Source organism: Pseudophryne corroboree, assembly GCF_028390025.1.
Source record: "Pseudophryne corroboree isolate aPseCor3 chromosome 3 unlocalized genomic scaffold, aPseCor3.hap2 SUPER_3_unloc_84, whole genome shotgun sequence".
Lineage (NCBI taxonomy): Eukaryota > Metazoa > Chordata > Amphibia > Anura > Myobatrachidae > Pseudophryne > Pseudophryne corroboree.
This window is the reverse complement of record NW_026967579.1, coordinates 13,412-83,327: the sequence shown is the minus strand read 5'-3', so window position 1 is coordinate 83,327 and position 69,916 is coordinate 13,412. Positions and strand designations below refer to the sequence as shown.

Sequence of the window (69,916 nt, the reverse complement as noted above, 5' to 3'; positions counted from 1 at the left end):
AGCATGGGCGCAGCCATGTTGGATTTGATCACATGCTCCAATTCCTCCAATCCACCGTCTCTGGAATCTGCATAATTGCCCAGCCAATGCCTGCATAGCAGCAGGTATAAGTATCCTGTGTCTGGGCCAGATAGATGTCAGTGCTTTGTTTGTCATACCTTGTTCCAGTCTCTCTCCTGTGGTTGTGTTTCCAGGTTCCAGCTCCTGTCTCCAGCATCCACTAAAGAGATCTGCACCTGCTTACCATCTTGCAGTGCAGCCTGACTCTGCAGCCCTCCGTGGCTGATCCAGCTTCCAGCTACTTCATCTGCTTCCAGCAGTATCCACTACCACCGGTAATCATCCTTCAACTCCTCTGTTTCTACGCTCCCTAGCATCTTACTACATTCACTCCGTGTTATTCACCTGGCTGGTTCCACCCAGCATTCATTCAGTGACTTTACCATCTGGCTGATTCCATTCCACATTCACTCTGTGTTTCATCACCTGGCTGGTTCCACCCAGCATTCATTCAGTGACTTTACCATCTGGCTGATTCTATTCCACATCTACTCCGTGTCTTACCACCTGGCTGGTTCTATCCAGCAAATACAACAGCTGATTCAAGTTACCAACTTCATCTGTTCCATCTACTGGCATGTTCCTTGGATATCTTCACTACTACAGCCAGGCCTGGTAAGGTTATTCCATCTAAGGACTTTAACAGCTGTTCTTACCTACCAGTGTCCTGTGTAACCATTTCATGACCAGAGTGCTCCAGGAATCATATTAATTATCATTGCCATTATTTACCTTGAATGCTGTTTGTTTACTCGGAGTCTGTTAATAAACTTTTATTTTGACTTTTACCTGGTTGTCATGGTCACACCTTCGGGTTTCATTTTAACACTTACATATCCAGGGGTCTGATTAAACCTCCCCGGTTTAAGTTCCTCTCAGCCCCTACAACTGAGGCTTTCTCCTGTCAGTCAAAATCCTCAGTTGTGACAGGCAGTACTGCATATTCAGCCACCTTTTGTGCCACCAGTGGCACCTTGGGATCTTAACGTGGTATTGAGTTTCCTAAAGTCACATTGGTTTGAACCACCTAAAACCGTAGAGTTAAAATATCTCACGTGGAAGGGGGTCATGCTATTAGCCTTGGCTTTAGCTAGGCGTGTGTCAGAATAAGCGGCTTTGTCACATAAAAGCCCCTATCTGGGTTTCCATATGGACAGAGCGGAATTGCGGACCCGTCCACAATTCCTGCCAAAAGTGGTGTCATCTTTTCATATAAACCAACCTATTGTGGTGCCTGTGGCTACTCGTGACTTGGAGGATTCCGAGTTACTAGGACTTTGAAAGTTTATGTTGCCAGAACGGCTAGAGTCAGGAAAACTGAGTCGCTGTTTATCCTGTATGCATCCAACAAGGTGGGTGCTCCTGCTTCAAAACAAACTATTGCTCGCTGGATCTGTAACACGATTCAGCAGGCTCATTCTGTGGCTGGATTGCCGCCTGAAAAATCAGTAAAGGCCTATTCCACAAGGAAGGTGGGCTCTTCTTGGGCGGCTGCCCGAGGGGTCTCGGCATTACAGCTTTGCCGAGCAGCTACTTGGTCAGGTTCAAACACTTTTGCAAAGGTCTACAGGTTTGATACCCTGGCTGAGGAAGACCTCGAGTTTGCTCGTTCGGTGCTGCAGTCATCCGCACTCTCCCGCCCGTTTGGGAGCTTTGGTATAATCCCCATGGTCCTTACGGAGTCCCCAGAATCCACTTAGGACGTTAGAGAAAATAAGAATTTACTCACCGGTAATTCTATTTCACGTAGTCTGTAGTGGATGCTGGGCGCCCGTCCCAAGTGCGGACTTTCTGCAATATGTGTATATAGTTATTGCTTAATAAAGGGTTATTGTTATGAGACATCCGTTGAGTGATGCTCAGTTATTGTTCATATTGTAAACTGGGTAAGGTTATCACAAGTTGTACGGTGTGATTAGTGTGGCTGGTATGAGTCTTACCCTGGGTTCCCAAATCCTTTCCTTGTAATGTCAGCTCTTCCGGGCACAGTTTCCTTAACTGAGGTCTGGAGGAGGGGCATAGAGGGAGGACCCAGTGCACACCAGATAGTACCTAATCTTTCTTTAGAGTGCCCAGTCTCCTGCAGAGCCCGTCTATTCCCCATGGTCCTTATGGAGTCCCCAGCATCCACTACGGACTACGAGAAATAGAATTACCGGTGAGTAAATTCTTATTTTTCAGGACATTCTATTTTTGTGAGGTTTTTAATGAGGAGTCGAGTGTGGGACTGGAACTGGTTCTGGAGAAAGGAGTGATGTCTTTATAGGATCCCAGGATCAGCCTATCACTTTGCTAAAGCCAGAGAAAAAGTCTAGTGGTTACGGTGTTCAGAGGTAACGCGATAGGCTATTGTCCGAGGATTACTGTATTTTTGTAGTTATTGGGACCCTATAATTAAAGATGAGTGCTTCCAGAGATGTCAGTCTAGCAATAAGGCAGCATTTGACATATAGCCCTTGAGTGATTACCACTCACTAGTGGGTAAGGTCTTAAACCAAACGGATTGTTGGATGTGCTCACAAGTACCTCTAAAGACAAAATAATGCAGGATTAGTGCCATATTGTTTAGAGTTAGCAGAGGTACTTGAATGACACAGAAAGAGCGGGGGGGGGGGGGGCGGTGTGGACACGGAATATAATATAACTTGACCTCCTAGTCTTAAAATCCACCAGTACCATAGATAACTCCCTGGTATGTTTAAATCTCACCACTTTCAGGATATCAAGAATTTGGGAGGTAATCAGGAACAATCAGACAATGGCTATTCATACATATCAGATAAAGAACTCATTAATATCTGTGGAAGAAAAGTTTACGAATGGCTCTCCCCGAACTCCAAAGGTTTATGTTATCTAGGAAGGACACTACTAAAAACCCTTGTTCAATGATGAAACAGACCTAGCATACATTTCAGAAATGGAAACAATGTTCAGGGAATGATAGCAATATATAACATGAAAATTTTATATGTCTCTTTCACGATTTGTTTGTGTTTTCTCCCTCTATCTAGCAAAACCTCTATTGAATCCAAACATCAGTGTACAAAGACGTAGGTGCATGTATGTGTGCAACGTTCGTTAAAATCAGACATCATAGGCCATAGCACTGTCCCAGCATTCTCTATAGGTTGAATGTTGTCCCACACCAATCAGTGGTCCCGTGCCGCGAAGTGCATATAGAGGATGTCCCGTCCTCACTGTCTTCCCCAAATATAGGCAATGTCTGATTTGCGAAATTAATACATGTGTGTCTAGCTCACCGATTATGTGTTGGAAATTTTTTTTTGTAATTATATTTAGTGTGTCAGTTACGACACTTATTGTCTACTGACAAAGGATGGACTGTCAAAGTCAAAAATATTACATACACAGCAAATACAAACTCCAAACAGATAGGTGTCTGTGCGTTTGCATTCACCCAGCATGAACAGCGATATATGGTAGCATATGCATTCACACAGACAAACCACAAAGATATATTCAACACATATTTCATACCACAAAATTAAACATGTCAAGCACCAGACATTATAATGTATTTTTATAATAGAGTATAACATCATATATATATATATATATATATGCATAAGAAAAGTAGGCGGCACTCACGGACTCTTCATCAGACAAAACTCGAGCTGACTCAAGAGATGTGTTTTAACGTTTCGGTTTTAATCCAACCGTCATCAGAAGAACATATGTTCTTCTGATGACGGTTGGATTAAAACCGAAACGTTAAAACACATCTCTTGAGTCAGCTCGAGTTTTGTCTGATGAAGAGTCCGTGAGTGCCGCCTACTTTTCTTATGCATGTTTGTTCCCGTTCGGAAGGCACCCGGCAAGTTGATTTATATCATTCATTTGGAGTGCCGAATATTTCCTTCTCTGTATATATATATATATATATTGGAATGGAACAGGTTAAACATATCATGCTTGGTGTCAAAATGATCATATGAATGAGTGTGTTGGTTTGATAGCTGTGGTTAAACTGTAGCACATTGCAACGATTAGTTATGATTAAATGTATTAAATCTAAAGTCACTGTTATCAGAACAAAGAACTTCCTGGAAGACAGCATGTGTGCAGAAAGGAACCAGTGGCTAACTCCTGTAATTACATATTCAAATTGGATGTTGCTTGCACATGAACTGTCTAATGACAGATCATGAATGAGAGATTTCCCTCCCCTGGACCAATAACAGAAGACTCAGTCCCAGACATGTACTTCCCCCCCTATACACAGTATATAAGAATTTTCCCTCACTCAAAAAGTTTGTTTGCTGGTGTTTAGTTGCTGTTGAGGCAGATTCACAGATGGAGAGGACTGTGCATTGAGGGACAGGGTAATGTATGTATGCTGGCTGTAATGGATTCTTTTGTAACTATTTGCTTCTTGTGTAACTGTAACTCTGTAACCAAATATATATAATGTACATGTGTTGTATTGTATGCATACCCTTTTAATATCAAACATATACATCTCTGAGCTTTGGACCTCAATCTACAATGTGTGCGAGTGCTTGTTTTCTCTTAAGGGATGTAGTGTTTGTGACGTACAGCGCACTGTTATCGTATATGGTAATAAGATGCGCCATGCGTCTGCAGCATATATTAACGCTGGCATTTTAAATATTTATTAGAAATAATCTGAACTTCTAAATATATATATATATATATATATATGGGTATATATACCCTTTATAATAAGGTATGGATATATACCTTCTGATGAAACAGCCTCATCAATAGCCAGTGCCCTGGTTTTACATGTTGGACTTCTGCACCAGAGAAAATCAATGGTCTCCCAGCACTTATACTAATAACTGGAGCCGGCAACGGTCGCCGCAGCGGGGGCGAGTGAATCCTAGATGCTAATAAACAGGCTCCGTCTTTTCAAGCCCTACACACCTCCCAGCGCTGCACAGCTGACAGGCTCCATCTGTCCAGTCCCACACAGCGTTCAGCACCATACACTGACAAGCCGGCGTCAGGGAAGCTGTCTCTGCAGACACGAGTGGTCATCAGCTGTGAACAATGGAAGCGGCAGGCTCCGTTAATTTGGTTTCATAACAGGTACCTGATAATACTGCTACTGAGAAAGCTGCAGGTTCTGCAGCGAAACGCGTCAGTTGTTTAACCCAGATCACCTTTCATATACTGGAAGCTGCACTTGCTACATTCGGACCTTTATTGGACTTCTACAAGAATTTGCAGATAAACAGGAGAACAGCTTTGCCCACTGGTGACACTTGCTTTTCACTCAACATTGAGGACTCCGAATCTGGTGATGATATAGGATACCAACGATTTAACCCGTATAAAGGGACGCTATCCGGAGGACCCCTTCCTCTAGCGGTAACCACTGTGGTAATATTGCTATCAGGGCTGTGCCATCAGCCCTTATTTACCTTTCTCATCATATACATCTGCAGCCCACATAAAATAGGGAACGGGCATCATGTTTAGAGCAGTTTATGGTGATTCCGCTTGTTTTTTTAATTTTTAATTTTTTTTAACTGATACATTGTATGTATTCTTATCATGAAATAATTGTCCTTTTCCACCTTCAATCCTTTCATCTCCACATGCCTTAATCAGTTTTACTATACCTAATTGATTCATGAATATATTATTGATTGCATAGTGCTGCTACTCTGTTGTTTATTAACTTCCTCAACTTTCAGGATAGATTTGACTGCTTCTGCAAGTGCAGACACATCCAGAGCCAAGTGAACCTCCTCCTCTCCTGAGGGGAACTCCGTGAGTGAGACATCAGTTGTTCCTTCTTCACCAGATGATGCATCTGAATCTGTGATTGGTGTAGATTGAGAGGATGAGACTACACCTAACGGCCCTAGAGGGCAAAGGCCTGTCATTCTGTAATAGTTGCTGGAAGGCCATAGAGGTTTGTGTAAGGCTCTGTACCAAAGTAGAGAGTGCATCCACCCAAGAGGGATTCATGGTTGTGACTGGTATAGCTGGAGGCCTGGCTGGGACTGATAAAGCAGTATGTACCTGCTGAGGAATTCCCACAAGGGGAGTCAATGCAGTTGTCATCAGGCGGTGAGCTATCTGACTCAGTAACTGAGAAAGAGGCCCATGGCGGTTCCTACCCAGAAACTGAAGGTGATAGATGGTTTGGTGCGGACAGGTTAGGTCGGATATAACAGGCAGAACAGTAACCAATCCTGTAAACTGTCCTGAGGTGACAGATCTGCAAAACAGGACTTACATGAGTTTAATAGAAGTGCCTCAGCCTCCTTGCGGCCCTTGCCTTTGCCAGACATGGCTGCTCGGGGAATGTGTGCACACTATATGGTAATAGGCAGTGAGCAACACTGCTGTAATGTGACTAACTTCACCGGCCCAGAGCTGTGAACCATGTAGAACCCTTTAACACCTGGATTTAGGGTTACATTGTAGAAAGGAAGGACCTAGCACAAGTCACATACAATGTAGAATACAATACAAATAAGCAGTATTAGATGGTAGGCTACAAGTGCTGTATAACCTGGCTCCTTGGAGAGGCATACAGGGAGACTAGACCCAGCATTCCCGGAGACCTGCTTGCTGCACTTAAAGTGGCTGCGTCTGGTCTCAGAAGGGGAGGCGGGTGAAGGAGCAGCTCAGCAGCGGAAACACCACAGTGGACTGGCTCCCTGAGCTGGGGGAGGCGCTGTAAGCAGAGGGCTGTCCTTCCCTATGCCAGCATTACCCACCAGGTACCCTGGCTTTTCTAAGACTGTGCCAGTGCAATTTATGCCTTGGTTCACACTGGCATCTCCGCTCTGTCTCCTGGAACCAAAGGCGGACCGCAAGAAGGGACCCACCTTACCTGTACCCCCATGCTAGTGTGCATTCCTGGGACCCTTAGGGTCAGCAGTGCTAGCTGCTGGAAGTAAATGTCAAGAAGGAGTTTCTGTTACCGGTATGGGGCGATGGAATAGCTGCTCTGGCATCCGTAGGAATGCCCAGCACTGCTGCACAAATGTCTTTTTTTTCTCATCCACTAGGGTTCACTGGAGTACTCTTGGGATATGGAAGGGGCGATAGAAAGGATAGGCACATTAAAATATTTAAATTAGTAACCCTCCTCCCCCTCCATACTCCCAAGATGCCTGTGTTTTTTGTGCCTACCAGGGAAGGCACATTCTGGACTCGGCTCCAGACTTTACTTTTTAACTTTTCTTTTTACAAGTCACAGTCCCTTACCAGCTTACTGAGAAGCTTGGATCCTGGACTGTGTGTGTACTAAAAAACAGCAAAGGCTTGTTGGCGCTTACTGAGAAGCTTGAGCCCAGAACTGTGAGTGCTGCTAAAAGCAGCAAAGGCTTGTCGGCGCTTAGGTGAGAAGCCCCGCTATAGACCTTAATTAGCGTTAGATGATTTTAGTCTTGGCTGCAGGAGCAGGTCGGTGCTTGGTAAGAAGCCCCGTCAGAGCCTCCAGACCTCGGCAGAAGGTAAAGAGTGGGTGGTCAGCCTCTATTATTGTGGCCTGTCGGGCGCTTTGGTTGCAGTCTTGGCAGGCCGAGTCAAAACAAGAAATAGAGGCATTGCCTTATACTGGCGATACGTTATTTGGTGAATTGACAGATGGATTTCTCAGGCTACTGGAGGAAAATCTGTGTTCCTACTGTTGCCCACACCAGTACCTAAAAGGAAGTACTCTGGACCAGCGTTTAGATCTTTTAGACCTCAGTCCTTTCGAGGCCGTGCTCGAGGAAGAACCATACACAGTAGACGTGGTAAAGGACATGGTTTTCAACAAACCACTAATCATCGTCAAGATAAAAAGCCAGCTGACAAACCAGTGGCATGACAGGCTTCCAGCCCATCTCAGATCTTCAGTTGTGGGAGCATGCCTTCAAACATTTCACTTGGAGTGGTTTCAGACATCCACAGATAGATGGATCTGCAATTTAGTGTGCAAGGGTTACAAAATAGAGTTCGATTGTCTGGCACCAATATGGTTTTTCAAGACAGGTCTGCCTGTGGCACGAGACAAGACAGTTCTGCAGGCCACTATTCAGATTCAGCTATTTTGATTCAGGTACCAGTACCATGTAGTATCAAAGCCAAACGGCTCGGTCAGACCAATATTGAAGCTAAAGGCGCTCAGTCAGTACGTCACTTACTACAGATTTAAGATGGAATCCCTGCGATCAGTGATTGCAGGTTTAGAACCACAGGAATCCATGATTTTGCGGGATCTCATAGATGCATACTTACACATTCCAATCTCATCAGGCGTACTTAAGATATGCGGTAAAACAAAATCATTATCAATTTCAGGCACTACTGTTTGGCCTCTCATCAGCGCCTCGGGTATTCACAAAGGTGATGTCTGTGATGATTGCTCATCTCAGATCTTTGGGAGTGATAATAGTTCCGTACTAAGGGGGTAATTCAGACCTAATTGGTAGGGTGCGTTTTTTCATCCCTGCAATCAGGTAGTCGCTGCCTACAGAAGAAGGGTGTTGTGTGTGTGCCGGTGTACGATCACATGTGTAGCAGAACTAAACAAACATATCAGCCTAGGACTTACACAGCCGCTGCGATGATCGGGGTCGGAGCGGACGTCAGAAATCCTCCAACAAAACGCTGGGTCCCTCTTGCGTTTTTCCGGACACTCCCTAGAAATGGTCAGTTGCCACCCACAAATGCCCTCTTCCTGTCAATCTCCTTGCAAGCGCTGGTGCATTCTGAAATTTTGCACCATCCCGTCGCTGACTGGTGATCCCCGTTGCTGCGGTCCGTCGCGCCTGTGCATTGCGATGCATATGCAAGCGCAGTTCAGACCTGATCGCAGCCTGTGAGAAAACGCACAGCAGTGATCAGGTCTGGATCGGCCCCTTAGACGACCTACTCATCAAGGCTTCATCTCAACAAATACTCATTTGAAATGCACTATATATATATATATAAATAACGTACAATGTCCTAGTTCAGCACGGTTGGATTGTCAACTTCTAAAAATCAAACCTTGTCCCGTCTCAACAAATGACATTTCTGGGAATGATTCTGGATGCGGTAGATCAACAAATTCACCTTCCAGAGGTGAAAGCACAAAGTATTCATCATCTGATACAGTTAGTGCTCAAACTACGGACAGTCTTAGTGTACTTGTGCACTCCAGTTCAGATAATTTCACTCATGTCCTTTTCACCTGGATCTTCTCGCACAGTGGTCAGGGTCTCATATACAGATTCATCAAATGGTGCGTTTGTCTCCAAGGGTCAGAGTTTTGCTGCTTTTGTGGCTCTAAATAAGAAATCTCAAAAAAGGTTTGGAGTCTGGAATTGGATAATTCTGATGACGGATGCAAGTCTCAGAGGTTGGGGAGCGGCGGTCCCTCATTGTCAGTTTCAGGGTCCATGGTCAGACCGAGAATATTGTCAATAAATGTCCTGGAACTCAGAGCAATATTCTACAGTCTGCAATTGGGAATTCACATGCTCCAGTCTCAGACTGTTCAGGTTCAGTCAGACAATGCGACGGAAGTCACATACATCAACAAACAAGGAGGGACTCGATGTCGCATGGTCATGCGACAGGTTGCTTGAATCCTGAATTGGGCCAAGCATCACCAAGTGATATTATCAGCAGTGTTCATTCCAGGAGTGGACAACTGGGAAGCAGATTATCTCAGGCATCAGGATTTTCGTCCAGGAGAATGGGCTTTACATCCTGAAGTCATCCAGATGTTAGTACAACGGTGGGGTTATCCACAGGTGGATCTACTGGCATCTTGCCAAAATCATCAGACACCCAAGCATGTGTCCAGAACAAGAGATCCAAATGCAGTGGCAGTGGTTGCTCTCACAATAGCGTGGCCGTACAGCCTCATGTACATATTTCCACCATTTTCACTGATTCCTCGGTTGCTAAAGTAGATCAAGAGAGTCCACGACCATCATACTAGTGGCGCCTCATTGGCCTTGGAGAGCTTGGTTCTCAGATCTCCGCTGTCTACTTGCAGATGGTCTGTGCCCTGTTCCATAATGGTCAGACCTTCTGCAACAGGGTCCATTTCTTTACCCAAATTTAGCGCAGCTGCGTTTTATGGGGTGGCTGTTGAAACCACTCTCTTAAGACGCAAGGACATTCCAGTCTTATACCAACCATGTTACGTGCTAGGATGCCAGTTACAGCAGCTCATTATCACAGGATTTGGTGAGCTTATATTGGTTGGTGTGAATCTCGGATGTTTCCGACATCTTCTTTTCATGTTATCCCGTCTTTTACAATTTTTACAGACGGGGTTAGATGGAGGACTATGTTTAGCTACACTAAAGGTGCAGGTATCTGCTTTGTCACTTTTCTTTCAGCAGCATTTGGCTCTTTTGCAAAGAAGTGCAAACTTTCCTGCAAGGTGTCTTAAAGTTCAACCTCCATTTATACCACCTACAGCTCCATGGGACTTGAATCTAGTTTTAGAGTTTTTTCAGTCCTCAATTTTTGAACCCTCACAACAATTGGATTTTAGGTTTCTGACTTGGAAAACAGTTTTTCTCCTAGCCTTAGCTTCAGCAAGGCCTGTTTCTGAATCAGGTATATTGTCATGCAAAGCACTGTATCTGGTGTTTTGTGACAGAGCGGAACTTCGGAAGAATCCCACCTTTCTACTAAAGATAGTATCCCCTTTTCACATAAATCAACCAATTGTAGTTCCTGTTTTTTCAGAAGGTTCAGGAACTCCAGCTACTTTGGATGTGGTTCATGTGCTTAGGATTTATATAGCTCAAACATCAACAGTACGTAAAACAGATATTGTTTGTTCTCTATAATGAAGTCAAGATAGGTTAGCCAGCTTCCAAACAGACCTTGGCAAGATGAATTAAGCTGACCATTCATCAAGCTTACTTTCATGCTAGTCTACAACCACCTGCATCTATTTCAGCACGTTCCACACGTTCCATGGGAACATCATGAGCAGCAGGTTGTGGGGCTTCCACAACACAACTTTGCCGTGAAGCTACATGGTCGTCAGTGCACACGTTTGTGCACTTTTACAAGTTTAATACTTTTGTGGCATCAGCATCTAGCTTTGGCCGTCTAGTGTTACAGGTGCCACACAGCTCTCCCGCCCAAGGAGGAAACTTTGGCAAAATTTAACACCAAAATTTTACTGTGGATGCCTGAGCATGGAAGTATAGTGTGAAAGGACCGGAGCATCTGGGGATACCAAAAGCTTAACTGTTTGATGCCCGGTCCTTTCACCATCACCCCATGGTATTCCCTGTGGACTCCCTATGGATCCCAAAGAAATAAAAGCTATAAAGCAATAATTAGTTACAACCTAAATATTTTATTAGGAAAATATGCAGGGGAGCAGTCAAACCATATAGTTGTAACAATACACCAAACCACTGCCGAACTCAAATGGTAATGAATATATGGATAGGATCTTGTATCCCACAATGCTCACTATCAAGATGAGTGTCTGCCATGAGTTAGGCAATCTAAAGTGAAAACAGGTCCCTATGGCCGCCATATTGTCGTGCAGCAATACAGATAGTACAAAACTGGCATTAGACATTTACACAAAATGGTAGCATGGATATTGCAAAAACTACAGCAGATAGGATTGACCCTTGAGGAACAACGCATGACAATGATGATGATCATATTGCAGAAGATTTAATGGCTCCTTACTTAGGCAATGTCTATTGTGTGCAACAAGAGCATACTTATTTCTGACACTCAGAACATGGAAATGGCTTCTCACCTGTGTGACTTCTCTGATGTGTAACAAGAACTAATTTCTGTGCAAAACATTTCCCACACTCAGAACATGGATATGGTTTCTCACCTGTGTGACTTCTCTGATGTGTAACAAGATTCGATTTATTTAAAAAACAGTTCCCACACTCAGGACATGAAAATGGCTTCTCACCTGTGTCTGCTCTGAAGTGTAACAAGATATGATTTATTTGCAAAACATTTCCCACGCTCAGAACATGGAAATGGCTTCTCACCTGTGTGACTTCTCTGGTGTATAACAAGATGGAATTTACGTAAAAAAACATTTTCCACACTTAGAACAGGAATATGGTTTCTCACCTGTGTGAGTTTTCTGTTGATTAATCAGATTTGATATCTGTGTAAAACATTTCCTACACTCAGAACAGGAAAATGGCCTCACCAGTATGACTTCTTTGATGTGTAACAAGTTGGAATTTCCGTGCAAAACATTTGCCACACTCAGAACAGGAAAATGGTGATGCACCTGTGTGACTTCTCTTATGTGCATCAAGAGTTGATTTGTGTGTAAAACGTTTCCCACACTCAAAACAGAAATATGGTTGCTCACCTGTATGTATTCTCTCATGTCTAACAAGATTTGATTTCCGTGGAAAACACTTCCCACACTCAGAACATGGATATGGCCTCTCATCTGTGTGAGTTCTCCGATGTGTATTAAGATGTGATTTATTTGAAAAACATTTCCCACACTCAGAACAGGAAAATGGCTTCTCACCTGTGTGACTTCTCTGATGTGTAAGAAGATTTGATTTCTTTAAAAAACACTTCCCACACCTAGAGCATGAAACATGCCCCTCACCTGTATGTATTCTCTCATGCATAACAAGATTTGATTTCTCTGTAAAACATTTCCCACACTCAGAACATGGAAATGGTTTCTCACCTGTGTGATGTTTCTTATGCCTAACAAGATGTGATTTTTGTATAAAACATTTCCCGCACTCAGAACATGAAAATGGCCTCTCACCTGTGTGTATTCTCTCATGTGAAACAAGATCTGATTTCTGTGTAAAACATTTCCCACACTCAGAACATGGAAAAGGCCTCTCACCTGCCTTACCTGGCTGATGGGTAATACGCTTTGTGTTCTGTGTAAAACATTTAGCATTTATAGGACAGGGAAACACTGTATCTACTCTCAGAGCTGTAACAGATGCACCAATATCAGAGTGATCAGGAGAACATTTCCCAGGATCAGAGGGACCAGTTGATAGAGCTGGATGTATAATTGGGGTAATGGGGTTAGCTCCTGGAGTATCCTGTCTACTGTCATTATCTTTTATGTCACAATCCGGGGATAACATTAGATGTCCTTCTGAGACATTCCACCTTGTGTGCCCATCTGCTGGAAATTATAGAAATATAAATTGGAATTTAACAATTTTAATCTTGTAAAGATTAAGATAAAAAATAGCAAAGAACTTTAAACGAGTAGACAAGACCCAGGATGTTATAAGGTACAATTTATAATCTTGAAGCAGACATTTTTACCTACATTATAGTTCAAACATTCCCTTTAGGTTTATTTAAAAAAACTAAAACTAGGATGTGTGGACTGAAGTGTAACCAACACTGACTGCTCATGTGGGATTACTAGAGGTGACACGGACGCTCTTGTGGGATAATTAGAGGTGACATGGACGCTCATGTGGGATTACTAGAGGTGACATGGATGCTCATGTGGGATTACTAGAGGTGACATGGACGCTCATGTGGGATTACTAGAGGTGACACGGACGCTCATGTGGGATAATTAGAGGTGACATGGACGCTCATGTGGGATTACTAGAGGTGACATGGATGCTCATGTGGGATTACTAGAGGTGACATGGACGCTCATGTGGGATTACTAGAGGTGACACGGACGCTCATGTGGGATAATTAGAGGTGACATGGACGCTCATTTGAGATTACTAGAGGTGACATGGATGCTCATGTGGGATTACTAGAGGTGACATGAACGCTCATGTGGGATTACTAGAGGTGACACTGACGCTCATGTGGGATCATTAGAGGTGACATGGACGCTCCTGTGGGATTACTAGAGGTGACATGGATGCTCATGTGGGATTACTAGAGGTGACATGGATGCTCATGAGGGATTACTAGAGGTGACATGGACGCTCATGAGGGATTACTAGAAGAGACATGGACGCTCGTGTGGGATGACTAGAGGTGACACGAACACTCGTGTGGGATGACTAGAGGTGACACAGATGCTCATGTGTGATTACAAGAGGTGACATGGACGCTCATGTGGGATTACTAGGGGTGACTACTAGGGGTGACATGGGCTTTGCAATAATAAAACATTAAAACACCAAATAAGAGAAAGTGCTGTCCTGTTTGCGCACTAATAAATAATACAGAACCTTTATTTAGTACAGTAAAGTATGTAAGATAAATCAGTGATATATTAAACAGAAAGGTAAATGTATAAAGGTGAATAAACTAATAAAAAAATTGCTTATTTGTAAAAAATTGGCAGGTATATTGTATAATGCAACCCCATTATACCTTATGGATTTAAGAGAAAATATATTAATACAATACACCTATACCAGGATGGGCTAAATTACACAATCAATTACGTTGTGGCAGGTTTTCCTCCAGCTGTAATCACGATGTAACATCACACTATAAACACTTTATGGGGGGGTTAGCTGATCACAAAAACTCCCTATCCAATTATCTGCGAAAAGTTATTGGTGAGAACTCTCCATAAATTTTACAGCAAATTTTTTATGCAAATGTTTGCGCAGTTGTGCTGTGTTAGAAGGAACTAATTTGAAAGGGCTTTTATATTGTTTCCTCCTATTTTACTGACCTGTAATTTCTTACTGTATTTTCTTACTGACCTATAGTTTCCGACTGTATTGTCTTACTGACCTATATTTCCTTCTGTATTGTCTTACTGACCTATAGTTTCTGACTGTATTGTCTTACTGACCTATATTTTCTTACTGTATTGTCTTACTGACCTACAGTTTCTTACCTTATTGTCTTACTCACCTATAGTTTCCTTCTGTATTGTCTTACTGACCTATAGTTTCCGACTGTATTATCTTACTGACCTAGTTTCCAACTGTATTGTCTTACTGATCTATAGTTTCCTTCTGTCTTGTCTTACTGACATATAGTTTTACTGTATTGTCTTACTGACCTATAGTTTCCTACTGTATTGTCTTACGGATCTATAGTTTCCGACTATTATCTTACTGATCTATAGTTTCCTACTGTATTGTCTTACTGACCTATAGTTTCCTTCTGTATTGTCTTACTGACCTATAGTTTCCTTCTGTATTGTCTTACTGACCTATAGTTTTACTGTATTGTTTTACTGACCTATAGTTTTCTACTGTATTGTCTTACTGACCTATACATTCTTACTGTATTGTCTTCCTGAAACCTATAGTTTTACTGTATTGTCTTACTGAACTATAGTTTCCTACTGTATTGTCTTACTGACCTATAGTTTCCTACTGTATTGTCTTACTGACCTACAGTTTCTTACTGTATGTCTTACTGACCTATAGTTTCCTTCTGTATTGTCTTACTGACCTATAGCTTCCGACTGTATTATCTTACTGACCTATAGTTTCCAACTGTATTGTCTTACTGACCTAGTTTCCTTCTGTATTGTCTTACTGACCTATAGTTTCCTTGTATATTGTCTTACTGACCTATAGTTTCCTTCTGTATTGTCTTACTGACCTAGTTTCCTTCTGTATTGTCTTACTGACCTATAGTTTCCTTGTATATTGTCTTACTGACCTATAGTTTACGACTATTGTCTTACTGACCTATATTTTCTTACTGTATTGTCTTACTGACCTATATTTTCTTACTGTATTGTCTTACTGACCTATAGTTTACGACTGTATTGTCTTACTGACCTATAGCTTCTTACTGTATTGTTTTACTGACCTATAGCTTCTTCTGTATTGTTTTACTGAACTATAGTTTCCTACTGTATTGTCTTACTGACCTATAGTTTTTTACTGTATTGTCTTACTGACCTATAGCTTCTTACTGTATTGTCTTACTGACCTATAGTTTTACTGTATTATCTTACTGACCTATAGTTTCTTACTGTATTGTCTTACTGACCTATAGTTTCCGACTTTATTGTCTCACTGACCTACAGTTATTTAAGTACACTTTGCGGTTGTATGCATTTGTATCCTGACGATGAGATTAAAATCTCTAAACCTTGATCTTTCCTTTGCTGTTTTAGACTGATTTATGTGAGTGACGCCATCCACATGCTATAGCTATATCTATCTATCTATCTATCTATCTATCTATCTATCTATCTATCTATCTACACACACATATATATATATATATATATACACATATATATACACATATATACAAACAGAAAAATCAGCACTCACCAAAGCAAGCTCACTTATCTTCACAACATCAATAAAAAATCCCTTATGGATGTTAGAGAAATGTATTTTATTTTTTTACAATATAACTTGTCTACTTGTATAGTATACTGCCGTGACCTTTTTAACACTCTGCCACTAGCCAAATTAACATTTTAATGTGCATTACTAAACCACACATGTGACAAACAGGAAGTGATGTCATAATTATCTTACTGATTGATCTGGGTATAAGTAAGGATTCTGTCCCTCTCACACCAATACGCCCTTGATGATGTCTATCTGACAAAACGTGTTGGACCTTCCCGGACTGCACTTTTATAAAAAAGAGAAGCATCTTCCTTTTTAAAAAAAAGTGTTCCTTTTTCTTTTTTCAACTACTTTTTTTCTTGTTTCCACTTTTTTTGCTACTACAATTTAATTGAATTTTAGTTAACTTTAAAAGTGTAACCTTTTATTGATTGTTTGAGTAGGATTATCCATTGTAAGTGTGATTAATTTGTTCTGTGCTAATTTAGCAATTTTATGTAATATACTATTATTTGCTATATCTGGCTAAATAAATTCATGTTATGCTTTTTATCTGATAGGTCAGTCAGAATTTTATAGAAATCGAGACATCTCAGGTCAATTTTATACCCTAACCTTTGTATGTATATATATATATATATATATATATATATATATAAAAGCAAAAATTACAGCACTCAAAACCATAGTACAGAATGAGTAGATTGTGCAAGGCAGTAAAATAACATAAAGCGCCCCTGAGGAAGACCTGTATCGGTTGAAACAGCTGTTGGGCTGTGCCTGTATGTACACCTGTCACCTTGATATAGAATAAATCTTCTTCGTTTTTTCATCTAAAACGTGAGTGCTGGCTTGTTTTGCTTTTTCCAATGAGCTGGAAAAGCGAGTGCCTTTATATATATATATATATATATATATATATATATATATATGTAAATATATATATATAAATGTTTGCAGTCACAATATAGTTTGGCGACTTACCTCTGCCCTGGATCCTCCATGTTTTCTGCTCACTGGGTTAAACATCTCACCAGTACCATGAGTTCCCTGAGTGCTGATCTCTCTGTCTGGGATGTAACGAGCTGCACCTGTGTATGATTAACCTTAACCTTCTGTGCAAATACTGAATTCAGCAAGTCTCTCCATGCGGAGCCTACTGTCACGAACCGGTCTCTTACCTCTGCAGATTCTGGGGTTCATCCATTGCCAGTGCGGTTGCTCGCGGTGCTGTGCGCCTGTGTGGGGACGCGGCGTGATCAATGGCACAGGTAATGCAGAGTCTGGGAACTGTGAGTGCGGGGACCAAATGGCCTAAGGCACTGCGGTGTGTCTGCTGTATAGGAGGTGGCCATGTTGGAGACCAAATAGCTAATACAGAGCACTTGTGAAAACACCTGTGGGCAGGTGTAAGCCAATCCCGTGCTTGTGCTGCCTTTAAGTAGGCTGGGATTATGTTACTCTGGGCCAGTGCTTTGTTGTATCAACGCTGTGCTCTAGCTCTGAGCTCTCTCCGTGCATTCCTGTGTGATTCCCGTGGTCCAGATATCGCCTCCGTTCCCAGAGGTCCGTCTGCAGCCTTCACTGCTGAAAGATCCACCGGCTCTCCGCTGTGCTGTCAGTTAATTGCTCACCTACTGGAAACAGTTGAATTCCCAGAGTCTTGCATGAGGTTACCTAGTCTGTCTGCCTATCCTACAAAGTCTGGAGGATCTCATTTCCCTCAGCTGTTCGTTTGTTCAACTCTGCATTTAACCCATTCACCTTGTCATCTACTACAGTTTCACAGTGATCTCCGGAACCCGCAAGTAACCCAATTCAGTACTTTTATTTGCTATGTTGTCATTACAAGGATAATTCATCACAGTCTCTCAGTTAACTCTCAAAGCTCCATTGCCAATTCTTACAGTTAATTCTCTATGTCTGCATTATCCAGTTAATCACATTCTGCAGTTCAGCATCAAAGCTTGTTTATATTTGCTATGTTGTCATAACAAGGATAATTCTTCACAGTCTCTCAGTTAACTCTCAAAACTCCATTGCAAATCCTTACAGTTATCTCTTCATGTCTGCATTATCCAGTTAATCACATTCTGCAGTTCAGCATCAAAGCTTGTTTATATTTGGACAATCCAACATTTATTCATCAGCTTGTTTTGCATATGTTTCCATGAACATTTCTTTTATTTATTTTTTGAGTTTTCTCTTGCATATTACTCCTGCAATACTTCAGTATAATATGATGATTAACAACTTACTGAATTGTTATTTTGAATAAATATATGAATCGGAACTTTCTTCGTCCTCCCTGCTTTCTTCATAGCCCAGCACCTACACCTGTGGTTGGTCCCGGGTTAACGGATTCACAAAGACACCCGGACCTGACAGTAAGCACTGGCCACATGGATCCGTCAAGTGACCAATTCGCAGGAGGCGGTGCTACGTCAGATATCCTTTCCCGTCTGGAAAACCAGGAGTCTATACAGACACAAATAGTGCAGTTTATGCAAACTATGGCAGACCGTTTAGAGACTCTTCATACAGCTATTAAAACGTCTCAAGTTCAGATTCCAACTCCGGTTGTCCCAGTTACCACTACAGCTTCTCCTGTGATGCTGCCTACGTCCCGCTTGCAGTTACCCTCTCCAAGTAAGTTTGACGGGACTCCAAAACTTTGCAGAGGATTCCTGAATCAATGCGAGATCCAGTTCGAACTGATGTCCGCCAGTTTCCCATCAGCTCGTTCTAAGGTCGCATATATTATTGCCCTCCTCTCCGGTCAGGCTCTGGAGTGGGCATCACCATTATGGGAGAGAGGTGATCCTATCCTCTCTAATTACAAAGAGTTCGTATCTTCCTTCCGGAGAATCTTTGACGAACCAGGCAGGACCACCTCAGCATCCTTGGAGATTCTCCGTCTACGTCAAGGTTTACGTCCTGTCAGTCAATATATTATTCAGTTTCGCACGTTGTCTTCAGAGTTAAACTGGAATGAGGAGGCCCTGATCGCCGCGTTTTGTAATGGACTTTCAGAAAGAATCAAGGATGATTTAACTATACGGGATGTGCCAATTAAACTGGATGAATTGATTTCTCTCTGTAACAAACTTGATCTACGTTACAGGGAGCGATGTTTAGAGAAATCCAGGGCAGAGCGATCCAGTCCACGTGATCATCCTAGACCTCAACAAGATTCTCCATCACAGTCTCCAGTAATGACTGAAGAACCTATGCAGATTGGGCGCTCTCGCCTCACAGAGGAGGAACGACTTCGTCGTCGACAGGGTAACCTCTGCATGTACTGTGGGTCCTCCGAACATTTAGTTAAATTCTGCAAACTCCGACCGGGAAACTCTCGCCTCCTAGCTTATTCAAGAGAGGTTAAGCTAGGAGTTACTTTAGAATCATGTTCTGGGAAAGAGCCAACCTTGTCTATTCTATTAGAAGTTCCAAGTTCTACAGTGAAAGTTTCAGCCCTCCTAGATTCCGGGGCAGCCAAGAACTTCATCTCCTCAGCCTTTGTCATACGGTCTAAAGTTCAAACCATGCCCCTGGAAGCAGCAGTTGCTGTTACAGCAGTGGATGGAAGTCAAATTCCAGATGGTATAATTACTCATCGAACTGTATGTCTCAAGATGAAAGTTGGTGAGCTTCATTCCGAATACCTCTCCTTCTACGTGATTCCCAAAGCCTCTCAAGATGTGATACTTGGTTTACCTTGGCTGCAGAAACATAATCCTCAACTTAATTGGCAAACCATGGAAGTCCTTTCATGGGGTAAATCTTGTACCAAGGACTGTGTAGCTACAATTGTACCTCTTCGGTCAATTAGCCTTTCCGATCTACCTCCGGTGTATCAATCCCTTGCGGATGTTTCCAGTAAGCAAGCAGCAGACTCTCTACCTCCTCATCGTGAATGGGACTGCCCAGTCGTCCTGGTTCCAGGCAAGACCCCTCCTAGGGGACAAATTCATCCGCTATCCATCCCAGAGAAGCGAGCTATCCGGGATTGGCCCACTCCTACAACTCTCAAGGGGATTCAGCGATTTCTTGGCTTTGCTAATTTCTATAGGAGATTCATTAAGAATTATTCTACGTTAGCTGCTCCTATCACAGCCCTAACTCGCAAGGGAGCAAATCCTACGAACTGGTCTTCTGAAGCAATCAAAGCCTTCTCTGATTTAAAGCAAGCCTTTGTGTCAGCCCCCATTCTTCAACAGCCTGATTTGAATCGTCCCTTTCTACTTGAGGTGCATGCATCTACAGAAGCAGTAGGAGCTGTGTTGTCACAAGTCTTTGAAGATAAAAAGGTCCATCCCTGCGGATATTTCTCCCGTAAGTTCCTCCCGGCAGAACGTAATTATGCAATCGGTGAGCAAGAGTTACTTGCCATCAAGTTGGCATTTGAGGAGTGGAGATACCTTCTAGAAGGAGCTCAACATCGCATTACAGTTTATACTGATCATAAGAATCTTCTGTATCTACAGTCAGCTCAGTGTTTGAATCCACGACAAGCTCGATGGGCGCTTTTCTTCTCACGATTTGATTTCAAACTCACCTATCGTCCAGGGTCTCAGAACAAAAAGGCAGATGCCCTTTCCCGGTCCTTTGCTTCTTCTGAATTAAATGATGCTACCACGAATCAAGCCATTGTGAATCCTACGTCCTTTTTAATGACTCAAACCTCTCCAGTTCCTCCGCCTGGCAAGACCTTTGTCGCCACAAGTCTTCGAAAATGGCTGCTTACCTGGGCTCATTCCTCTTCCTTCATGGGTCATCCTGGGGTTCTAAAGACTCTCAAATTTATTCAACAGTCTTATTGGTGGCCACGTCTCAAAGTCGATGTCCAAGAGTTTATAGCAGCATGTCCTAAATGTGCCCAACATAAGAGTCCAAGAAGTTCTCCACCAGAGTTTCATCCATTGCCAGCCCTAGAGGTTCCAGCAGCAGATCAAGAGCTTCAACGTCTATCTAGCATCTGGAGTTGTGTACGTAAGTCCTTGGTCAAAACTTCCGCTCGTTATAAATCTTTTGCAGATAGAAAACGTAAAGCTGTACCGAATTACAAAGCGGGAGACCAAGTTTGGATTTCTACGCGCAATCTCAAGTTCAAAGTTCCTTCTAAGAAATTTGCTCCCAAGTTCATTGGTCCATTTCCCATTGTAAAGGTACTCAACCCTGTGTCATACAAAGTCAAGTTGCCACCGTCTTTGAGAATTCCTAACGCCTTTCATACTTCTTTACTGAAGCCTTTGATTCTCAATAAGTTCCGTACTACCCAGTCCAAATCTCCTACAGTTCACGCTTTACAGAATGAGGAATTTGAAGTTAAAGAGATTGTGGACTCACGTTCCCGATATGGACGTTTACAGTTTCTGGTCGACTGGAAGGGTTACGGTCCAGAGGAGAGATCCTGGGTTTTCTCGGAAGATGTTCATGCTCCAAGACTGGTACAGAAATACTTCTCCAAAAATCCTGACAAGGTTCAAAGGTGTTCGGAGACCACCCTTAGAGGAGGGGGTACTGTCACGAACCGGTCTCTTACCTCTGCAGATTCTGGGGTTCATCCATTGCCAGTGCGGTTGCTCGCGGTGCTGTGCGCCTGTGTGGGGACGCGGCGTGATCAATGGCACAGGTAATGCAGAGTCTGGGAACTGTGAGTGCGGGGACCAAATGGCCTAAGGCACTGCGGTGTGTCTGCTGTATAGGAGGTGGCCATGTTGGAGACCAAATAGCTAATACAGAGCACTTGTGAAAACACCTGTGGGCAGGTGTAAGCCAATCCCGTGCTTGTGCTGCCTTTAAGTAGGCTGGGATTATGTTACTCTGGGCCAGTGCTTTGTTGTATCAACGCTGTGCTCTAGCTCTGAGCTCTCTCCGTGCATTCCTGTGTGATTCCCGTGGTCCAGATATCGCCTCCGTTCCCAGAGGTCCGTCTGCAGCCTTCACTGCTGAAAGATCCACCGGCTCTCCGCTGTGCTGTCAGTTAATTGCTCACCTACTGGAAACAGTTGAATTCCCAGAGTCTTGCATGAGGTTACCTAGTCTGTCTGCCTATCCTACAAAGTCTGGAGGATCTCATTTCCCTCAGCTGTTCGTTTGTTCAACTCTGCATTTAACCCATTCATCACCTTGTCATCTACTACAGTTTCACAGTGATCTCCGGAACCCGCAAGTAACCCAATTCAGTCCTTTTATTTGCTATGTTGTCATTACAAGGATAATTCATCACAGTCTCTCAGTTAACTCTCAAAGCTCCATTGCCAATTCTTACAGTTAATTCTCCATGTCTGCATTATCCAGTTAATCACATTCTGCAGTTCAGCATCAAAGCTTGTTTATATTTGCTATGTTGTCATAACAAGGATAATTCTTCACAGTCTCTCAGTTAACTCTCAAAACTCCATTGCAAATCCTTACAGTTATCTCTTCATGTCTGCATTATCCAGTTAATCACATTCTGCAGTTCAGCATAAAAGCTTGTTTATATTTGCTATGTTGTCATCACAAGGATAATTCTTCACAGTCTCTCAGTTAACTCTCAAAACTCCATTGCAAATCCTTACAGTTATCTCTTCATGTCTGCATTATCCAGTTAATCACATTCTGCAGTTCAGCATCAAAGCTTGTTTATATTTGGACAATCCAACATTTATTCATCAGCTTGTTTTGCATATGTTTCCATGAACATTTCTTTTATTTATTTTTGAGTTTTCTCTTGCATATTATTCCTGCAATACTTCAGTATAATATGATGATTAACAACTTACTGAATTGTTATTTTGAATAAATATATGAATCGGAACTTTCTTCATCCTCCCTGCTTTCTTCATAGCCCAGCACCTACACCTGTGGTTGGTCCCGGGTTAACGGATTCACAAAGACACCCGGACCTGACACCTACACAGCAATCATTGAGTTTCCCTCCTAACCCATTACTGGGCGCAGCCATGACAGTCCAGGTCAGCTGACAAGTCTGGATCCAATCCAGAGCCAGTCTGCCGTCAGCTGAATGCCATGGCCAATCAGCATCCAGCCAGGGGTATAAAGCCAGTCTCCCATCACTGTGGAATTGTCAGTCTGCATACCTGCTCCTGGTTATTCTGGACTCTAGTGCTAGCTCCATCCATAGCACCACCTGCCTCCAACAGCTACTATTAGTAGATGCACTGCTGCTGTCAACGGTCCATCCCGGTGTTCCCAGGAAGCTCTCCTGCTGTGCATCTCTGCTCATCGGTCAGTCCAGTATCTCTCCCTGCTCATACTCAATCCTGGAGGTCGGCTGTGCCTCTCTGCTCATCGGTCAATACCGGTGCCCTGCCATGCTCATCGGTTAATCCCGGTGTTGTGGCTGTGCCTCTCTGATCATTGGTCAATCTCGGAGCTCTGCCCTATTCATGGCCCTCATTCCGAGTGGTTCGCTCGCTAGCTACTTTTAGCAGCATTGCACACGCTAGGCCGACGTCCTCTGGGAGTGTATCTTAGTTTAGCAGATTTGCAAACAAACAATTAGCAAAACTGCTACTAAATAATTCTTAGCAGTTTCTAAATAGCTCCGGACCTACTCTCAGATTGCGATCAGCTCGGTCTGTTTAGTTCCTGGTTTGACGTCACAAACACGCCCTGCGTTCGGCCAGCCACTCCTCCCATTTCTCCAGTCACTCCCGCGTTTTCCCCTGACACGCCTGCATTTTTTTAGCAAATGCCGGGAAAACGCTGAGTTGCCGCCCAGAAATGCCCCTTTCCTGTCAATCATTTACCGAACAGCAGTGCGACTGAAAAGCGCTGCAGAAGCCACAGCAAAACTGCTAAGTTTTGTGTTAAATAACTAAGCGCATGCGCCCTGCGTGCCTTGCGCATGCGCAATTTGCAACAAATCGCAGCATAGCGAAAATCGGCAACGAGCGAACAACTCGGAATGACCACCATGTCTCAATCCTAGCGTACACCCTCAGTAAGAAAACCCTTAATAGCCACGTTTTGTGTTACACCATTATGTGTGCGACCCTGCTGCTACTAAAAAGGAGATTTATGGTAGACTTACCATTGTTAAATCTCTTTCTGTGAGGTACACTGGATTCCACAGGGAATACATCGGGGTGTAGAGTTGGCTCTTGATCCGAGGCACCAACAGGCTAAAGCTTTGACTGTTCCCAGGATGCACTGCCCCACCTCCCCTATAGCCCCGCCACCAGGCACTGGAGCTCAGTTTTGTTAACCAGTCCAATGCAGTAACAGGTAATAGAGATGACAACAGTTAGTAGCCACAGACAACCACATTCTCACAACAGGAGAAGGTACCAGCTGCTAATGCCATACAAACCCAAAGAAGCTAAGTGCGTCAGGGTGGGCGCCCTGTGGACTCCAGTCTACCTCGCAGAAAGAGATTTAACAACGGTAAGTTCTTACCATAAATCTCCTTTTCTGCAGCGGGGTACACTGGTATTCCACAGGAAATAACATGGGGATGTCCTAAAGCAGTTCCTCATGGAGGGGGATGCACTGTAGCGGGTACAAGTACCTGGTGTCCAAAGGAAGCATCGTGGGAGGCGGAAGTATCGAAGGCATAGAAACTGATGAACGTGCTCACTGAGGACCACGTAGCCGCCTTGCACAATTGTTCAGTAGACGCGCCACGGTGGGCCACCCAAGACGGTCCAACCGACCGAGTACAATGGGCCTTAATAGCAGCAGGAGCTGGGAATCCAGCCTGTGCATAAACTTGTGTAGTCACCATTCCAAACCATCTGGCCAAAGTCTGCTTATTTGCAGGCGAGCCACATTTGTGAAAACCGAAAAGTACAAACAAGGTATCTGACCTCCTGATAGAAGCAGTCCTGTCTACATAGATACAGAGAGCCTCTACCACATCCAAAGACTTTTCATTGGAGGACAAACCAGAAGAGTTGAAGGCCGGAACCACAATCTCTGGTTAAGGTGGAAAGATGACACCACCTTAGGTAGGTAACCCGGGCGAGTTCGAAGAACTGCACGGTCACAATGAAATATCAGAAAGGGTGGATGACAGGACAATGCTCCTAAGTCCGAAACCCTTCTAGCAGAGGCAATAGCCAATTAGAACAGGACCTTGGCTGTGAGCCATTTAAGGTCCACTGCCTCAAGAGGTTCAAATGGAGACTCTTGCAGGGCATTCAGGACAACAGACAAATCCCATGCAGCCACAGGGGGAACATAGGGAGGCTGAATCTGTAACACACCCTGAGAGAATGTTTGCACATCAGGTAGAGATGCAATTTTTCTCTGAAACCACACCGACAACGCAGATATGTGAACCTTGAGGGAGGCCAGATGAAGTCCTAACTCCAGACCTTGCTGCAAAAATGCTAAAAGTCTGGGAGTACTAAACTTGCATGCATCATAATACTTAGCAGCACACCAGGTGAAGAATTCCAGACCCTATAATAAATCCGTGCAGAAGCCGTTTTTTGGGCCTTTAACATGGTTTGGATAACCACCTCAGAGAAACCTTTGGCCCTCAGGAGTGAGGCTTCAAGAGCCATGCCGTCAAAGCCAATCTGGCCAGGTCCAGATAGACACAAGGGCCCTGAACGAGGAGGTCTGGGCATTGAGGAAGTAGAAGAGGGCGCTCTATCGATAGACCCTGCAGGTCTGAGAACCAATGCCATTTGGGCCACACTGGAGCGACTAGGAGTAGTATTTGTCTTTCTTGCTTGAACTTCCGTAGTACCCTGGGCAGGAGTGACACTGGAGGGAACACGTATGGCAGCCGAAAGTTCCATGGAATTGCCAGTGCATCCACGTACGCTGCTTGAGGATCCCTTGTCCTTGATCCGAAGACCGGAACCTTGTGATTGTGTCGAGACACCATCAAGTCCACATCTGGTAGCCCCACTTGTCTACTAGGAGTTGAAAGACCTCCGGATGAAGACTCCACTCTCCGACATGAACATCCTGACTGAGGAAATCCGCTGTGGTGGCTTTGTCCAACTGTAACTGAACAGGCCTGTACTGTACCAGAGGCAGGGCAAGTGTTAACGCATTGAACACTGCCCTTATTTCCAGAAAGTCTATCGGGAGGAGATATTCCTCCCTGGTCCACCGACCCTGGAGAGAGTGTTGCTCCAACACAGCACCCCAACCTCTCAGACTGGCATCCATTGTCAGTAGGACCCAATTGGATATCCAGAAGGGGCGGCTCCGACTCAGTTGTTGGTCCTGGAGCCACTAGCTCAGTGACAGACGGACCTCCGGAGTCAAGGAGAGCATTTTAAAGCTGATCTGCAGAGGCCGGCCGGCCCACTTGGAGAAGATTAACCTCTGCAGAGGACATGAGTGAAATTGAGCGTACTCCATCATGTTGAAAGCCGACACCATGAGGCCTAGTACTTACACTCGGCGATGCATCGACACTCTCAGGCAAGATAGGAAGTATCCGATTTGTCCTGTAGTTTTAGAACCTTCTCCGGAGACTGGAACAATCTCTGATTGTGTGTGTGTCCAGGAGAGCTCCCAGGTGCACGATGCTCCGAGCAGGGACCAGGGAGGACTTTGTCCAGTTGATAAGCCACCTGTGGGCTTGTAGGAATTGGACGGTCAGTTCCAGATGACTGAGTAGAACATCTTGGGAGTTCACCAGGATCAGCAGATCTTCCAGATACAGTAGGATCCTGATTCCCTGACGGCGGAGATAAGCCGTCATCTCGGCCATTACCTTGGTGAAGATCCAAGGAGTCGTGGTCAGTCCAAATGGTGGAGCCTGGAATTGGTAATGTAGGTTGCCAATAGCAAACCACAGATATTGCTGATACGATATGGCAATAGGTATGTGCAGATAAGTATCGTATATGTCCAGGGATACCATATAGTCTTCGGGTTTCATGGCCAGAACAATAGAGCGCAACGTTTCCATCCGGAATTTGGATACTCTCACAAAGTTGTTCAATGGTTTGAGGTTGAGTATAGGCCGGAAGGACCCATTTGGCTTCGGAACTAGAAACAGGGTCGGATAGTAGCCCTTGCCTCTCTGTGGCAGAGGTAACAGTACTACCACTCCTGTATCCAGGAGGAATTGCACAACAAAGTGTAGAGCTTGCTCTTTCAGCGGATCCGAAGGGATAACCGTTGAGCAGAACTGGCGAGGGGAACGTTTCTTGAAAGAGATTGCTTACCCATGAGAGACAACTTCCCGCACCCAGGTGTCCAAAGTGGTCTTTAATCAGACCTGGGTGAACTGCAGAAGTCGGCCTCCCACCCTGTGGTCCCCCAGGGGGAGCCCTGCCCCATCATGCAGCTGGTTTGTCTTGATTGGAAGCAGGCTGATGGGTGGCCCAGGATTGTTTAGGTTTGGGCTTAGTGCTCTTGGAAGCACAAGCCTGCCTCATGTACGTCTGACCCTTCGCTTTCCCTGTAATTCGAAAGGAACAACAAATGGTTCTCTTCCCCTTCAGAGCAGAAGGATTAGTACTGGGGAGACACGCAGACGCCAAGTCAGTGATAATCTTGTTTAGATCCTCCCCAAATAGGATGTCCCCTTTAAAATAGGATTTTAATTACCTACCAGTAATTATTTCCTCGTAGTCCGTAGAGGATTCGGGGGTTCCATTTAGTACCATGGGGTATAGGCGGGTCCCTTGGGAGCCATGGGCACTTTAAGAGTTTAATAGTGTGGGCTGGCTCCTCCCTCTATGCCCCTCCTACCAGACTCAGTCTTGAAACTGTGCCCGAGGAGACGGACATACTTTGAGAGAAGGAAATACACAGATAGTGGTGAGATTCACACCAGCTCACACAGAACAAAAGGAATGCCAAACTAACCAACTTGGAACAATTCAGCAACGGCTGAATCAAAGTACTTAACCAAGTAACAATGCAGGAAAACGAAGCCCTGGGCGGGCGCCCAGCATCTTCTAAGTACTACGAGAAAAGGATTTACCGGTAGGTAATTAAAATCCTATTTTCTCTTAGAGGATGCTGGGGTCCATTTAGTACCAAGGAGATGTACCAAAGCTCGAGCGCGGAGGCTCCTGCAGAACAGACTGACCAAACTTGAGGTCCTCAGAGGCTAAAGTATCGAACTTGTAGAACTTAGCAAAGTGTTCGACCCTGACCAAGTAGCTGCCCGGCAAAGCTGCAAAGCCAAGACACCCCGGGCAGCTGCCCAGGAAGAACCCACTTTACATGTAGAGTGGGCCTTAACCGAATTTGCACACGGCAGGCCTGCCGTAGAATAAGCATGCTGCATAGTAAACCTGATCCAGTGAGAAATCGTCTGCTTAGAAGCAGGACACCCAACCATGTTGGGAGCATAAAGGACAAACAGAATATGATTTCCTGTGACAAGCAGTTCTCTTCACGTAAATCTTCAAAGCCCTGACAACATCCAAGGACTTTGAGGTAATTGAGGAGTCAGTAGCCACTGGCACCACAATAGGTTGGTTGATATGAAAAGCTGACACAACCTTTGGAAGAAATTGCTGACATGTTCAGAACTCAGCTCTATCTTCATGAAAAATCAAGTAGGTGCTCTTGTAGGACAATGCACCCAATTCTGACACATACCTAGCAGATGCCAATGCCAACAGTGTGACAGCCTAAGAAACTTGAGTTCTACCTTCTGTAAAGGCTCAAACCAATCCGATTGCAGGAACTGCAGCACGACATTAAGATCCCATGGTGCCGTAGGCGGCACAAACGGTGGCTGGATGTGCAAAACCCCTTTCAAGAAAGTCCGAATCTCAGGGAGAGCAGCCAATTGTTTCTGGAAGAAAATGGACAAGGCCGAAATCTGGACTTTTATGGAGATCAAGTGTGGGCCCACATCCATACCTGCTTGGAGAAAGGGGAGAAACCGTCCAGTTGAAACTCCACCATAGGAAACTTCTTGGATTCACACAAAGACACATACTTTTTCCGAATCCGATGGTAATGTTTAGACATTACTTCCTTCCTAGCCTGTATCAGGGTAAAAAATAAGAATTTACTCACCGGTAATTCTATTTCTCGTAGTCCGTAGTGGATGCTGGGTACTCCGTAAGGACCATGGGGTATCGACGGGCTCCGCAGGAGACTGGGCACTCTTAAAAGAAAGATTAGGTACTATATCTGGTGTGCACTGGCTCCTCCCTCTATGCCCCTCCTCCAGACCTCAGTTAGGGAAACTGTGCCCGGAAGAGCTGACATTACTAGGAAAGGATTTGGAATCCAGGGTAAGACTCATACCAGCCACACCAATCACACCGTACAACTCGTGATAACTATACCCAGTTAACAGTATGAACAATAACTGAGCCTCTCTCAATAGATGGCTCATACAATAACCCTTTAGTTAAGCAATAACTATATACATGTATTGCAGAGAGTCCGCACTTGGGACGGGCTCCCAGCATCCACTACGGACTACGAGAAATAGAATTACCGGTGAGTAAATTCTTATTTTCTCTGACGTCCTAGTGGATGCTGGGTACTCCGTAAGGACCATGGGGATTATACCAAAGTTCCCAAAAGGGCGGGAGAGTGCAGATGACTCTGCAGCACCGAATGAGCAAACTCAAGGTCCTCCTCAGCCAGGGTATCAAACTTGTAGAATTTTGCAAAAGTGTTTGAACCCGACCAAGTAACAGCTCGGAAAGTTGTAAAGCCGAGACCCCTCGGGCAGACGCCCAAGAAGAGCCCACCTTCCTCGTGGAATGGGCTTTTACTGATTTAGGATGCGGCAGTCCAGCCGCAGAATGTGCAAGCTGAATTGTGCTATAGATCCAGCGAGCAATAGTCTGCTTTGAAGCAGGAGCACCCAGCTTGTTGGGTGCATGCAGGATAAATAGCGAGTCAGTTTTTCTGACTCTAGCCGTCCTGGAAATATAAAGTTTCAGGGCCCGGACTACGTCCAGCAACTTGGAATCCTCCAAGTCCCTAGTAGCCGCAGGCACCACCATAGGTTGGTTCAAATGAAACGATGATACCACCTTAGGGAGAAATTGGGGACGAGTCCTCCATTCTGCCCTTTCCATATGGAAGATCAGATATGGGCTTTTACATGACAAAGCCGCCAATTCTGACACACGCCTAGTCCAAGCTAAGGCCAAAAGCATGACCACTTTCCACGCGAGATATTTTAGCTCCACGGTCTTAAGTGGCTCAAACCAGTGGGATTTTAGGAATCCAACACACGTTAAGATTCCAAGGTGCCACTGGAGGCACAAAAGGGGCTGAATATGCAGCACCCCTGTAACAACGTCCGAACTTCAGGCAGTGAAGCCAGTTCTTTTTTGAGAGAAAAAGGGATAGGGCCGAAATCTTGGCCTTTATGGATCCTAATTTTAGGCCCATAGTCACTCCTGACTGTAGGAAGTGCAGGAATCGACCCCGCTGGAATTCCTCTGTAGGGCCTTCCCGGCCACACACCAAGCAACCTATTTTTGCCATATACAGTGAAAAAGTCTTGCTGTCCCGTCTTTCCTTGCCTTTATCAGCGTAGGAATAACTGCATCCGGAATGCCCTTTTCCGCTAGGTTCCGGCGTTCAACCGCCATGCCGTCCAACGCAGCCGCGGTAAGTCTTGGATCAGACAGGGTCCCTGTTGCAACATGTCCTGACTGAGAGGCAGAGGCCACGGGTCCTCTGAGAGCATTTCCTGCAGTTCCGGGTACCAAGTCCTTCTTAGCCAATCCGGAGCAAAGAATATTGTTCACACTCCTCCGTTTATTACAATTCTCAGCCCTTGGGTCTGAGAGGAAGAGGAGGGAATATATAGACCGACTGGAACACCCACGGTGTTACTAGTGCGACCACAGCTATCGCCTGAGAGTCCCTTGACCCAGCGTAAAACCTTTTTTTTATCTTTAAATTAAGGTGGGACGCCATGTAGTTCACCTGAGGCAGTTTCCATCAATTTGCAAAACTGCGTGAAGACTTGCTGATGAAGTCACCACTTTCCCGGGTGGAGGTCGTGTCCAGTCCCGGAACGAACACTGCTGACATTGCGCTTACTTGATTCTCCGCCCAGCGAAGAATTCTGGTGGCTTCTACCCTCGCCACCCTGCTCCTTGTGCCGCCCTGGCGGTTTACATGAGCCCCTGCAGTCTGACTGGATCAGAACCGGTTAGTCGCGAAGCAGGAACTCTGCTTGACTTAGGGCGTTGTATATGGCCCTTAGTTCCAGGATATTGATGTGAAGGCAAGTCTGTTGGCTTGACCACAAACCTTGGAATTTTCTTCCCTGTGTAACTGCCCCCCACCCTCGGAGGCTTGCATCCGTGGTCACCAGGACCCATTCCTGAATGCCGAATCTGCGGCCCTCGAGAAGGTGAGCACTCCGCAGCCACCACAGGAGAGACACCCTGGCCCTGGGGGATAGGGTGATTAACCGATGCATCTGAAGATGTGATCCGGACCACTTGTCCAGTAAGTTCCATTGTCCTTGCATGGAACCAGCCGAAGGGGATGGCCTCGTATGATGCCATCATCCTTCCCAGGACTCGAGTGCAGTGATGCACTGACACCTGTTTTGGTTTTCAATAGATTCCTGACCAGTGTCATGAGCTCCTGAGCTCTCTCTATCAGGAGATAAACCCTTTTCTGGTCTGTGTCTAGGATCATGCCTAGGCGAGGCAGATGAGCTGTAGGAACCAACTGCGACTTCGGAATATATAGAATCCAGTCGTGTTGCCGTTTCACTTCCAGAGAAGGTGATACGCTGTCCAGCAACTGCTCTCTTGATCTCGCTTTTATGAGGAGATCATCCAAGTATGTGATAATAGTGACACCTTGCTTCCGCAGGAGCACCATCATATCCGCCATTACCTTGGTGAAATTGGTAATGACAATCCCGTACCGCAATTCTAAGATACGCCTGATGAGGTGGATAAATGGGGACACGAAGGTATACATCCCTTATGTCCCGATTCATTTCAGGCTTGCAATGACCGCTCTTAGCGATTCCATCTTGAACCTGAACCTTTTCAGGTATATGTTCAGGGATTTTAATTCAATAGGGGTCTAACCGAACCGTCTGGTTTCGGGATTATAACATGGTCGAATAATAACACCCTCTTATTGAAGGAGGGGATCCTGACCACCACCTGTTGAAGATACAATTTACGAATTGCAGTTAACACTGGCTCCCTCTCTTGGGGGGAAGCCCGCCGGGTCCTCGGTGAGGGGGCATCTTCTCACAGTCCAGCCTGTATCCCTGCGATACAATTTTTATTGCCCAGGGATCTAACAGGGAGTGAACCCACTTGTGGCTGAAGTTACGTAGGCGTGTCCCCACCGGGCCTAGCTCCGCCTGTGGAGCCCCAGCGACATGCGGTGGATTTTTGTAGAGGCCGGGGAGGACTTCTGTTCCTGGGGACTAGCTGTGTTGTACAGCTTCTTTCCTCTGCCCCCGGCTCTGACAAGAAAGGACGCACCTCAGACTTTCTTGTTTCTTTATTCGAAAAGCTGCATTTAATGTCGTGCTTTCCTAGGCTGTGCAGGAATATAAGGCAATATATCAGAATTACCAGCTATAGCTGTGGAGACCAGGCCCGAGAACCTTTCCCCACACAATCCTCAGCCTTCCATATGCCTCTTAAGTCGGCATCATCTGTCCAATGTATATTCTACAGGACACGTCAAGCAGAAATCGACATAGCTTTTGTCTCTAGGACCCAGTATACTCATGTCCTTTGGGGCATGCTTTATAATTATATATCTATCACTTAAGACAGCATTTTTAAATATTTATATGCATACTAGGGTCTCAATCTCTGCTGATTAGGTACCTGTCCACACTGCCACAGCGCTATAAACCCATGCCGACACAATCGCCGGTCTGGGTAGTATAATAGAATGTGCACACTATCTGCAGGATCCCTGAGAATAGCTAGTGCAAACAGGACACCCAAGGGGAAGATTCTCAACACATCCTGGCCCTAGTGGGGAAAGGATACAGCCTGAGAATTCTCTTGTGGGAAGCTGCCGTCTCTTGTCTGGAGATTCCCGCTCTTTTTCCTCATGAGAGGAGGGAAATTTACCTCAGCATTCTTCCCCTTAACATGTGTACTCTTGTGTCAGGGACAGATGAGTCATCAGTGATATGCAAATCATCTTTTATTCCAATAATCATATATTGAATATCTTTTAGCCCTCTTGGCTGTAATTTTGCATTATCGTAGTCGACAGTGGAGTTAAACTCCGTGTCGATACTTTGTTATTTTGGATAGTGAACATAGAGAGACTCTGAAGGACTCTGTGACATAGGGACAGACCAGGGTAGATTTCCTTTCTGTTCCCTAACCTTTTGTGCAATCATTTTACCTCAGCACTTACACATATCCAAACAGATGTCGGCGTTGTTGACGGAGACACCCTCCCACACACTTATCCGCTCTATCACCTCCTTAGAGGAGCCTTTTACCTCAGACATGTCGACGCACACGTACCGACACACCACACACACAGGGGATGCTCTATTTGAAGACTGTTCCCCCACCAGGCCCTTTGGAGAGACAGAGAGAGAGTATGCCAGCACACACCACAGCGCTATATAATACAGGGATGTACACTATACTGAGTGATTTTTCCCCTATAGCAGCTTATATACACAGTTTTGCGCCTATAGCAGCTTATATACACAGTTTTGCGCCTAAATTTATGTGTCCCCCCTCTCTTTTTTACCCTTTGTGTACCAGGATACTGCAGGGGAGAGCCTAGGAAGCTTCCTTCCAGCTGAGCTGTGAAGAGAAAATGGCGCCGGTGTGCTGAGGAAGAAGGCCTGGCCCCCTCAGCGGCGGGCTTCTGTCCTTTTATGTACTTTAATGGCGGGGGTTAATGCACATATACAGTTTATCAGACTGTATTATGTGCTTTTCGCCAAGTAAGGTAATCTAATTGCTGCCCAGGGCGCCCCCCCCAGCGCCCTGCACCCATCAGTGACCGGAGTGTGTGGTGTGCTAAGGGAGCAATGGCGCACAGCTGCAGTGCTGTGCGCTACCTTAATGAAGACCGGAGTCTTCAGCCGCCGATTTTCAACTTCTCTTCGTTCTTCTGGCTCTGCAAGGGGGACGGTGGCGCGGCTCCGGGACCGGACGACTGAGGACTGGGCCTGTGTTCGATCCCTCTGGAGCTAATGGTGTCCAGTAGCCTTAGAAGCCCAAGCTAGCTGCAAGCAGGTAGGTTCGCTTCTCTCCCCTCAGTCCCACGTAGCAGTGAGTCTGTTGCCAGCAGATCTCACTGAAAATAAAAAACCTAACAAATACTATCTTTTCTAGGAAGCTCAGGAGAGCCCCTAGGGTGCATCCAGCTCTGGCCGGGCACAGATACTAACTGAGGTCTGGAGGAGGGGCATAGAGGGAGGAGCCAGTGCACACCAGATATAGTAACTAATCTTTCTTTTAAGAGTGCCCAGTCTCCTGCGGAGACCGTCTATACCCCATGGTCCTTACGGAGTACCCAGCATCCACTAGGACGTCAGAGAAATTACCTTTTTCGGAATACCCTTCCGAGCTAAAATCAGGCGTTCAACCTCCATGCCATCAAACATATCCACGGCAAGTCCTGATAAGCAAACGGCCCCTGTTGCAGAAGGTCCTCGCGAAGAGGAAGAGGCCGTGGATCCCCCAGCAGAAATTCCAGAAGATCTGCGGACCAAGCCAATCTTGGCCAGTCCAGAGCAACTTACCCCAAAATAGCCCCTCGGTGAATCTGGTTATTACACTATTTTTAATTCATTTTTAATTTTTTGCAATATATGTGTGTATTTTATTTTATTTATATTATTAAATAATTTTGGTACCTTCCTATTTTCAGTCCATTCATCTCCATATGTTCCAACTAATTGTTTTGATTTGTTCACATACAAATTGTTGATTGTTTAGCGCTACTATTTTGTTTGATACATGTTGTTCCAGGTATACAGGATTGACTAGACCTGTTTGTTTTAGCAGCTGCTTAAAATTAGCAAACCCCCCTTTTTGCTGGAACACATACACTGACTGGAACACCCACGGATTTACCAGGGCATCCACCGCCACTGCCTGTGGATCTCTCGACCTGGAACAGTACCTCCGAAGCTTCTTGTTGAGGTGGGAGGCCATCATGTCTATTTGAGGTACAAAGACTTGTGACCTCCTCGAACACCTCCGGATGGAGGCTTCATTCTCCTGGATGAAGATTGTGTCTGCTGAGAAAGTCCGCTTCCCAGTTGTCCACTCCCGGAATGAAGATTGCTGACAGTGCCATTGCGTGCTCTTCTGCCCAGAGGAGGATTCTTATAACCTCTGACATTGCGGCTCTGCTCTTCGTTCCGCCCTGTCGGTTTATGTACGACACCATCGTTACATTGTCCGACTGAACCTGAATGGCCTGATCTTGTAGAAGATGTGCTGCTTGTAGAAGGCCGTTGTACACGGCTCTTAGTTTCAGAATGTTTATTGGAAGGATGGATTCATTACTTGACCACTTTCCTTGGAAAATTTTCCCTTGGGTGACTGCTCACCAACCTCTGAGACTTGCATCCGTGGTTAGAAGAATCCAATTCTGAATCCTGAACCTTCTGCCCTCGAGAAGGTGAGAAGTTTGCAGCCACCAGAGGAGAGAAATTCTGGCTTTCGGTGACAGGCGTATCCGCTGGTGCATGTGAAAATGAGATCCCAACCATTCGTCCAGGAGATCCAGTTGGAAGGACCGTGCATGAAATCTTCCATACTGTAGGAGGCAACCATCTTCTCCAGAAGGCGAATGCATTGATGAACCGATACCCGGGCAGGCTTCAGGACATCGCGGACCATCGATTGGATCACCAACACTTTTTCCACCGGTAGAAACACCCTCTGTACTTCCTTATCAAGAATCATCCCCAGGAAGGACAGTCTCCTTGTCAGTTCCAAATGTGACTTTGGAAGGTTCAGGATCCACACGTGATCATGGAGTAGTTGAGTTGAGAGAGTAACGCTCTGTAACAGCTTCTCCCTTGCAGACGCCTTTATCAGCAGATCGTCCAGATATGGAATAATGGCCCTCATTCCGAGTAGATCACTCGCTATGGATTTTCACAGCGCACCGATTATGGCTGAACGGGGCTAATCTGCGCATGCATGTGCACCGCAACGTGCAGGCGCGTTGTACGAGTACAAAGAGCTTTGCAGTTTTGCACAGGTTCTAGCGACGCTTGCATTCGCACAGCCGAACGCAAGGAGATTGACAGGAAGTGGGAGTTTCTGGCTGGCAACTGACCGTTTTCTAGGAGTGTTTGGAAAAACGCAGGCATGGCCGGGCGTTTGCAGGGTGGGTTTCTGATGTAATTACCGGAATCTTTGTCGCAGCAATCATCATACAAATAATTAACTACAGGGCTGGTATTGTTCTGCACAAAATGTGTTTGCTGCCTCGCGGCTGCACAGGCGTTCGCACTCCTGCAAAGTAAAAATACATTCCCCCGTGGGCGGCGACTATGCATTTGCATGGCTGCTAGTAGCTAGCGAGTGATCAACTCGGAATGAGGGCCAATGTTCAGGAGTAGTATCATCTCTGCCATGACCTTGGTGAACACCCTCGGTGCTTTGGAGAGGCCAGAAGGCAGCACCTGGAACTGATAGTGACAGTCTAGCAGTGTAAATCTCAGATAGGCCTGGTGAGGCGGCCAGATTGGAACGTGAAGGTACACATCCTTGATATCCAGGAATACCAGGAATTCCCCCTCCTCCAGACCGGAGATCACCGCTCTCAGAAACTCCATCTTGAATTTGAATTCCCTCAAGTAGGGGTTCAATGACTTTAGGTTTAATATCGGCCTTACCGAACCATCCGGTTTCGTTACCATAAACAGGTTTGAGTAATAACCCTTTTGGTGTAGGTGAGGTGGAACTGGAACAATGACATTTGTTTGTACCAATTTTTGAATGGCTTCCTGTAGGATAGCACTTTCTGTCAGAGAGAATCTATCTTTCTGATGGCACTGGTACAATCCACGTAGATCCTTAATGCCCGTACTACGTCCAGCGACGCCTCTCCTGCAAAAAGTCCCAATAACTGAAAAGCCGGGACTACAAGTTCATTAATGTGGAATTTAGACACCACCTTCGGAAGATACCCAGACCTAGTTCTGAGAACTGCTTTATCTGGATAAAAAGTCAGAAAAGGAGAACGACTAGACAGCGCTCCTAAATCTGACACTCTTCTAGCTGATGCCATAGTCAGTAGAAAGAGGAGTTTAGCTGTCAACCATTTAAGATCCGCTTTATTAAGTGGTTCAAATGGAGCAACTTGAAGGGCTTTCAGGACTAAATTTAATTCCCAAGGCACTGTAGGAGGAACAAAGGGAGGTTGAATGCGCAGCATTCCCTTGAAGAAAGTACGCACGTCCTGTAAATTGGCAACTTTTCTTTTGGAACCCTACAGTCAACGCTAATTCTTGTACTCTCAAGGAAGCCACCTTCAAACCCTTATCCATTCCCGCCTGAAGTAATGCTAAGACCCTGGAAACTTGGAAAGATTACGGGTCCATATTTCTTTTACTGCACCAATGAATATAGGCCTGCCATATTCGGTAATAAATGCGAGGTGAGGAGGATTTCCTTGCTCTGAGCAATGTTTGAATTTACCTGTAGCGAGAATCCTTTTGACTTCAGGATAGAGGTTTCAAGAGCCACGCTGTCAACGATAGTCAATCCAGATGCCTGTGGTAACAAGGATCCTGCATTAGTAGATATGGACGTTGTGAGAGTAGTCGTGGAGCATCCATCAACATTCTCTGTAGATCTGTGTACCAATGTCTTCTGGGCCAAGCCGGAGCTATTAGAATCACAGCACCCTTTGCTTCTTTTATCTTCCTCACCACCCTGGTAGCAGGATGATCGGAGGAAACAGATACGCCAGATGAAACTCCCATTTCACTGACAGGGCGTCCACAAAGATCGCTCCGGGATCCTTTGTTCTTGACCCGTACACGGGCACTTTGTTGTTCAGACGGGACGCTATGAGCTCTATCTCTGGCAAACCCCACTTGTCTGCCAGAGTCTGAAAGACTTCCGGGTGTAGAGCCCATTCGCTTGCTTGAATGGGGTGTCGACTGAGAAAGTCTGCTTCCCAGTTTAGGACTTCCGGAACTAATACTGCGGACAATGCTGGAAGATGGAGTTCTGCCCACTTTAGTATGTGACTTACCTCCTTCATTAAAATATAAAAAGTACTAAATTGCGCTATAAACTGGATTTTTTAGCAGCTTAATTCAAGGTTCTCATATAGTGTGAAAGTAAAAAAGCGCTTGATATGTGTAAATATGTTTATGCGCAAAACCTGTGGAAAAAGAAAGATTAGTAAAAGTGTTTACAGCCCTTTTTGGACTATTTGGGATTGGATTGCAGTTCAGCTAAAAAAGATCAGGATAACTATCTATCCCTATCTAAATAATTATCAGTCCGTAAGTTGTTAATAACTGATATTTGTATAAGGAGTATCTTACCCCTGTTCGTTCTTGCTTTTTAGCAGCGGTCCCGGCACCCGTAGCACACGGTGCTGTTGTTAGGTAGGAGGCTGATGTCTGGCCGCTCTTTGATCAGCGGCTGAGTGGCTGGCGGCCAGCTGGCGGCTTTGATTGGCAGCTAGCTGGCTGCTAGTTCTCCGTCCAAGTGGCTGGCGGCCGGCTGACGGCTTTAATTAGTGGCTGGCTGGCTGCTAGTTTCCCGTCCGTGTTGCACAGTCTGATTTTGCAAATTCAGTGCACAGTAGGGGTTCCTTAGTGTGAAACCCAACGTGTTTCAGGCGTAAGCCCTTCATCTAGGATGAAGGGCTTACGCCTGAAACGCGTTGGAATACACAGCCACTCAGTCGCTGATCAAATAGCGGCCAGACATCATTTTACTTTCACATTACCTCCTTCATTGCTGTTTGACTGCGTGTTCTTCCCTGATGGTTGAGGTATGCTACCGCCATTACATTGTCCGAGCGGATCTGGACTGGTCTTCCTTGAAGAATGTCCTTTGCCTGAATCAGTGCCATGTATATGGCCCGAAGTTCTATCAGATTTATTGGCAGGCAACTTTCTTCTGCGGTCCATTGGTCCTGGAACCATGATCTTCCAGACACTGCTCCCCAGCTCTGAAGACTGGCATCTGTTGTCAGCATCTCCCAATCTGATATCCAAAAGGGTCTTTCCTTGTCCAGATGGGATGTCTGTAGCCACCAGGCTAAAGACCTTTTTACCTTTACTGGAAGTACCATCATTTGTTTCTTTATTGTCTGATGTATTCCATTCCATCTGGCCAGAATCAGCTGCTGCCGAGGTCTTGAGTGGAATTGTGCATACTCCACCATGTTGAATGTTGACACCATCAAACCCATCAGTTGCATCACTGTGTGGATTGATATTGTTTTACTGTGTAACAACTCCTGACTCATTAACTGCATCTTGGATATCTTGTCCCGAGGTAAAAATATTTTCTGCAGACATGAATCCAATACAGCCCCCAAGTAATTCATCCTTTGTGACGGAACTAGAGACGATTTTGCCCAATTTATGAGCCAACCGTGCCTCTGCAGACATGTTATTGTCTGTTGGAGATGGTCCAGGAGCATTTCCTGTGATTGTGCTAGACTTAACAGGTCGTCGAGGTATGGAAAAATCCTTATCCCCTGCTTGCGAAAATAAGTTGCCATAACCACCATGCTCTTGGTAAACACTCTGGGTGCCGTGGCTAACCCAAAAGGTAAAGCTTGGAACTGAAAATGCCGCTGGAGGATAGCGAACCTGAGACAGCACTGATGAGAAAGTGCTATAGGATCATGTAGGTAAACATCCTGAATATCCAGGGATACCATATAATCCCCTGGTTCCATGGCTAAAGCTATGGAGCGTAGCGTCTCCATGTGAAACCGTGGGACCCAAATATACTTGTTCAGCATTTTGAGATTGAGAACAGGCCGGTATGACCCATTTGGCTTCTGAACCAAAAACAGGTTGGAGGAAAACCCCTGTCCCCGTTGTGCAGGGGGTACTGGAATGATTACTCCTGACTGAAGCAATTTCTGAACAGCTTCTTGCAAAGCCCTGGCCTTCGTCTCTCCCCGAGATGGGCTGGTGCAGAAGAACCTTCGAGGAGGATGCTTCTTGAAGGAAAAATATAACCCAGTGATACCACTTCTTGCACCCAGGCATCTGTTGTAAACTGCTGCCATATCTGTGCAAACTGAAGAACTCTGCCCCCTACCATAGGGTTCCCCAGGAGGAGGCCCGCATCATCAAACTGATGGTTAATTCTCTGGTTTTGAGGCTGGCATTCTGGTAGCCCATTGCTTTTACGCCTTACCAAATTTATTGTATTGGGACTGCTTGCGATCACTTTTTTCTCTTTCTTTTCCTTGTAACCCAAAGGGCCGAAAAGCAGGACCCCTACGTTTGGGGTTATATGTGGAAGGAAATTTTACCTTTTTGGAGTCTGCTTCTGACTCCAGAATATCTGTCAATTCTTTTACCAAACAGAATGCTTCCAGTAAAAGGCAAAGATTCCAGAACCTTCTTCTGAATCAGCTATCCATGTACATAACCAAAGTGCTCTGCGAGCAGCTATTGTTGAAGCTGATGCCCTGGAGGTGATAGAACCCATATCTAATGCTGCTTCTTCCAGGAACATTGCAGCCTGTTTTATGTGAGCTATATAGGATTCTTGCTCCCTTGAAGGCACTGAAAGACCGTCTTCCAGCACCTCTATCCAGGCAGCAACTGCTTTTGCCATCCAAGCTGAAGCCATGGCCGGCTTTAGGACTGCCCCTGAAACCCATCCACTCTTCAATCCGTGACATCATCAAATGAAGTTGATGGCAAAGGCAATATAGAATTTCGCTGGTGAGGGAAATGATATACCGTAAGTAGGGAGCTGCATGTATGGGTTATTAGTGTACCCCATTCCTGGTAGTGAAGCTGTAGGAATTACCCGTTCAGCTATACTGGACAAGGTCTGTGCAAACATCGCCCAAGGTGGATCTATCTGTACCTGACCTTGAACAGGGATTTGCCTTGTAATTTGCTGAAACGCAAAACAATTTACACATAAACCATCCTGTACCAGATCCTGAGAGGATAATACAGTTTTGCAAGACAAACATGATATGAGTGTTGGTGTTGCTATGAGTTTACCCTCGTCACTTTCGCCGCTCATAGACATGATAAATAATCAGCACTTTCACAGTGTCCTACATAATTTGTGACTGTAACCACTTTAACCTTCTAAAGTGATATCAATCTGACCCTACCCATGCACCAGCATTGAGGATCAGAAGACACAACTGACAAACATATATAAAGTCAGCAATCCCACTGTCAGTCACATGTTATATATTAGTCATATGAGCACATAATCAACTACAAACACATTTTAAAGTATGTAGGAGTACATATTACTGAATTCTGTTTTATACAGATCTTAAAGTATTCAGATGCATTGCGAAGAAAACCACAGTATTGTACACAGACTCATATGCAATAGGCCAGTGGTTTCCAAACTTTTTTGAATCACGGCGCCCTAGAATATCAGAATTTTTTTCACGGCACCCCTTGGCCAAACATTTCTTATTGAGAAATTTAGAAACAAATATTACATTAAGTAGATTGCGTTTATATGTCATCCTTAGGGTCAGTTGTGTGGTGAGGGACAAGATTTGCTTCTGTTTGACCACATATTTTTTGACTGGCAGCCACCAGCACTGGTTTTGCCTATTATATTGACCATGAATAATTTGAATTAGTCCCGGACCACCAACCCAGGGCACCCCTGCAAGTGTCCCGAGGCACCCCAGGGAGCCACGGCACACAGTTTGGGAACCTCTGACTATTCATACTGACAAAAGTAATGAATTGGCCAATGCACGGAAGCTTGCAAACCGCTCGTCAAGGTACCCCACCTTCTTGCAGGTCCTACACTATCACAAAGTCTTAAAAATTAAAACCTGGCAACTGTATCACACATAATATAACTGCAAACATGCCCACTAGGTTTAATGTGTACCTGCCATATACCGTATGGCTTTTAAAGGTACACTAGTCACCTGACACCGGCTGATAAATTACTAAAGAACAGCTGACACAGGTTTAGAACAATTGAGCTTACATAGGGGAGCATGAAATAGCTTGTGGCCACAGTTAATAAGAGTTAACCAAAGATTAACCCTGCAATATAGAAACAAATATAAAACCACAGCACTTGCCACCCCAGAAGCGGGGTGCTGTGTCTGCACTCACCACTCATAGGGTTGGGTGCATGTAGCCGAAAGCCACCAACCCAAATACATACAAACAGGAAATTCAGCACTCACCATAGCCAGCTCAGTTTTTATTGCAGGGTTAAACTTTGGTTAACTCTTATTAACTGAGGCCACAAGCTATTTCATGCTCCCCTATGTAAGCTCAATTGTTCTAAACCTGTGTCAGCTGTTCTTTAGTAATTTATCAGCCAGTGTCAGGTGACTAGTGTACCTTTAAAAGCCATAAGGTGTGTGGCAGGTGCACATTAAACCTAGTGGGCATGTTTGCAGTTATATTGTGTGTGATACAGTTGCCAGGTTTTAGTTTTTTAGACTTTGTGATAGTGTAGGACCTGCAAGAAGGTGGGGTACCTTGGCGAGCAGTATGCAGGCTTCCGTGCATTGGCCAATTCACTAACTAAACCCCCATCATTTATTTATTGATGTTGTGAGGATAAGTGAGCTTGCTATGGTGAGTGCTGAATTTTCTGTTTGTAAATATATATTGTATATATTATATATAATCCTTAATAATACACTTCTGCTTGTTACTTTTAATAACATTATAGTGATGTGTGTAATAACTCTCTTCATGTTATATTTGTCATGGATAACCTTGTGTTATAAACACCCAACTGAGAACAGGGCTGATGGCGGAGGAGGGTGTAGGATAAGAGATTGCTGTAGTGACTGAGCAATGAGAATATGTGACTTCTGTAATAAGTGTTTATTACTCACCTGTGCTGATATCTGTAGGGATCTCCTCCTCCTTACACTGCTGATCTCCCCTCACATACGTCTCTTCTTCTCCCTCTATATCTTCTGCCTTTATATCAGTCACATACGTCTCTTCTTCTCCCTCTATATCTTCTGCCTTGATATCAGTCACACACGTCTCTTCTTCTCCCTCTATATCTTCTGCCTTTATATCAGTCACATACGTCTCTTCTTCTTCCTCTATATCTTCTGCCTTTATATCAGTCACATACGTCTCTTCTTCTCCCTCTATATCTTCTGCCTTTATATCAGTCACATACGTCTCTTCTTCTCCCTCTATATCTTCTGCCTTTATATCAGTCACATACGTCTCTTCTTCTCCCTCTATATCTTCTGCCTTCATATCAGTCACATACGTCTCTTCTTCTCCCTCTGTATCTTCTGCCTTTATACCAGTCACATACGTCTCTTCTTCTCCCTCTATATCTTCTGCCTTTATATCAGTCACATACGTCTCTTCTTCTCTCTCTGTATCTTCTGCCTTTATATCAGTCACATACATCTCTTCTTCTCCCTCTATATCTTCTGCCTTTATATCAGTCACATACGTCTCTTCTTCTCTCTCTGTATCTTCTGCCTTTATATCAGTCACATACATCTCTTCTTCTCCCTCTATATCTTCTGCCTTTATATCAGTCACATAAATCTCTTCTTCTCCCTCTATATCTTCTGCCTTGATATCAGTCACACACGTCTCTTCTTCTCCCTCTGTATCTTCTGCCTTTATATCAGTCACATACGTCTCTTCTTCTCCCTCTATATCTTCTGCCTTTATATCAGTCACATACGTCTCTTCTGCTCCCTCTATATCTTCTGCCTTTATATCAGTCACATACGTCTCTTCTTCTCCCTCTATATCTTCTGCCTTTATATCAGTCACATACATCTCTTCTTCTTCCTCTATATCTTCTGTCTTTATATCAGTCACATACGTCTCTTCTTCTCCCTCTGTATCTACTGTTTTAATATCAGACAGACGTTCTACCTAAAAAAGAACAAAAAAATACTATAATGACATTTGCATACAGTCAGATTAGACTGAGATGAAACAGTATAATATAAGTGTATAAAACACACAGTTGCTCTACACATTATATAGTGACAGTCACTTTGGTATATTGGGTGAGACCCTAAATCCCACCTACCTGATCCTCCTGTGGGATCCTGTGATTCTCCTCTGTACAATCCTGGGAATACAGAGGATGAGGACATCTCTCTGGGGTATCTCTGTTACTGGGCCCATCTGTAGGAGACACACAGTGACTGAGTAAAGTGTATATATGTGATTATCAGGTGATGTGTGTATATAGTGTCAAAGTCGAAAAATATCATGATACATATGCCTTGCACTAACCCCATGCACATGCCCGCTGCTCGTGCACTCAGTCCTCCGTGCGTGCACATATACGCAATTTGCGTAGGAGTCGCTCCATCGATCCTGTGCACATTTCCGCAGTTTGCGTAGGAGTCGCTCCGGCGACCCTGCACGTGATATGTGTATTTACGGCGGAGTTTGTGAGCATGTAGCGTGCTATTAGAACAGAACATATTTAACCCAAATAATGCATTTTGTACCCATAGTTCCCCTAGACCATGTCAGCGAGTAATATTAGTTTAAACAGTTCCTGGACAAAGATTCCTCTTTGCATGATAGGAAGGGTCAGATAGAGGTTGAAAGGTGGTGTATAGTATCCAGCTGTAGGGTATTTTAAGGGTAACATTCCGGTGTTAGTTAGGAGAAGATTGCATGTTCCTGCGTATAGTAATGTGCAAAAGTAGAATATGAACATTGACTGCGTTTACTGTGTATTGTGTATGCGGGGGGGAATCCAGAGGATACCACCCACAAGAGCAGTTGGGGAAAGACACAGCCCACCTTTTCAAAACCACCTATGACCTTTACTGTAATGTAGAGACACAGCTCTGTGTCCAATGAACAATGAGATTACAGTGACCATTGTATTGTGTATTCATGTTGTGTATAAATAGACCACTGTTGCCTGGCCGGTCAGTAAGACTCTGAACGCTATCTACCTGATAACGGAGGACTGCTCCAGGACGCGCTTGCGAACGATTCCCCGCGTATGTATATTCTCTGTAGCCATTATTCTCACTTATTCTCTTTAGATTTCCTTGTTAGTTTGTAGTGTATAACTTGTATCTGTTTACCCTTTTCTCTGAATAATCCACTGCGGTGTTAGAGCAAAGTGGTTTACCACAAATCGGTGTTGTGTTTTCACTTTCCTGCAAAGGGCTTTCATAGCGTATTAATCGGTATAAAGTGTATAAGCATTGTTAAGGTGTACGCGCTGCGGGTACTTCATACCGCCAGCGCTACTTAAGGTTTTAAGGTATTACATCGTTGCAGTACTTGGCTGCTAAGGTTTAAAGTATAAGCATATCCTTACATGGTTTCATTAATAAGGTTTACAGTATTTCACTCTGGGTGCGTCTGCGCCGCATGTACGTTGTACCCACGGCACAGCGTCTGATACGCTAAGTGCGTATCAATACGGTACTCAGTACGCAAATAGCGTACTTAGTAAGTAGCGTGAATCCGTGTGCGTACGTGCCGCGTGCGTTGTGCCCACGGCACAGCGTCTGATACGCTTAGTGCGTATCAATTCGGTACTCAGTACGCAAATAGCGTACTTAGTACATGGTGTGTGTAATCGTCTTGAGGAAGTCCCGAGTTGTGATGGGACAAAACGCGTTGACGTCATCCCCTTGCTCAGCCCGCACACGTACAGATTGCTGTCAGTTGAATCCGCATTTAGCGGTTAATTTGGAATCAGCCTTGGAGCTTTCTTACCGGGACGCCAGGTCAGCATACCTCCGGAGCGTCCGCACCCGCCCGCCAGGACAGTAACATCTGCACCGTGATAGTGCCGGCGGCGGACGCTGAGAAGATATCCCGGTGTCTCCTGCGCTGCGAGACTGAACCTTCCCGCAGGTCGGGTAATTATAACCAGCAGCATTACCTCTGCACTGGGACGCCAGTAACATAGAGGACGGGAGCTACAATTATTCTCTAAAGGCTGTAGTAACTGTTGCAATCTGTTCATTGATTCAATAGACCAGACAGGCATACAAGCTACACTGTTTCAATTCCTACTATAAAGTGGCAAAGAAATTTGAATGTATATTAGTGTGCTCGAGCTTTCCTTTATATATTGGTTTTAAATGTATGTGTTAATAAATTTGTTTTTAATTTAAATATACCAGCAAGTTCCATGTGTGTTGAATTTGATACAAGCAGACACCTGTGTATCCACTTTTTGACAATTTAAATTTCAATAATTATACATCAAGCGCATTACACATTTTGTATATTTCATATGGTGTGTGTAATTAGTCTAGCGGCCATAGCCGCTCCACGGTAATAGCAAACCTAGTGATATAGCTTTGTGTTTTAAGATAATAATTGACATTATCAATAGGGACCCCCATACCTGCTCTCCCCTGTACAATACATGACAGTCTCCTCTTACCCAGTGATTTGAGGGGCCGGTGATTCTCCATCATCACGTCCTTGTACAGACCCCTGTGTTCCTCTATATACTCCCCCTCCTGCATGGAGACATAGACAGTGACATCCTGACACCTTATAGGCACCTGACACACACACAGTGATACAGTCATCACCCAGACACATCCCCTGGTGTTACTGTATAATGCCCCATTCCCAGCAGTCATCCCTCCAGTCATCACCCAGACACGTCCCCTGGTGTTACTGTATAATGCTCCATTCCCAGCAGTCACCTCTCCAGTCATCACCCAGACACATCCCCTGGTGTTACTGTATAATGTCCCATTCCCAGCAGTCACCTCTCCAGTCATCACCCAGACACATCCCCTGGTGTTACTGTATAATGCCCCATTCCCAGCAGTCACCTCTCCAGTCATCACCCAGACATATCCCCCGGTGTTACTGTATAATGCCCCATTCCCAGCAGTCACCTCTCCAGTCATCACCCAGACACATCCCCTGGTGTTACTGTATAATGTCCCATTCCCAGAAGTCACCTCTCCAGTTATCACCCAGACACATACCCTGGTGTTACTGTATAATGTCCCATTCCCAGAAGTCACCTCTCCAGTTATCACCCAGACACATCCCCTGGTGTTACTGTATAATGTCCCATTCCCAGCAGTCACCTCTCCAGTCACCACCCAGACACATCCCCTGGTGTTACTGTATAATGTCCCATTCCCAGCAGTCACCTCTCCAGTCATCACCCAGACACATCCCCTGGTGTTACTGTATAATGTCCCATTCCCGGCAGTCACCTCTCCAGTCATCACCCAGACACGTCCCCCGGTGTTACTGTATAATGCTCCATTCCCAGCAGTCACCTCTCCAGTCATCACCCAGACACATCCCCTGATGTTACTGTATAATGCACCATTCCCAGCAGTCACCTTTCCAGTCATCACCCAGACACGTCCCCCGGTGTTACTGTATAATGTCCCATTTCCAGCAGTCACCTCTTCAGTCATCACCCAGACACATCCCCCGGTGTTAGTGTATAATGTCCCATTCCCAGCAGTCACCTCTCCAGTCATCACCCAGACACATCCCCTGGTGTTACTGTATAATGTCCCATTCCCAGCAGTCACCTCTCCAGTCATCACCCAGACACATCCCCTGGTGTTACTGTATAATGCCCCATTCCCAGCAGTCACCTATCCAGTCATCACCCAGACACGTCCCCTGGTGTTACTGTATAATGCTCCATTCCCAGCAGTCACCTCTCCAGTCATCACCCAGACACATCCCCAGGTGTTACTGTATAATGCCCCATTCCCAGCAGTCACCTCTCCAGTCATCACCCAGACACATCCCCTGGTGTTACTGTATAATGCCCCATTCCCAGCAGTCACCTCTCCAGTCATCACCCAGACATATCCCCCGGTGTTACTGTATAATGCCCCATTCCCAGCAGTCACCTCTCCAGTCATCACCCAGACACCTACCCTGGTGTTACTGTATAATGTCCCATTCCCAGAAGTCACCTCTCCAGTCATCACCCAGACACATCCCCTGGTGTTACTGTATAATGTCCCATTCCCAGAAGTCACCTCTCCAGTCACCACCCAGACACATCCCCTGGTGTTACTGTATAATGTCCCATTCCCGGCAGTCACCTCTCCAGTCATCACCCAGACACATCCCCTGGTGTTACTGTATAATGTCCCATTCCCGGCAGTCACCTCTCCAGTCATCACCCAGACACGTCCCCCGGTGTTACTGTATAATGCTCCATTCCCAGCAGTCACCTCTCCAGTCATCACCCAGACACATCCCCTGGTGTTACTGTATAATGCCCCATTCCCAGCAGTCACCTCTCCAGTCATCACCCACACACATCCCCTGGTGTTACTGTATAATGTCCCATTCCCAGCAGTCACCTCTCCAGTCATCACCCAAACACATCCCCCGGTGTTACTGTATAATGCACCATTCCCAGCAGTCACCTCTCCAGTCATCACCCAAACACATTCCCCGGTGTTACTGTATAATGCACCATTCCCAGCAGTCACCTTTCCAGTCATCACCCAGACACGTCCCCCGGTGTTACTGTATAATGTCCCATTTCCAGCAGTCACCTCTTCAGTCATCACCCAGACACATCCCCCGGTGTTACTGTATAATGCCTCATTCCCAGCAGTCACCTCTCCAGTCATCACCCAGACACATCCCCTGGTGTTACTGTACAATGTCCCATTCCCAGCAGTCACCTCTCCAGTCATCACCCAGACACATCCACTGGTGTTACTGTATAATGTCCCATTCCCAGCAATCACCTCTCCAGTCAGCAGCTGAATGATCTTGTTGGTGAGTTCCAGGATCTTCTGGTCACTGTGTCTCTCCTTTGTCAGTGAGTGAGGTGTAGGCACCGCGATGGGACTTTGGATCCTGTACAGTCCTCCTAACACACGGGTACGGCTGCTGGGTGTCTCACACTCATTGGATGTCTTCTTCACTACAGTGTAATCCTGTGTATTGTGGGAGGCATCAAATATCAACGTACACACTCTCACATCCCCTCACCTCCCCAGTCATGCCCCCATATTATTACTATAGATATAAATGATGTCACTGTGACGCTCCCAGATCCCCTCACCTCCCCAGACGGTATTATTACTATAGATATAAGTGATGTCACTGTGATACTCCCACATCCTCACCTCCCCAGTCCTGTCCCTGTATTATTATTATAGATAAAAGTGATGTCACTGTGACACTCCCAGATCCTCTCACCTGCCCAGTCATGTTCCAGTATTAATATAGATATAAGGTCACCGTGATGCTCTCAGATCCCCTCACCTCCCCAGTCATGTCCCTGTATTTTTATTACTATAGATATAAGGTCACAGTGATGCTCCCAGATCCCCTCACCTCCCCAGTCATGTCCCTGTATTAGTATTTTTATAGATATAAGTGATGTCACTGTGACACTCCCAGATCCCCCTCACCTCCCCAGTCATGTTCCTGTATTATTACTATAGATATAAGGTCACTGTGACTCTCCCAGATACTCTCACCTCCCCAGTCATGTCCCTATATTATTAATATAGATATAAGTAATTTCACTGTGACACTCCCAGACCCCCTCACCTCCCCAGTCATGTCTCTGTATTATTACTATAGATATAAGTGATGTCACTGTGATGCTCCCAGATAACCTCACCTCTCCAGTCATGTCTCTGTATTATTACTATAGATATAAGTGATATCAAAGTGACACTTCCAGAACCCCTCACCTCCCCAGTCATGTCCCTGTATTACTATAGATATAAGTGATGTCACTGTGACGCTCCCAGATCCCCTCCCCTCCCCAGTCATGTCCCTGTATTATTTATATATATATAAGTGACATCAGAGTAACTATCCCAGACCCCCTCACCTCCCCAGTCATGTCCCTGTATTATTACTATAGATATAAGTGATGTCACAGTGACAGGTGTGTGATATACATTTGCTTCATACTGAGCAATATTTTCAATCCCCACAATTACATATAATAAAATTATTAATAATAATAGCAAGATCCTCTCACCTCCCCAGTCATGTTCATGTATTATTACTATAGATATAAGTGATGTCACTGTAGTGCTCCCAGAATCCCTCACCTCCCCAATCATGTCCCTGAGTTATTACTATAGATATAATGTCACAGTGATGTTCCCATATCCTATCACCTCCCCATTCATGCCCCTGTATTAATACTACAGATATTAGTGAGGTCACTGTGACACTCCGAGATCCCCTCAGCTCCCCAGTCATTTCCCTGTATTATTACTATAGTTATAAGTGATGTCACTGTGACTCGCCCAGAACCTCTCACCTCCCCAGCAGTCATGTCCCTGTATTATTACTATAGATATAAGGTCACTGTGATGCTCCCAGATCCCCTCCCCAGTCATGTCCCTGTATTATTACTATAGATATTAGTGATGTCACTGTGACTCTCCCAGATCCTCTTACCTCCCCAGTCATGTCCCTGTATTATTACTATAGATATAAGGTCACTGTGACTCTCCCAGATCCTCTCACCTCCTCAGTCATGTCCCTGTATTATTACTATAGATATAAGGTCACTGTGACGCTCCCAGATCCCCTCACCTCCCCAGTCATGTCCCTGTATTATTAATATAGATATAAGGTCACTGTGATGCTCAAAGATCCACTCACCTCCCCAGTCAGCAGGTAGATGATCTCCAGGGTGATATTTATTATCCTCTCAGTCCTGTGACTCCTGTCCTTGTCCATCCTCGGTGAATCAAAGAGAATACAGAATGTGTGATATGTAATAAAGACTCCGTTCCTCACAGCTGGAGTTCCTTGGAATAAATATAACACATAAAACATATTGCACATGTAACCTAGTAAAAGTGGAATAGAGTGGTCATTAAGTCTCCTATTTCCCCACAGCCATAGAGTCCTGGTCAGTGTCTCCGAGGTTCCTGTGACCCAGCCCCATAAGGCTGTACTGTATAGTGGGCCTGATCTAGAGTGTAGCGCTATTGTGGGTGGAGTCACAATGAGCTGATGTTCGGTACACCGCTCATGTGCACGACCCGTACGGAGCATGTGACACTCCTAGATCCCCCTCACCTACCCAGTCATGTCCCTGTATTATTACTATAGATATATGTGATGTCACTGTGACACTCCCAGATTCCATCACCTCCCCAGTCATGTCCTTGTATTATTACTATAGATATGTGATTTCACTGTGACACTCCCAGATACCCTCACCTCCCCAGTCATGTTCCTGTATTATGTATTATTACTAGAGATATAAGTGATGTCACTGTGACATTCCCAGATACCCTCACCTCCCCAGTCATGTCTCTGTATTATTACTGTAAATATAAGTGATATCAAAGTGACACTTCCAGACCCCCTCACCTCCCCAGTCATGTCCCTGTATTACTATAGATATAAGTGATGTCACTGTGACGCTCCCAGATCCCCTCACCTCCCCAGTCATTACTATAGATATAAGTGATGTCACAGTGACAGTCCCAGGAGTGTGATATACATTTGCTTTATACTGCTCCAATTATCATCTTTTACACATGCAGTGATGGCGCTGATCCCCCAAAAAATTGGGTCCCAGGGACCCCTCACTGTCAAAAATTGGGGTCCTACCATTCTTTTTCTGGGTCCCATCGGAATGAAGGTACTTACGAATCTTAATCTTGTTTGGACACTACAAAAGTGTTGCAAGGTGGGGGGATGGGGGTGACAATGCTGCTGGGCTGTGTGGCATGCAGGACACCATGCACCAGAGCTGTAACTACACATTTTAGTGCCCTAGGCATAAAGTGAATTGGTGTTCCACCTGCCAGATCGCAAAGCGTAGGCAATGCGCGCTGAAGGCGCACTTCAAAATTTAAGGGGCGTGGCTTCATGGGGAAGGAGCGTGACCACATAATAGTGCCAATTCACATTACACCACACAGTAGTGCCGCTTATACACATTGCACCAGGTAGAGCACGTTATACACAATGCGCCCGGTAGTGCACGTTATATACATTGCACCAGGTAGAGCATGTTATATACATTGCACTGTTAGGTGCCGCGGTCCGCGGCGCAGCTCGGTCTGCTTCCGAGCGACGCATATGGTCGCCGCACCTCTCTCCCTGCCCGCCCGGCGTCTAGCAACGCCAGGACGCCGTGCGCGCTGAGCCGCCGGGTCCCTGGCAACGCTGGGACGCAGTGCGCGCTTAGCCGCCGGACCCTTAGCAACGGGGACGCCACTGACGAACCGCGTTCCCCGTTGCTTCCTATCAATCAATACACCTGTTAGCTCTGGTCGTGCAGCAGGGCAGCTGCACGACATTACTAATCAGGCTTCGCTGCAGCTATTGGAGGGCTCCCTGTTATATTCTCCCTCACTACCTGGCACAGACGCCGGTGATAGCTTCCTGCATGCTGTTCCTGCCTTGTAACGTCTGTTCCTGGTCAGCTGTATCTGGTCGATCCTGCTCCCTGTGCTCCTGAGTCCTGGAGTTCTGAAGCCGGTCCTGGGAATCCTTCCTGTTCAAGTGAACCTGTTGCAGTCATCTGGGGGTTCTCGTTTGTTGGGGTTCTCTCCCGGTTTCGTGAGTAGCGGCTTCTGCCGCTTGTTGCGGCCTTGGCCGCTTAGTCCTTGTGTTACTTTTTGCGTTTGAGGTTTTTGCAGAGGTTTCCGCTTTTCACAGTCCTCCCCGGAACTCGGCGGTGCCGTGTGGGGAAGTGGACAGTGGTATCTTTTGTTGTTCTTTTCCTTTGGCAGCGTGCCGCACATATATTTAGTTTTAGGGTAGTTAGTAGCCCCTAGCTTCGGTTTGCTTTAGTTAGAGGTCCCCTTGTTATTATCCTGTCTCGGTTCACACTTTGTCTCAGTCTAAGACCTGGGAGCATCGGTGTTGTGCAGACCTAATCCTCCCTTCAAACGCGGCTGCCGTGGGCCCAAGAAATCATAGTCACTCAGGCGTGAACTGACCACACGGGTAAAACAACGGAGGTAGGGTGCTAGGGGCTATTTCCGTTCCATCCCTATCTCAGCGTCACGTCCTGGTGCTCTGGACTCACTTCGCAACATCTTTCTAGTTCTCAGCATCAGGAACGTAACATTATCACCGGCCTAAACACACACACACAAAAAAAAAGGATATAAACAGTTATTTGTATTTGGTGGGCCTTGAAATTCGGCCTCATGAATCCGGCAGTTTTAGAACCGAATCCCAGCCAGCTTTTTTTTTAGCCAACCAGATTCAGTAACTAACTCAGATGGTTCAGGATCTTAAAGCCGATGATGTTGCCTTGCTATCTGTAGATGCCTTTTTTAAGTCCTTAGGCCTTTTGTATGATGACCCTGATAGAGAAGCGTCGGCTGAGAGCCACCTGCGTGCACTTAAGCAAGGGAAAAATCCAGCAGAGGCGTATTGTACAGAGTTTCGCCGTTGGTCGTACGACTGTGGCTGGAATGACCCGGCCCTGCGCAGTCAGTTTCGCCTCGGTTTGTCTGAAGTTATTAAAGACAGTCTCCTTCAGTACCCCGCTCCTGAGACTCTAGACAAACTCATGGAGCTCGCTATTAAAATTGATTGTCGTCTCCGGGAGCGGAGGACTGAAAGAGGAGCTAGTTTCAGGCCTAGTCCATGTGTGTATACTTTCCCTGAGGACGTCGAGGAGCCCATGCAAATGGGTCTCTCCCGGCTGTCCCCAGAGGAAAGAACCAGAAGGCTAAATTCTGGTCTTTGTTTGTATTGTGGTGGCAAGGGACATGTTGCACGTAATTGCCCGAAGAAGCCGGGAAATGCTCTGACCAAGTGAATTGTGAGGGGGTTCACTTGGGTCTGCAGTTAATCTCCTCTAATGATTCTTTATTAGTTCCTGTAAAAATTTCCTTTGGTAGCCTCATGTCACGATCCGGGTACTGAGACGCCATTTTCTGCCCGTTAGGTGCCTCCTGAGGTTGGCTCAGCGGGCCAGGGCCAGGCTTTAACCTTGGTTGTGGCATGCAACGCTGGTCTTAGCATCCACCCGGGTATGTGTACTCACGGAAGTGTGGTGCTCTCAGCCCCGCCGCATCCGAGGACCTCTCCTGGATACACGTCCTCCATGTGACTCTGCTGTTCCTGTGGCCGCTGTGTGCGTCTGGGCGCATGAAGCTCTGCTGATTGCGGCCTCCGCCGCCATTGTTACATGGCTAAAGTACTTTGTTCCCCTTCTGTGTGTGTGTTCATGGGAGCAGCCATGTTGGACTTCATTACATGACATTGTTCCTCCTATCCGCAGTGCTGACAGTGTTGGAGCCTAATTGCCCACCAATCCCTGCTAAGCTGTGGGTATAAATATCCTGGATCCACACCCAGAAGATTGTCAGTGCTTCTGTTTCCTTCAGCTACTCCAGTGTGCAGTTCTCTGTGGACTCTCTCTGCAGCTCAGCCTGACTCTCCAGTGGTTTCCTCCTGCGGTGCATTCCAGCTCTCCTGTATCCAGCTTGTGGAGCAGCCTGCTTCTCTGTGTTCCCGCATCCAGTGCTAAGTAGTGTGTATACTCTGGCTTACCAGCGAACCCCAGCTGCATTTCTTATTTACCAGCGAACCCCAGCTGCATTTCTTATTTACCAGCGAACCCCAGCTGCATTTCTTATTTACCAGCGAACTCCAGCTGCATTTCTTATTTACCAACGAACCCCAGCCTCATTTCTTATTTACCAGCGAACCCCAGCTGCATTTCTTATTTACCAGCGAACTCCAGCTGCATTTCTTATTTACCAACGAACCCCAGCCTAATTTCTTATTTACAAGCGAACCCCAGCTTCATTTCCCATTTACCTGCAAGCCTCAGCTTCATCTTCTGTTTACTCACGAACACTTACATTATTTACAGCTTCACGAATCATCCTCATTATCACGTTAGTCTTCACCTGAGACCTCAAGCTTTATACAGAACTTTTTTTTTCATTTCGGATTACTGGTCTCAACCAGCAGTATGTTCTTTATCCATGGTGACAGTATTATTTCAATGCACCTTATTTGACTTTTATTTAATAAAAACCTTCAAAGTTATTTCAGTTGTCGTGGTCACACCTTCGGGCTTCTATAACTACTACTGTGCGCATGTCTAGGAGTCCACTCTCTCCTCTTAAATTCCGGTACCAGTCAGCCCCTACAACTGAGGCTTCCAGTCACCGTCATCAGCCCTTAGTTGTGACACCTCAGTTCGTTGGTGTCGGCCTTCGTCGACAGTGGAGCAGCGGGAAATTTCATGGATCTTGGTTGGGCTCAGGGTTTGGGCGTTCCACAGATACCTTTGGATAAACGCATCACCATGCACGGCTTGGATGGTGGTCCGCTTTCTAATGAGGTAATCACTCACCGCACACCACCAGTACAAGTGACAGTGGGGGCCCTACATTCAGAGAAAATCGAATTTTACCTTACCCATTGTCCGGCTTTCCCCGTAGTTCTGGGTCACCCCTGGCTTGCCTTTCATAATCCCACCATAGATTGGCGGTCTGGGGAGATTTCCTGATAGGGTCCCTTTTGTGTTAAGGAATGTATTTCCCGTCCAGTCCGGGTTGCGGCAGTCACCCCAGAACTTATTCCTTTGGAATATCAGGACTTTGCCGACGTTTTCTCCAAGGGTAATGCGGATATTCTTCCTCCTATGACTGCGCTATTGACTTAGTTCCCGGTGCCTATTTAACTAAGGGGAGACTATATGCCCTGTCTGGGCCGGAAACTACGGCAATGAATGATTATGTACAGGAGAGCCTAAAAAATGGCTTCATTAGGCCCTCGAAATCTCCATTGAGTGCAGGGTTCTTTTTTGTTGAGAAAAAAGATGGGTGGCTCAGACAATGTATTGATTTTCGGGCTCTGAATAAAATCTCTGTTAAAAACACCTACCCCTTGCCACTGATTTCAGTACTATTTGATCAGCTCCGGACTGCCGTTATCTTTTCCAAGATCGAACTTAGAGGGGCTTACAATCTCATCCTAATTAAATCTGGGGATGAGTGAAAGACTGCTTTCAGCACACAGTCAGGACATTATGAATACCTGGTGATGCCGTTTGGGCTGTCAAATGCTCCTGCTGTATTTCAAGATCTCATTAACGACGTCCTTCGCATCTTTCTAGGAAAGTTCGTAGTCGTTTATTTAGATGACATTTTGATTTACTCTGGGTCTTTTGAACAACATATTACCCATGTGCGAATGGTCCTTCAGAAGATACGGGAAAATAATTTATACGCCAAACTGGAGAAATGTGATTTCCACATCACAGAAGTGTCCTTCCTGGGGTATATTATTTCTCCTAAGGGGTTTTTAATGGAGCCAAAGAAACTCCAGGCCATTCTAAATTGGGCACAACCCACGAATTTAAAAGCAATTCAGCGCTTTTTAGGGTTTGAAAATTACTATAGGCGTTTTATTCATACCTTCTCAGATTTGGTTGCTCCTATTGTGGCATTGACTAAAAAAGGAGCGGATCCTTCCAATTGGTCGCCTGAAGCCAAGTCTGCATTTCTGGCCTTAAAGAAGGCCTTTGTCTCAGCTCCAGTACTCAGACACCCTAACCCGGAGCTCCCCTTTATTGTCGAGGTAGATGCCTCAGAGGTTGGAGTGGGGGCTATCCTTTCTCAGGAAGACCCGGAGTCTCAGGAGTTACACCCATGTGCCTTCATGTCCAGAAAATTCTCCTCCGCAGAATCCAACTATGTTGGTAATCGAGAATTGTTGGCAGTTAAATGGGCTTTCGAGGAGTGGAGGCACTGGCTGGAAGGAGCAAGGCATACCATTACGGTGTTTACTGACCACAAGAACCTGCAGTATATCGAGTCAGCTAAACGGCTTAATGCTCGACAGGCACGTTGGGCGCTGTTTTTTACTCGTTTCAGGTCTATTATCACCTTCAGGCCCGGTTCCAAGAATACAAAGCCGATGCCCTGTCACGTTGTTTTCTTCCGGTTCACAATAACCACCCGGCTACTACCCCCATAGTCCCATCGTCTGTCATCCGGGCTGGCCTCACACAGGATTTATTTACACAGCTAGTCCAGCTTCAGCAGCAGGCTCCCAAAGTCACTCCTGCAGATTGTCTCTTTGTCCCTGAATTTCTGAGAGGCACTGTTCTAGCTGAGTTTCATGATAATAACGTTTCTGGTCATCCGGGTATCACTAAGACCTTGGAGTTAATCTCTCACTCAGTGTGGTGGCCTAATCTTTCTAAAGATGAAAGGGAATTTATACGTTCCTGTCAGGTTTGTGCTCAGTACAAGGTATCTCGATCGTTGCCGGTCGGGCAACTCATACCTTTTGTCACGGTCCGGCGGGAGACTGTGCAGAGGAGCCGGCTCTTACCTGTCCGGTCCCTTTGGAGAGGACCAGCTGGCGGAGGTGCGGGCTGCTGGCGTCGGGCAGGGTGTGCTGGGAGGACAGGCAGGGGCACTGTTTGGCAGCTCAGCAGACTGGCAGCATGTTAGCAGTGCTGCTGTGGAGCAGGGCTTCTGTGTTCAGGCCGGGCTGTGTTCCCGGTGGCCATCTTGGATGTGGGCAAAAAGCCTGTCTTGCCCACACTTCACCAATTTATCACTTCCCTGTGGGCAATTAGCTCCAGCAGCTGCTATAAGACAGGAAGGCCTGGAGGAGGGAAATTGCCAGTGCAACGTCTTTCACAGTATCTGTGAAGCTAGTTCTCTGTGCTCCTGCAGCAACTCCAGTGTCAGGTTCCTGTCACAGCAAATTACCCAAGCCTCCTGATTTAGCCTCACGCAGACTGCCGACTCTGTTCCCGTGTCCTTCCCAGCTACCTGTTCTGGACACCGCAGTAACCAGCCTTCGGAATTTCTCCTTGTAGTACTGGGTCACGGTTCCGGTATCCTCAGCCACCCGCTAACCTGCAGTAGTATCTCTATTCACCTGCCTTTGGAGAACTCTGTTAAACTATTCCAAATAATAAATGCACAAGACCTTCATCCGTCCCGCTCGTTTGTTATTCAGAGATCCAAGTGCACCAGAATCACCTTCCCCAAATCCGGATCCACAAGAATCCTCAGACGTGACAGTTTGCACTGGCCATATGGATCCAGGAACTGGACAGGATTCTGGCTCGGATCTCCTACACAGCATAGCGAGGCGTCTGGAGGGATTGGAAAATTCACAGCGACATTTGGCGCAGTGCCTCCAGGAGATATCCACTCGGCAGGATTCCATCCAAGCCTCTCTAGCGAATACTACTCCTGTCCGTCGACTGGACTCACAAGTTTCTCAGGCCGTTCCGGCGTCATTGGGGTCATCACCGTCCTCTCTCCGTTTGCCAACCCCCAGCAAGTTCGACGGGAACTCTAAACTCTGTCGTGGATTCCTTAATCAGTGCGATGTGCACTTTACGTTGCAGTCAGCCAATTTCCCAACGCAAAAGGCGAAAGTGGCGTACATAGTCTCCTTACTCTCAGGGGCAGCCCTGGAATGGGTCTCACCGCTCTGGGAAAGAGATGATGCTCTGCTGAGTGACTATCCAAAATTCCTAGCCACTTTTAGGAAGATCTTTGATGAACCGGGACGCTCGACATCGGCATCCATTGAGATTATGCGTCTACGCCAAGGGAATAGGCCAGTCGGTCAGTATATCATTCAGTTTCAAACCTACGCCTCTGAACTGCAATGGAATGAGGAAGCTTTGGTTGCAGCGTTTTGGAGTGGCCTTTCTGACCGTTTGAAGGATGATCTAACAACTCGAGACTTACCACCAAAACTGGACGACCTAATTTCATTATGTAACAAAGTCGATCTACGATTCCGGGAGAGACAGGCCGAAAAAAGCAAGGGCGATCGCTATCGTTTCCGCCCTGTACCTCTGGCACCTACTCCGCTAGCAGTAGATTCTCCTGACGAACCCATGCAGCTGAATCGGGCCCGACTTACTCCTGAGGAGCGCCAGAAGCGGCGGCGAGAAAATTTGTGTCTTTACTGTGGAGCACCGGGACACATGGTGGCATCATGCCCGCAGCGTCCGGGAAACTCCCACTCCTAACTGGGCTAGGAGACACCAGGTTAGGAGTCTTGTCTCGGTCTCCAAAATCCTCTGAACCTACTCTACCAGTCACTGTTGAACTCTCGCAAGGTACTAAGTCCATTCTCTCTCTTTTAGATACAGGAGCAGCAGAGAATTTCATCACAGCCCATCTGGTTCAGCAGCTTCGGATCCCTGTGCGAGATTTGTCCCGTTCCATTTCGTTATCTGCGGTTGATGGAAGCCGTATTCCTGGTGGAGTAATTTCTCAACGGACTCTTCCTATTTCAGTTAGTATCGGTGCTCTTCATAAAGAGCAATTGGAACTTTTAGTTATACCCAAGGCTTCACATGAAATTGTGCTGGGTTACCCTTGGTTTAGTAGGCATAACCCGCATATCGATTGGCACTCCATGCAAATCTTATCCTGGGGAAAGACTTGTTTGACCTCTTGTTTGCCGTGTATCAAACCACTCAATAAAACTCTTGTCACATCACCCCCGCAGATTCCGTCTCAGTACGCTTCCTTCTCCGACGTTTTCAGTAAACAGGGAGCTGATACCTTGCCACCCCATAGGAAATGGGACTGTCCTATAGACCTCGAACCAGGGAAAGATCCACCCAGAGGTCGGACCTACCCTTTATCAATTCCAGAAACTAAGGCTATGTCCGAGTATATCCGAGAGAACTTGGCCAAGGGGTTCATTCGGCCATCTACCTCACCAGCCGGAGCTGGCTTCTTCTTCGTCCAGAAAAAAGATGGGGGGTTAAGACCGTGTATAGATTACAGAGGCCTGAATAACATCACAGTAAAAAATCGTTACCCTCTACCCCTCATTTCTGAATTATTTGATCGAGTCAAGGGAGCGTCCATCTTCTCCAAACTAGACCTAAGAGGAGCCTACAATCTGATCAGGATACGAGCAGGCGACGAATGGAAAACCGCGTTTAATACCAGGGATGGTCATTTTGAATATCTCGTCATGCCATTTGGTCTGAGTAACGCCCCTGCCGTATTCCAAAATTTCGTCAATGAAATTTTCCGAGACCTTCTATATCAATCTGTCGTGGTCTATCTGGACGACATCTTAATCTTTTCCCCAGACCTTGGCACACATCGACGACACGTCCTAGAGGTTCTACGTAGACTACGGGAGAATCATCTGTATTGCAAGCTAGAGAAATGCATCTTCGAGCAGGTTTCAGTTCCCTTTCTAGGGTATATAATTTCAGGCTCCGGATTACAGATGGATCCGGAGAAAGTGCAAGCCATATTGAACTGGTCAAGACCCTCCTCTCTTAAAGCGGTGCAGCGTTTCCTAGGGTTCTCTAACTACTATCGGAAATTTATTAGAGGATTCTCCGCCTTGGTAGCCCCCATCACTGCTCTTACTCGGAAAGGAGCAGATCCGTCTCACTGGTCCCCAGAGGCAGAGTCCGCTTTCCATTTGCTTAAACAAGCATTCATATCAGCACCAGTACTAAGGCAACCAGATATAAATAAACCCTTTTTTCTCGAAGTGGACGCCTCCTCAGAAGCGGTAGGAGCAGTACTCTCTCAAAGGTACGAAGATCATAAGTTCCATCCTTGTGGTTACTTCTCGAAGAAGTTCCTCCCCGCCGAGAAGAACTACACTATCGGGGAGCAGGAGTTGTTGGCAGTCAAGCTAGCCCTAGAGGAATGGCGATACCTCCTGGAAGGGGCTAACTTCCCTATTACCATTTATACAGATCATCGGAACTTAACCTTCCTGAAAGATCTACAATGTCTGAGTCCGCGTCTTGCTCGTTGGACCATGTTCTTCTCCCGCTTTTCGTTCATCCTGACTTATCGGCCCGGTTCACAGAATATAAAAGCAGATGCTCTGTCACGGTCCACTACCGCCATTGAATCTGAAGAACCTCCTCAAACACACCCCGTCCTAGATGCAAAAGTTTTTGCCTCCACTCGTCTACAACCTCCTGCAGGGAAAACTTTTGTCACTCCCCAACTACGGAAGAAACTCATATCTTGGGCTCACACTTCCCGATTTTCAGGTCATCCAGGTGTTCACAAGACAATGGAATTTCTGCAAAGATCCTATTGGTGGCCTACGCTGAAAGCAGATGTGACAGCCTTCATTTCCTCCTGCGTTAAGTGTGCCCAACACAAAGTCTCTCGGCAACCTCCAGCTGGGAAGTTACTGCCTCTTCCTGTACCCTTTCAACCGTGGTCCCATTTATCAATGGACTTCATAACAGATTTACCATCTTCTAGAGGCTACACTACAATCTGGGTGGTGATAGACCGATTCTCCAAAATGGCCCACTTTGTACCATTGAAGAAATTACCAACAGCATCCGAATTGGCCCATCATTTCATTTCTGAGATTTTCAGGCTTCACGGCCTTCCCACCGAAATAGTGTCTGATCGAGGGGTGCAATTTGTAGCAAAGTTCTGGAAATCCCTTTGCACAGCCTTACAAATCAAATTGCAGTATTCCACAGCCTATCATCCACAGTCCAACGGTTCCACGGAACGAGTTAATCAAGACTTGGAGACCTTTCTACGCATTCACCTTTCCTCTTCTCAGGATGATTGGGTAGAACATTTACCCTGGGCTGAGTTCGCTCACAACAATACTTACCATTCTTCTACTGGGCTTACACCTTTCCTCATTGTTTACGGAGCCCATCCTAAAGTTCCAGCATTTCAAAGTCTACCGGCACTCGATTTACCAGCAGTGGAAACTTCCCTTAAGCGTTTTTTGAACATCTGGAATCAGGTTCATACCAATCTTCAAAAGGCTTCTCTTCGTTACAAGAAATGGGCTGATAGAAAACGAAGAACAATTCCTAGTCTCAAGGTAGGAGACCAAGTGTGGCTTTCTACAAGGAACTTACGCTTACGAGTACCTTCAATGAAGTTTGCCCCCCGCTTTATAGGTCCTTTTCCAATTGTGGGAATAATTAATCCAGTGGCTTATAAACTCAAACTACCCCCTTACCTCAAAATTCCCTCTTCTTTCCATGTTTCCTTGCTAAAACCTTTGATTTTGAACCGATTTCGGAGACTGTTACCACAACCACCCAAAGTACTCACCCAGAGTGGAATAGAGTTTGAGGTTAAAAAGGTACTTGACTCCCGAATTCGTTATGGCCGGTTACAGTACCTATTGGACTGGAAAGGATATGGTCCGGAGGAACGGTCCTGGGAGTACGCAACAGATGTTCATTCCCCAGCATTAGTTCGCAAATTTCATTCTGAACATCCAGAGAAGCCGAAATTGTGTCCAGGGGCCACTCTAAAGAGGGGGGGTAATGTCACGGTCCGGCGGGAGACTGTGCAGAGGAGCCGGCTCTTACCTGTCCGGTCCCTTTGGAGAGGACCAGCTGGCGGAGGTGCGGGCTGCTGGCGTCGGGCAGGGTGTGCTGGGAGGACAGGCAGGGGCACTGTTTGGCAGCTCAGCAGACTGGCAGCATGTTAGCAGTGCTGCTGTGGAGCAGGGCTTCTGTGTTCAGGCCGGGCTGTGTTCCCGGTGGCCATCTTGGATGTGGGCAAAAAGCCTGTCTTGCCCACACTTCACCAATTTATCACTTCCCTGTGGGCAATTAGCTCCAGCAGCTGCTATAAGACAGGAAGGCCTGGAGGAGGGAAATTGCCAGTGCAACGTCTTTCACAGTATCTGTGAAGCTAGTTCTCTGTGCTCCTGCAGCAACTCCAGTGTCAGGTTCCTGTCACAGCAAATTACCCAAGCCTCCTGATTTAGCCTCACGCAGACTGCCGACTCTGTTCCCGTGTCCTTCCCAGCTACCTGTTCTGGACACCGCAGTAACCAGCCTTCGGAATTTCTCCTTGTAGTACTGGGTCACGGTTCCGGTATCCTCAGCCACCCGCTAACCTGCAGTAGTATCTCTATTCACCTGCCTTTGGAGAACTCTGTTAAACTATTCCAAATAATAAATGCACAAGACCTTCATCCGTCCCGCTCGTTTGTTATTCAGAGATCCAAGTGCACCAGAATCACCTTCCCCAAATCCGGATCCACAAGAATCCTCAGACGTGACACCTTTAGCCGTTCCTCTCAGGCCATGGTCACATATATCCATGGATTTCGTGGTGTACCTTCCGCTTTCAGCTGGATTTCGAGTTATTTGGGTGGTAGTAGACCGTTTTAGTAAGATGGCCCACTTCATTGCTCTCCCCCGATTACCCTCTGCTCAAGGGTTGGCAATTTTATTTCTCCGCCATGTGTTCTGGCTCCATGGTTTACCCAGGGATATTGTCTCTGATCGGGGACCGCAATTCATCGCCCGTTTCTGGAAACGTTTTTGTGCCTCATTAAATAAGAAACTCTCTTTAACATCTGGGTACCATCCACAGTCTAACAGACAAGCAGAACATGTTAATCAGTCTTTAAAACAGTATTTACGGCTATATTCAGCCAAACTTCAGAATGATTGGTCTGAATTTCTTCCTTTGGCCGAGTTTGCCTATAATAACTCTTGTCATTCTTCCACCAAAGAGTCCCCATTCTTTTCTGTCTTGGGCTTTCATCCTAGATCCAATTATTTTTACCCTCATTTTCCATTCTCCTCATTAACCTTAACTTCCCGTCTCAGAATGATTTGGAAAAAGGTGCACCTTGCCCTTAAGAAGGCTGCCTTCCGAGAAAAAAATATTTCTAAAAGGTTCCGACGCCCATGCACTTTTAAGGTGGGAGATAAGGTGTGGTTGTCAACCCGCAATATCAAGCTCCGACAACCCTCGACTAGATTGGGACCCAAATTTATTGGACTGTTCCTTATCATTAAGAAGGTTAACCCAGTTGCTTTTCGGCTACGCTTGCCTAAATCATTCAAAACTGGTAATACTTTTCACTGTTCCCTTCTGAAGCAGTATTTTTCTTCCAGGAGATTCCCTCAGAAGACTTCCCAGGGTAGACCTCCGGTGGATGTTCAGGGGCAACAAGAGTTCTTGGTGGAGAAGGTTTTAGATTCCAAAGTTTCTCGGGGCCGGCTTTATTTTTTGGTTCACTGCAAAGGCTATGGCCCGGAAGAAAAGTCTTGGATCCTGGATAAGGATCTACATGCCCCTAAATTTAAGAGATTATTCTTTCAGGAATTTCCTCAGTAACCCGGATTTAGGGGTTCTTTAACCCCTCCTCAAGAGGAGGGGGTACTGTTAGGTGCCGCTGTCCACGGCGCAGCTCAGTCTGCTTCTGAGCGATGCTCACGGCCGCCGCACCTCCCTCCCTGCCCGCCCGGCGTCTAGCAACGCCAGGACGCCATGCACACTGAGCCGCCGGGTCCCTGGCAATGCTGGGACGCCGTGCGTGCTTAGCCGACGGAACCTTAGCAACGGGGACGCCACTGATGAACTGTGTTCCTCATTGCTTCCTATCAATCAATACACCTGTTAGCTCTGGTCGTGCAGCAGGGCAGCTGCACGACATTACTAATTAAGCTTCGCTGCAGCTATTGGAGGGCTCCCTGTTATATTCTCCCTCACTACCTGGCACAGACGCCGGTGATAACTTCCTGCATGCTGTTCCTGCCTTGTAACGTCTGTTCCTGGTCAGGTGTATCTGGTCGATCCTGCTCCCTGTGCTCCTGGAGTTCTGAAGCCGGTCCTGGGAATCCTTCCTGTTCAAGTGAACCTGTTGCAGTCATCTGGGGGTTCTCATTTGTTGGGGTTCTCTCCCAGTTTCATGAGTAGCGGCTTCTGCCGCGTGTTGCGGCCTAGGCCGCTTAGTCCTTGTGTTACTTTTTGTGTTTGAGGTTTTTGCGGAGGTGTCAAAGTCGAAAAATATCATGATTCACAATGCCTTGTACTAACCCCAATGCACATACCCGCTGATTGTGCTCCCACTTCCCTGTGCGTACGCATCCCCTCAGGTTGCGTAAGGGACGCTCCGACATCGCCTGCGCATGGAGATGTGTATTTACGGCGGAGTTTGTGAGCTTGTAGCGGGCGACTAGATCGTAACATATTTAATCTATATAGTGTGTTTTGTAGATAATATTCCCCTTATTAATGTCTGCAAGTATGTATAGTGTAAATGGTTTGTGGACATGGGTATTCCTCTTTGCATGATATGAAGGGTCAGACAAAGGTTGAATGGTGGTGTTTAGTATCTAACTGAAGAGTATTTTAATAGTAACATTTCAGTGTTGGTTAGGAAGATTGTTCGCTGCTGCGTATAGTTATGTTTAAAAGTAGTTTATAGACATTCACTGTATTTGCAATTCATTACACATGCAGGGGGGAATCCAGAGGATACCTCCCACCTGAGCAGTTGGAGAAGGACACAGCCCATCTGTTTAAACCCACCTATGACCTTTACTATAATGTGGAGACACAGTCCTGTGTCCAATGAACAATGAGATTGTAGGGACCATTGTATTGTGAATGTATGCTGTAAATATAAGGACCAACATTGCTGGGCCAGTCACTCTCTCTCACTCAAGGCTTTCTACCTGAATAGCTGAGGGCTAGATTCCAGATTGCGCATGCAAAAGATTCCCCACGTATGTAAGTTTCTCTATAGTCATTTCTTCCCTTTGTGTATGCCATTCGTTCTCTCTCTGTGTACTTGTGTTTGCGATCGTTCACTATTGTTTATATTTGTTTTATGTTATTCTGTTTAGTTATTAATGTTAGGTTTGTAGAGTATAAGCTGTAACTGTTTTTCCCCTTTTTCATACTAAAATCATCTAAGAAGTTGTTAGAACCTTACTAAGTATTGTGTGTTTCACCATTTATTACTAAGGGTTTCTGAGCATCTCAATCGCTCAAACAGCTTGCTTAATCACAAGGTTAACTAGTGTTACATCATTGCAGTATCTTGGTATTAAGGTTTACAGTATAAGCATATTCTGTGTTTAAGGTTTAAAATGTTATTGACTGTGTGAGCGCTCGCTGTGTGTATTCCGTACACCCAGCACAGCGTGTGTACGTTACTTGCATACCATGTGCGAAGTCTTTATATGCAAATAGCGTACAAAGTGCGTAGCACGTGCACGTGGTTTAGCGGCCATAACGGCTTCACGGTATTAGTACATAGCTTATTTTCAAAGGTAAATATTTGACTCTATCAATTGAGGGCTAGTTCTGGGATTTCCTCATACCCACAGCCTAGCAGGTTAAGGCAGACTTTATCTATCCGTAAAGGTTGGGGATACGGTAGTGCTGATCAGATAAGCGTCTGCTTCGCTTGGTTTGTAGGGATGCTGGTGGGATCCGAGGAAGGTAAGCACGTTAAGCTATTGTCTTTTAAAATCTGGTTTTAATTTCTATTTGGTGCCAACTGCACACGCAACACATGTAACACACGCACACACCTGTACTCTGCATATCTGACCATATTGTTGCAAAACAAGGTTCAAATGAGTCATATCGTGTTTGATTCAGATTGGATTGCTTATCTGTTTAAATAGGTTTAAAAGTATTTTGAATCGCTCTGCATAGCTTGATAGTTTTATTTTTAACCCAGGCCTAAAATAACTTCAGGTGCTTGCATGGTGATTTTCTTTGTGACAAAAGAAGCCGCATGGTCTGTCCTCCATTTTGTGTAACTCTAATGGATGTGGAAGGGGGAGGAGCAGCGGACATTTTGGGAAGGTAAAAAAAATTTTTTTTCTAAATAGCTGATTTTCAGTTGACTCAGGAATAATCAGCCGTCCTTTGTCAAAAATAAATCACCATTTTCGAGTTTCCAATGCATTTGTTTAACCCATGTCATAATCAATTATAAATAGTTTAGATGGGGTTTAATGAAAGTTAATAATAAAATGAATATTTGATTTAGGAACGACACACAGAGAAACAAAGGTTTTTTTTTTTTTCCCCTCTCCTTACCTCTAAGATTCTGTTGAACTGCTTGTTGTGAGATGGGCCATTGAAATGCAAATTAACCTGTGTAACTGTTTTTTTTTTTCCTAGCAGTGAAGAGAATCACCTTCACAGACAGTTAAAAGCATATTCATATGCAAATTAGAAGCACTGAATAAGTGAATGGGTCTCGGGAGACCAGTGATTAGTACATAGATGTAATATTATAATTATGTGTGTGTTCATATCAATGTATGTTCTACAAGATAGCTATACAATGTGAAACATACTATTGGAAGCATTGATTATTAGATTCATTTAAAATTGTATTGTATCTGTGTATTTTTACCTATCTACCTTCCTGTTTGCCATTTATTATTGATTACGTACTGAGAAAAATATGATGCTATTTTAGTTAAAAGTAAGATTAATACTTAAAGGGAGTAATTGTAAAACACGCACACAGCCTGGCCTAGTTAAAGGTTGATACAGTGGAATCTGTGTGGTGTTTGGTAAGCGATTATAGTTAAACATTGTTTACATTTATAGAAGAGTGTTATTTGTGTTACTGCGGACGTATCCGGCCTGTGTACACGTGTCTCTCACCGAGTGCGAGTCAAGCGTACGCGACGCAAAGGCCTACACAAGTGGCGTGTTTACGCAACGTGCGTACAGATACGCCCACTAGATACAAATCACACGATAACATTGTTTTAGTAAGGCCATACGGAAGCCTCGAGATAATAGCACAATTTCTTTCAGTTTCCTAAAACTAGATCCTTCTCTGGCTGCATCTCCTCTGGGATTAACCTGTGTTACCTGAATGAAAGAAATTTTCTGTACAGAAAAATCAAAAGTATATTTGAAGTGAAAGAAGCGTGTGTATGCAAGTGAATTTTTCTTTGGGTGAATCTTGAGACAATTCGAGATCTCGTAGAAGTACACTCGTGAAGTGATATCACGTGGTGGCGTGGGAGGCATCTCATGTTAACAGTGAAATAAGGTAAAAGGAGCAAGTTAGTATTACAGCAGACCAGAAGGTCGCTAAAGTTTGAAGACCCTGACTTAAGAAAGGTCAGAGGTAGTGGGCGCAACCCACAGAGAGGTTGGCGCAAAACCCATATAGGCCCGTGTTGAGAATAAGCTCCGGCTGAAGGTTTCGCAACCGATTCCGTTGGTCGTAAGGCGTATAAATAATAGTTATTTATACACAGTGCGACTGTACCGCATGTAATTGTGTGCATTAGTTTGTTACCTTGATACCCATTCAGTTTTGTTGGATCATAAACGCTATTTGTACATTCTAACGTGATTTGTGTAGGTTTTTTTTTATTTTAAAGGGAGGTTCGTTGATCACTCAGGAATTCTCCAACAACCGAAACTTACTGGGGAGGGTAACCTACTCACACACGCCCCAGTAAATAGAGGTTACATAGGGGCCTAAGTTGAGTACGCCAGCGCTAAAGCAGTTTCTGTGTGTATTGGTCAACGTGGGCGAGAGTGGGTGAAGGCACTCATTGAACTTTCACCGTCGCCTTACGTCGGGCAATTTGTTTTTTTGTGGGCATTCGCTGAGAAGGCAATACCTGCAAATAATGGGGGCCAGTTGCTCAAGTGAGGGACGATCAACCAAGGTTCAGGATGACTTAGTACCACGACTAGTTGGGTCGGCGAGCTACATAATGTGTGAAAAATATGGATCACACGCAGAGGTTTTATGCAATGAGTGGGAACGTATGACTGTGAACGATGGGGATAAGTTTCCCAGGGTGGGCAATTTTAATCCTGAGGTTTTGCAAAATTTAAGGAGAAGGATAGGTCTCATAAAATCCGGGAAGCAACGGAATAGACATTATAATTGTTTACATTTATGACAACAGGAAGGTGAGATACAAGGAAGATTATCTTACACAGCTTGTTCTCACTTTAGCAGGAAACATATGGCAACTGGAGAAGCAATGGCTACAGAGAATGGCATACTGCGATATGATGATAATTGTGCACTTAGTAACTGTATTAATAATGATAAGAGTAAATGTAATAAATGTAATAATGATAGAAGGAAAACTGATAAATGTACAAATTCTAACCCGTGCAAGCTGCACTCATGTTAAACTTCCCCAAGGATTACAAGCAAGAAAGTGAGCCCAGCACGATGTCGGCACCTTTTCCAGCAGCCATCATACGAGACACCCAGGTGGGCACGGCCCAATCGGTAAAGGCAGTAGTCAAACCCCCTTACGGAGGGTCAGGTGAGGTCGTGTCCGCAGGTAAGTACGGTATTGTATATCATGCACAGACAAATACACCTCATATTGTAGAGCCAACACCAGATGATGTTGTTGAACTTAATCCTGTCAGGGTGATTGCAATCCCAAATGGACAGACTGACGCTCTGGCAATCACTCCCGCCAAGAACAGTGCAATGCACCGCCCCTGGTTCCGGACAGAATTAAGGACAATTATGTCTGAATTTCCTGATCCCAGGAGAGATCTAGCCGCATGTCAGAGGTTTATTAAAGAACTATGAAACTCCACAGAACCCACCAATAAAGATTGGCGGACAGTGCTGAGGGCATGTTTGCCCTCCAATACTGACCCTGCGAAATTCATTACTGATTGTAAGTTAGACGCAGAGGTACCTCTTACTGAGGAATACAATCAGGAAAATGTTAAACAGATCAACATTCAATTAGGAGTATATTTCCCAGCTGTTGTCAAGTGGAACGAAATCTTCTCCATAAGACAAAAAGAAGGTGAAATTGCTTCTAATTATTTCAATCGAGCACTGCAGGTAATGGCTAGATACACTGGGATCGTAGACATTGAGATAAATATACATCATAGAGAAGTAG

General features: G+C 45.4%; 1 protein-coding gene across 1 annotated transcript; it reads right to left on the bottom strand.

Moving 5' to 3' along the window:
• Positions 1-11,392: 11,392 nt before the first annotated feature.
• LOC134984829 (gastrula zinc finger protein XlCGF17.1-like) lies at positions 11,393-43,444 on the bottom strand. The gene is made up of 2 exons (XM_063950305.1): positions 43,185-43,444; positions 11,393-13,171 (listed from the first exon to the last, which is right to left on the bottom strand). The coding sequence occupies exon 2, from the start codon at positions 13,128-13,130 to the stop codon at positions 12,183-12,185; it is 948 nt and encodes a 315-aa protein (XP_063806375.1). The 5' UTR covers positions 13,131-13,171; positions 43,185-43,444; the 3' UTR covers positions 11,393-12,182.
• Positions 43,445-69,916: the final 26,472 nt, after the last annotated feature.

Bases quoted from the DNA above. Each gene is read 5' to 3' on its own strand.
- LOC134984829 (XM_063950305.1), bottom strand. From the start codon at position 13,130: ATGTTATCCCCGGATTGTGACATAAAAGATAATGACAGTAGACAGGAT.